A 72,089-nucleotide genomic window follows, 5' to 3' on the forward strand; every position below is an offset into this window, starting at 1 on the left:
AGGCCTGAGAAAAAGTCTGACTTGGGGAATGACAGATCTGGAAAAATGTGACAAATTTTGCATTTAAATTATATTTCCTCATTACTTCCTTTGTGTCTTCTTTCTACCTATTTTTATTTCTTCAATCCTACCTCAGTACCACTGCAACCTATACATTTAAAAATGATCAAACAATTCATGTTGAAATTTCTATTACTTTTATAAAGCTAAAACTCTCTATAATTAGGCATTATTATTTCCAACAAAATAAAATGTTGGTGTCTTAAATTCATAATCAACAAGGATTCCAGTGTTTTTACTTACCTACAATTTTTCCATTTTTATAAGCATAGTCATTTTTACTCCTGCACTTTTCTCTTTCTACCTCATAAGAGAAAAGCAACAGCATCTATGTAGGAAGATCATGAAACAAAGGGATCAACAGCTTCTGTAAAGTTGCATTCTGCAAATTACAACATCTGGATCATTTTGATGTTTTATTCCTAAGGGTGTGCTTTTATATTTCTTCCCATCTAATATTTTTTTCCTTTGATTTTATGTTGGAGACAGTTGGTTATATTGTGGAGTGTTTGGATTGTTTTATCTCCTATTAAAGAACATTATAGTTTGTTTTGTTGAGTATTTGTTTGACTATACTCCAGCACTGTCAGGTTTGAGTTTATCTTTGTTAAGAAGATTCCATTTCTGTTTTGTATTAACATTTAGAACATACCTCTGCATGGCTCTTAAGCCATGGTGTCTTCCGGAGTTTCATCTAAGTGTGGTGGAACTCTGTATCCCTGCAGTGAACCACTTAACTTTTACCCAAGGACCACAGCCAAGACTTTCAAGCCCTTCTCTATACAGCTTTCTTATCATAGACACCCAGAGCTGTCCATTTTGGCTGCTGCAGAGGTTGAGAAGTCTGGTTCCTTCCTCTTTACTTCACCCATATCACTACTTCTTTGCTTCCATATCTTGCAATACAGAAAGCTGGGGCCATCCTGGCACAATTGTGCAGCTCACTTTGAGCATTTCCCTTCTCTTCACGATCACAGTTCTCTTCTGCTTGCTTATGGTCTCAGACCTGAAATGCTTTATCTCATATGCTTTATCCTTTTATATAGTGGATCTCATGAAGAGATCAGGACTGGTACCATTTGTTCTGTCATGACTGGAAGCAGATCCCATCATAGTAAAATGTAGCAAATTGGTCATTCCTATTTCTTCACTAATTATTTCACTTAATATCCATTCAACTTATATTAAATTTATATTCTTTACCAAGGTCTATACATATTTGCTTCCTCTGTAATATCATCCCATGAAAACATTCCTCGCAGTGCTCCAGTCAGACTAATTTCTTTCCAACTTTGAAAAAACAGCTGCTTGTTAAAGTGTAGAGACAAAAATGTGGCATCTTTTCCTGTCCCACCACAAAAGTCCTGTGTGACACACCTATAGTGTGACACACCTATAACAAAGATAGGTTAACAAGATAGATTTATTTATTTAACAAAATTTTATATACTTAAGATTCTTCAGAAGTGAAGACACAAAGCTCTAGGGAAAACTGTATTTTAATGCTTAGTTTGATGAAGAATAGCGAGATGTTCAGAAATGTGACCAGATAAATGGGGCATAATCTATAAAGGCAATAAACTGAAGTTGGGGGAATCCAGTGGAGTTTGTCATTAAGATTCTTCTCCATCTTTCTGTGTAGCATTCCTTCCTTCAGGTATAGGATAGGTCATTTGTCACATGAGGGTCTTCAGAGTAAAATGACTAGTTCAGAGTATGACATTTCTCAGTGTTATGGTATATATGGGGTGTCCCTCAAAAGCTCTTATGTTAATGAGGACGGATCAGAGATTAAATTATTAGATTAGGAGAGCTGTAACCTAATCCATTTATCCTAGTTTGAATTGACTACCTGAGTGGTCACTGTGGCCAGGTGAAATGTGATTAGGGAGGAGGGATGTTCCCTGGAAGGGTTTGTCTTCCCTGCAGTCCTTTCCTTTGCTCTCTCTGCTCTTTGACTGTCATGTACAGAGCAGTGTAGGCATTTCCTGTATTCTTCAATTCATAGTATACCACATGCCATGTTGCTGTTTCAAACCTTCCATAGGTAAGTGTCTGCTTCAGGTAGTTTTTATTGATTCTTCCTGAAAACTTGTCCTTTAATTTTCAGTTAAAATGTTACTTTCCCTTAGCAGACTTCCCTGACCCTCTGTATTATCTATAGCACTTTATCTTATAATCTTCTTTCTTTCCTTCATAAGCCTTACTTCCCAGCTATTGAAATATTTGTTTCAGTGTTGACTAGTAGGTAGCATATAGCTGGAATCCTAAAAGAACCTCTGTCTAATTATAATAAGGAGAAGCCAACAAGAGGGAATACAGGAAGATGTTTAAGAGTCTACACAAAATGCTCTGGGAATAATTATTCTAAAGATGCAACAAAATGCTGCTGTGAAAAACCATTTCATATATGTTAAGATATACACAAACACATACTATGTGTGCATGTGTATGCTTATAAGTAAAAGTGGACCTCAGAACTCAGGTCAAAACTTAAACATTTGAAAAGTTTGCGCATGAAGAAAATAGTTGAGCCAGGAATGTAGAGCTCCATTCTCACTAGCTTTGTTGAATTCCACTGCTATTCAATGCAATGAGTCATTCAAGTCAATACCACACCTTGAAGGCTGACTGGCCATCGCTTAACTGGAACCCAAACCAGGGCTCTATATTGAGAAAACAAATTACCAGAAAAAAAGAAGTGAGATAGTAGTTGATGTGGTTAGAAGATTTCTTATTTTTTAAAAGTGAAATGTCACAACAGTTTTGATGGAGAAAGGAATGATTCCATACAGTGAGATAGACTGAAATTACCTAGGAAAGAGTAATAAAATTAAAATGGAATGACCCTAGGTCTGAGGAAAAAAATTGCCTGGAAATTAAGATCACAGGAGAAGCAATGTGATAAAGAAAGATAGACATTCATAAAGACAGCATCAGTATAGCCAGTTAAAATATTGAAGTACAACCCTATAGATTGACAAATTGCTTTTTCATGAGTTCTCAAAGAAGAGTCTCTGCCACAAACACCCACAACCCAGCTTCCCCTGTCCATATCTAACTTTCCAGAACTGAGCAACAAACAAGTTTAAGTTTGGATTAGTAGAAGGTTATTTGTTTTCTGACTCTCTGAGTTACTTGGGTTCATTCTGATGGTATGTTCTCATATAAGATGGACTGGCTGGCCATTACTCTATGGGAATCTAGCACAGGAACTCTCGGAGGGGGCAATTGGCTGACACTGGCCCTAGGATGAATAATGTCACATAATGCAAATGAAAGCTACTGATTGAACCTATAGAGCAACTAACTCTTTTGGTTATTAGCAATATTAAACATAAATAAAATGAGATCCAACATTAGGCCATGCCCTAAACATATATTAGCTCATTTGAGTACTATAATTACTCAATTATATTGAGTAGTATAATTTTACAAATGAGAAGCTGAAGTATATTGAGATTAACAATCTAAATGACAAAGCTTCTGTTTGAACCCTGGCATCTAGTATCATAGTGCCTACTTGTCATTGTGCCAATGTCACTAATCTGATCAAGAGAAAAAGTTTCAACTCATTTATAGATGCCCTGCCAATAAATGAGTTATATGCATAATTAATAACATAAGTAATGATATAGTAAAACATTAGGCATGATTATAGGAATAGAAAAAGAGTGAAATGATGTTTGTTAATTCAGCTAAAATGAAGACAGAAGAGCTCAATACCATGAAAAAAACATGGTTGATGGTAAGGGTGAAGGAGAAAAGTTCAGTAAAGCTGCAGTTAGCCCCTCATATATGAAGAAGAAACAAAGAAGGACTCATTTTAAATGGTGATCCTTTCTTTCTTTCTTTCTTTCTTTCTTTCTTTCTTTCTTTCTTTCTTTCTTTCTTTCTTTCTTTCTTTCTTTCTTTCTTTCTTTCTTTCTTTTATGAAACTGAATAAAGAGAAAACAGTCTGAAAAGGAGTTGAAAGTTTTGGAAGCACAGCAGATGTGAGCAGAGGAAAATTTCAAATCCTTCATACTAGATCATCTATTCTCAATCAAGAAGGAATTCTAATAAAGGAATCAGTAAACTTTCTTTTTTTATCCACACAGAAAAGAATTATTAAAGGGATAATTTATGTATAATTCTTAGTGTTTTTCCAAATGTGTAAAATTGAACAAAAGCTTAGAAATAAAACACAGTGACACTTAGAAAAAGCCAATATTTCCTCCCATATGTGTTCCTCCAAAACCTTTGTGAAATTCAGCATGGCTAATGTTGTTTATGACTTTCACATGTGCATGGAATATAAGTACTTTTTTTTTTTTTTTTAACAAATAGCACCTTACACATTAAACCAACTTGTCCATTTTTAAAGCCCAAATGGACCTCTAAAACTACATCATAAGGTTTCATATGTTAATTTAAGGGAATAAAACACTGTAGGCTGGATTAAGTAGGATATGAATGAGCAAGCAGAATAAACCAGTAAAATTTAATTAAGCAATTTAGCACTCCATAAAACAGCAACACATAAAATGAGATGTAAACGACAGGGTGGTGGTGCTCTACAGTTCTAATCTTTTAGGGACTTAAAAGGGGGCACCGGGTACAAAAACCAGAGGGGCTTTTATTACACAGACTAACTTTAAGCACAAGTAATAATCCAAGCAGCCTTTACTCATGGATATTCTGTCATTGTACTCGCACTTTTGTGCAAAGGAGGCAAAAAAAAATAGGCGCAAAAGTAACTCCTAAGCATCAAAGAAGTGATTTTAAGATTTAAACTCTTCCATTTGCTACAACCAGACAGGAAACCTGAAGAAAAAAATTGTTGACAGTCCATTAATAGTCTCATTAACTATTCTCAATGAGATATTGAAAACGACTTGGATCCTAAAGATGAAAATATAAGATGCTTCTAAAAAGGCTGAAAAGATGAGCAGTATCCTTGCTTCCATAGCAACCATTTCAAGAATCCACCTTGTATTTTTGTATCTCAGGATTATTGGGATATCATTATTTCTTTTAAATCATACCTCGCTGTCAAGGTGCCTGTAACCTGGCCATTTCTAACCTCATTTTCTATTAGCTTCCAAAAAATTTCCCAGGAATGTCCTTCAGTTGAAGCTTTTGAAATATTAAAATATTTAAATTCAAAAATCAAAATTGAATCCTTTAATATTTAACCATGGACTTCATCTTGTGCTCTTCTAAAGCAATACAATGACATATTTGAAAGAATACAAAATTACATATCATTATATTTACTTTTTACCTACTTGCTTTTTTCTTGATTCTTGTCTTTAATGTATAATTTAAATATTATGTAATTATATGTTTTATGTATTATTTTAATTATAATTTATGTTTCTTTAATCACATATCTAATTTTAAATTACTTCAAATATATGTTGTGGAAAACAAGGATTAAGAGAGTAGGTAGATCAATAAAAATACAGCATTTTAAATTATAAAAATACCAAATATAGTTTTCTTTTCCCCTAGAGAGAAGGAGATTTTAGCTAAAGACTATATACTGTGATCTTCTAACTATCATATAGATCTTAACATAATCTTAAACACAAAGTATTCAGTTTATTACTTGGATCATATCACTCATCTCTATTAAATTTGCACAGTTTATTTTCTCTAACATCTTTTTACCAATTCTACTACCTTTTAAATACATACCTTATATTTTATTTTAAAATAACTTCCACAAAGGAAAGCTTCAAAACTGTTACAAAGAGTTCATGCATTCACAAATTTTCATTTATTCAGATTTCTCAATTGTTAACATTTTACCATATTTGCTCCACTACTGTTTTAGTCAGCTTTTTCGCCGCTGTGACTAAAAGACCCACCAGAAAAATTGCAAAGGAGGAAAAGTTTATTTGAGGATTGCAGAGAAGGAAAAGTTCACTTGAGGACTCTCAGTTTCAGAGATCTTAGTCCATAGCAGGCCGGCTCCATTCCTCTGGGCTCAGGGAGGGCAGAACATAATGGTGGAAGAGTATGACAAAGGAAAACAGTTCACATGATGATCAGTAAGCAGAAAAAGAAAGACTACAGTCTCCAGATACAAGATATATACCCATTGCCACTTCCGCAATGATCCACTTCCTCCAGCCACACCCCACCTGCCTCTAATTACCACTTAATTAATCCTATCAGGGATAAATTCACTGATGAACTTAAGGCTATGACCCAATTATTTCTCCTCCAAATTTGTTTGCATTATCTCACATGCAAGCTTTCAGGGGACACCGCACATCCAAACCATAACAACTACCCTATTTCTCTTACTTGGAAGAGTGGTGTGAACATAATTTCTCATCTTTCCTAGATGCTCCCATTTGCATGCCAGTGAAACAAAGACATTCTACCTCCTAACCACAAAGCAACCATAATTCAAGCATTCAAGCAGAAAAGTATACAACACTACTGCTCAGTTCTTACCCCTTCGTTCAATTTGCCCACTTTTCCAACAATCTGTACTTTTCTCTTGGGTCTAGGATCTCAGAAAGGACAGGTTTCATGTATATTAGTCCTCTTGAATATGCTAGGTTTTCAATCCTTTTGTCTATCCAGAATATGAGAATTATAGAGAATATGGTTCTTTTCATATTTTATTTTTCACTGCCTTTTAGTAATTGCAGTGTGGGGGAGATAATCCTAAGAAAATACTATTATGTTTTTCAAAATACAACGTCTGGTTCTCATCAAATCTCCACCCACCAGCTTCAGCCCCAAATTCGTGACTTCTTCCTAAATCAACCACCAAAATGAGAGTTTGCCAAATGATGTTTTTCTACCTCCATCATTTCTTCTAAATTTATTAGCTGACATTATTCTTTAGGAACAGTTTTCTCTTCTCCCTAATTTATTTATATATTCTTTCATTCGTATTAGTCTGGACTCCTAGATTTAAAATTTATTCATTGCATATTAACTATTTTCATAATACTTTAAAGCTAAAATTACCTATATTTGGGCTTTCTTTTACTTTTTTAAAGTTAGTGCATTCTTTCTTAGAAAAATATCAGGTAAATTGATCCAGCAATTTTTTTCAAAGGATGATATGATATAATTGAATTGAAAATTTATCCCAGAAAAAAGTCATTGCATTAACATTTGAAATTAAATTAATAATGCATTTGGACTTTCTGCGGTTATGGCCTTATTGTTCTTTGGGTACTTTACTTTCTGGTCACATAAGATTTTCAGGATCATCTTGTAACTTTTCCTGCCTCAGGTGCAAATATCAGCCATAGTTCCAGGATCCTCATTTCATGTAGTTGAGATAATACCGAAGAAATAAAAGCAGCAACAACAATAGAGATAAGGGTACCTATGAACCAAGGTCCAGGCGATAATGTGCTTATGCTTATACAGAATGTTAGAATACAGTGATATGCTGCCTATCGGTGTTTCGGTCAATGATAGATTATGCACACAATAGTGAGTGCTTGAGATTTTTTACCTAGTGACGTTGGTGTCATCTTTGTACACTCTGATGCTCTGTGATGTTTGAACAATGATGAAATTCACTAACAACAAATTTCTCAAAATGTATGCTAAGCAATTCATGACTACATATTTATAGGTTTATTAGCCATTTGTAATTGTTTCTGTGACTGTTATAATTTGACTTATTTTCTTAATTTCCCATTTTGTCTTTTTTATTGAGTTCTATTAATTATTCTATATTCTGGAAACAAAGTATCTTCTTTTATGATTTAAAGATTTCATAGTGTCATTTGAAATACTGATAATAAAATTGAAAATATAGTCTTTTATATTTGTTCTGTTATGAAAATATTTTCTAACTCCAAAGATAATATTTATACTTTCAATAATCTCCAGCATATTTAAAACAATTATTTAAAAATTAATAATCATTAATATTTTTATTAATCTTAAATAATTATTAATAATTAATTAATATTAATATCAATATTATAAGTTAATAATAAATATTATTTAAAATATTTTACAATTATTTCACTTGAAGTTGATTGTTTATAAAAAAAATACATAATAATTTCTTATATGTTTTTCCAAATAGAGCCATCTTTTAAAAATCAAATTTAAAGTAATGTGTCCTTTCTCTAGTAACTTTAAATAACTTTTATTATTTATGAGATATTCATTTCCACATTTCAAATTTTCAATATATTCTACTTAGCTACTCATTGCTTTCAAAAAACACACTATTTTATTTAGTAAAGTTTTTAAAAATTAAAATAATGTCATAAAGTCCTCTTTTTTGCAAATTATTATTCCATTTGTATTTTAGAAGTCACATGTCAAATTATATGAAATATTACTTTATGTATTTTTAAGTCACATGATTGGAATGGAACTGAGTTTTATAATATTGATTCTTCTCATGTATGAACATTATATAGCTTTCCATTTATTTATGGTCTTCAATAATGCTTTCTGGTTATCAAAGTATACTTCTCATAAAAGTTTTTTGGCCTTCTTATTATTTATGTTTAACCACTTTGACTATAAGGATAGAATTTTTCTATTAAATATTCTATTTCTTGACTCTAGTTTATATTGAGTTTTGTACTTAAGATCTTACATCCAACCTTTCCTGGACTTTTTTTTTAGGTTTCTTGTTTGTTGCTTGTTTGTTTGTTTTTATTATCTTAGGTTTTGTAGGTAGGATATCAAATTTTTTGCCATAATGAATTTTATGTACTATTTGCAAATGTTTAATTCTTATTTTTATTTTCTCATCTTAGTGTCCTGGCTAAAATTTCTACTCTAAGGAAAAAGAGAAATGGACATAGTAGGCATTGCTTGACTTTGCATTTTATTGGAGCTGCTATTTGATTTCATCTTTTAAGTGCCAGATTTACTAATTTTCCTAAATTAAGAACGTTTTCTTCTATTCACACTTTGTTCTTCCTGGCAGCAATTAAAATAGTCTTCTATTTCCTCCTCTGTACTTCTATGTAATGAGTTTTACTGATAGACTTTCTAACTCTGCATCATCCTTTCATTGCTGGGAAATCCCTTAGTTGCTATGAGTCCCCCCCCCCCCCCTTTACTCTAACAGAGGAAATAAGGTGCAATTGCGATATAGTTTTTTTTCTGATTAAGCAGCTATCCATATTTTGATAATTTTATTTTATGTATTCTTTTTCATATAGTTACTTTTTCTAAACTCTTTTCTAATAAAGGGTCACAAACAATACATATCTCTGTCACATTTTTCAGTCATATATTATTCCTCCTTGTAGTCATGCTATTTTTTTCCTTGCTTCTGAAATTTTCACAATAATGATATGACTTTCTAAACAAAGTTATTCAAATATATCGAATGTCTGAAATGATATATTTCTATCATGTTAGTGATATTGTTGCTTCAGACTGCCTTTGATTTCATTGTTCCCTATCCTGAGAACAAGTTAATCTCTTCTCAATACCATATACAGCTGGAATGTCTAACCACAAACAATTAACACGTATAAGTCATTTCTCCTCTACATGTCTCTGTAACTGACAGCTCTTCCTTCTTCCAACCCCTTATTTCTATTATTTTACTGTAATGTAATTTTTTGCCATTTTACAAATGTTCATGTAAATGGAAACATACAAAATGCACATTTTGGGGTATATCTTTTGTCCACTAGCAAGATGCATTTACATTTATTCATGTAGTTGGATACAGCTCATGTCTTTCATTTTAAAATAGTACTCCCTTATGACTCCATTACTGTTTATTGTCAATTTACTCCTGAAGGCCATATTGGTTTATATAGGTGAAGGTCATATTGGCTTCATATAGATTTTATACAGAGTTCCTGTATACCTATCTTTTTCCAGTATTTGCTATTGTTACTTATTTTTTCCATTTTAGTCATTCAAATAGATAAGAAGTATTATCTCATGTCTCATTGTGGTTTCAATTTACGATGTCAAATTATGTGAAATATCTTTCATGTGTTTATTTGCCATCTGTGTATTCTTTTGCCATATTGTTTGCCCTATGAAACAGTATTAACGTATTTATATTAATCCCATTTTACATATATGAGAATCACAGCATTTAATTGCTTGCTGTATGTAGCTAGGAAGTAACAAGAGATAGCCATGGTGCTACTTTTAAGTAACATATTGATACTGAAGATAATAACGCAATACAGAAATAGCTTATACTCTATGGTGTATATTATTGTATTATGTTTCTTTCCTGCCAGACCTTCAACTCTTGACTAAAGAAATGCTGTGTAAAATCTTAAATCAGAAAAATGGCTCCACAAAATCAGAAATGAATCTGATATAAAAGTCTGAGATTAATTTTAATAATAATATATCATGAAGAAATATTAGTAATATCAAAGAGTTGAGATAGGTAGCTCCTGCTTTGCAAGAGGGTTATGCACTAGGTATTTTGAATTAAGTTTTATTCTCTCAGGGACTTGTGAGAAAAGTATAAAAATAATGATCTATATCATGCTAAATGTTGTGTTTAAGTCCTGCTACATTTACTACTAGGCATTTCCTAACTTGATATTTGTAATTTGAATACTTCTCTTTATCTTCTGTTTCTTTTGTCCGGGCATTTATCATGTAAGATATGGCTGAAGTGCAATGTAAAATTAAGCCCTAGTTACTCCAGAATGTGATGTAGTGGCTCTTAACTCTCCATTTTTAAAAACTCCATTAAAAATGTATGTAAAATGAAGATCAATACATTACCAAAGATGCACAGAGGCTACTTTCATTTTTACTCAGGTGGAATTTAATTTTTATTTTAAAGTCTTCACTAAATTATTTTTTGTTCTTATTTTAGTCTCATCATGCATGAAGTTGTGCCAATCTATGCCTTTTTGTTCATTAGCTTAATTCAAAAGAACAAGTTTAATTCTCACTATAGCAACATGCTATCTTCTTATAATTTTTAAATTTAAATGCAGAATATTACCTTAATATGCTATACATTAGAATCACTGGTTTATTTCTAATGCTGTAGTTGTACAATAAAAATTTACTTTTTTTCTAAGAAAATAATATTTGAGTATTTAGTGTAGCTCTATTCTTAAAAAAGTTTTAAGTTTAGCCATAAATGTTATACTCTTCATTAAACTTAACTCTGAAATTGCTCAGTTTCAGATGTATTAAATTAAGTCTTTTCAAGATAGATATTTCACAGGTAACAAAGAACTATTTTAATTTTAATTAAACATTCAAAAATATCTGAGAAAATATTAACCAATTCACTCAGTACAAACTGATTTTTTTCTCGTTTTCAATTTTTTTCTAGTTTGTTTAGTGAGGGAGAGATAAATTTTATATTATAGTGAGGAAAATTGTGAATATGAGTTTATCATAGAATTATCCTCATTTTATGAAAAAAGATGCTACCCTAATATTTTATAAGAAAGGCATTCTTTGAAAATTCAAACCATGTACACAATAAGTACATGATTCTTAGTGTGTCCCCCTCAAAATGATGTTATAGTTTTGCTTTTTTGTCATGATCATTGAGAGATTAGAATCACTACAGAAACTAGTCTTTGATATATAAATATCTATAATTATTCTAGATATCACACCACATTGACTTTCTAAGAAATTTCTAATGTTTTTCCTCAACATGCAGCAACTTGTATTTTAGAAAAACATATGTCAACTGCATTAATATGTGTTTATATTGTAGTCCTTTATTTGTTTTCATGATGTATTGCAATTATCACATCAAATACTGAAAATATAGAAATAACTGAGTACTGAAAGCATTGATTTGTTAAGCCACCAGTTCATTTTTATTATATATAATCTAATATAAAATGAGTCCATTGATTTGTATTGTGGTCATTTATGCTTGTGCTCCTATTGTTCAGGAATAGAATTAACTATTTTATTGCTATATTAGTTTTTTTTTTCCTACAATTTTTCCTCATATCTCCTGTTCTCATGTACTAAACCAATAGCAAAATAAAACTGTAGAAATGGATCAATTTCATTTTTTCAAAACTTAAATTAGTTTGCTAAGTTATACCAGGAGATAGATGATAATTGTAATTTGGGTGAAATATATTAACTAGATTGGAATGAAGCCTATTCGTTTTCACCCTAACTCAAGGGAAGGGTTAAAATAACCCTGATTTTGGAGAGAGATAGTGTTAAATAAGTAGTAATGAACCCAATGAAATCACAGTCAAATGCCTTTAAGTGCATTTTCAATGACAATAAATGCAAACAAATATCTTGCTATGAATATCTCCATTCACCTTAATAGAAGATAGAGATACTTTCCCCTTCTCTCCACTGAATAAGAATAGTTTGTTTGTTTTTAATTTGTACAACACTAAGGAGATTTTATAAAATGGTAGAATCAGAAAACCTGAGTCAGAGGTATAAATACTAGCAGCCGGGTGTAACTACAGACTTTTAAAGATCGAGGTGACACCTTGTGTGAAATCCTTGAGGACATAGAAAAGATGCTGGTATGCTGGGATGTGTTTAATATACAGCTCTGATATTAAAAGTGTGCTGTTTGCACAGAATTTATGTGAGCATATTGAGGAAGGGAGAAGGTGGCCATGGGAAGAATAAAGGTGGAGCTTGTTCACATTTGGAATCATTCAATATGAATGTGAATGACACCTGCTACAAACCCATTATGCACTATTTAAATTATATGTTCCAACTACAAAATCCCCAACCATATAATTCAGACAACATTTATCACAAGGAGTAATTTTAAGAATTAAATTGAGCAATAAATAAAAATACTTAGAAAACTGGAAGACACAATAGGTATCCAGATTTTTTTTTTTTCATTTTGTTTCTTTTTTTTTCCCTGCTTTTATTTTCCTTCGTGCAGTGGGTGGTAGTCAAAAGTTAAGAAGTTTAATGGAATGCTTTATATTTTGCTTCATTTAACTAATAACAGCTACACATTACTGTTCAGTGTGTGAAAACACCATTTTAAAAAGTCAAAAACTGGGCCAATGTGATTAAGTGACCTTTCTAAGGCTATTGCTACATTATGTCAGAAACTAGAGTCAAATCCAGTTATGACATTTTTTATTCTTCACACTTTGTCTTCAAATATATTTGATTAAGCTACTCATACAGCAGCTAATATCCTAAACATTAATATGCAAATATTAATATCAATATAATTAATTAACTGCTTCTTTTTAAATGGAATCACAAAGCACATCTTTATTTATGTGGGAGCAAGAAGAGAAAGGGGCCCTACCATGCCTCCAAGTTATTTTTCAACTTCATTTGATATATTTTAGTTTCAACAGTCCATTAGGGTTCATTAAATTAAATGTGAAAATTAAGTAACCTGATAGACTGATAAGGCTTCATATCCACACTGTAATAATTTAATGATGAGGATGGATAGAATTAGCTTTTGTTCTATTCTGATTGTGAAATTCCAGGGTCTTGAAATCCAATGAAACACTTGTGAAAACATATATTCTAATTTTATTGGTCTTGATTTAAGATTAGGGAAACCTAATGTTTAGGATAACATGTAGATTGTTCAAGTAATTTCTTCTGGACCATTGCTGGAAAACCCAGGACCAAAGTTAAGTGGTGCAATATTTAGCTTGTTTCTCAATTCTTGTATAAGAATAAGACACCAGCAGGATGGAATATGTCACTGCCAGGCTCTACTCATATGGAACAAGGCACAAAATAAAAGCGTCATTTCAATAAATTTTCTTCATATGATCACTGTAGCTCTTTGACTTTGAGATTTTTTTTTCACTACATGTAAACAAATTAGGAATATATATCAGGTTATGCATGAGTGTTACATATATGTTGATTCTTCTTGGCCAAACTATTAATTTGTGAAAAAGTTTCATTGAATTATAATATCAACATATATTAAAATCTAATTAAATTCCTGTGTTATAAAGTGCTTACCTCACTCAATTTTGCCCTATGAGGCTATTCCACTAGCATTAATCTTCTTCTATTTCTCATACAAAAAACACAATATATAAAACTGTGGTTTCCAGCAAACAAATAAAAAATTTACAAATTTTGATAGATTCCCCCATAATTCTAGGTAGAAACTTAATAATCTGTTAAAAAATATATCACTAAATGAAGAGAAAAAGATGGCAGATTAGACAGAGGGTGAGATTTTCAATTGCTTCATGGTTCAGAATTCACGTAGCAGGAATATTGCTTCCCAGTGAGGTAGGTGAAACAGAGAATACACTGAAATTCAATATCAAAATCATGGAGACACAGAAATTTAGATGTTATGAACCTAAGGCAGAAAATAATACTTTGAGAATCCAGCTGATAATACTCTGGAGCCAGTTTTACATGGAGGGGAGGGGCCAAGTCCACGCAGAAACAAAGACTGAATCTCTGAAGAAAATTTGGCTTTGGGGAACCTGTGGAACAAAGGAGTTATTTGAGTGGACCAAGTGAGTGAACCAGAGGTAGTGTGGCAAGCTGGTATGAGGAGTACACAACTCAGCTGCAGAACGAAGAGCTGACATGGGACTCCATTCTGAAGCAGCCATAAGGCAGTTTTGTACTTCAGGAGCTAGGAATTCACAACAAGCATTAGTTGACTGCCCTTGCATGTGACTGTTGTGAGATATAGTGTCCTTCTAGTATCCCATTCAAAATAATCCCCCCCCAAACAAATAAACAAACAAACAAAAACTTGGGAATAAATCTACGAAGAAGGTGTGAAATATCTCTACATTAAAAAAAATGATAGAACTGAAGAAAGAATCTGAAGATCTTAGAAGATGGAAAGCTCTATCATGTTCATTAATAGGAAGAAATAATTATCAAAATGGCCATGTAATCAAAATCAATCAACAGATTTAAGGGCAATTCCCATGAAAATACCTTTGACCATCCCGGTAGAATGAGACAGGCATCATTATGCTATGTACATGTATGATTACACAAATGATATGAATTCTACATTGTGCACAAACCATAGAAATGAAAAGATGTATTCCATTTGTGTACAATGAATCAAAATGCAGTCTGTAAAAATAAAAAAAAAAATTTAAAAAAAGAACTAAGAAAAAAAAATTCTAAATTTATATAGAAAATTTAAAAACTCAAAACAAAGTAATCCTAAGCAATAAAAGTGAAACTGGAGGCATCACAATACCTGATCTCAAATTATACTACAGAGCTATAGTAACAAAAACCGTACAACATTGGCGTGAAAACAGATATGAAGACCAAAGGAATAGACTATAAGGTACGGAGAAAAATCCATATAAATGCAGCCATCTGATCTTGGAAAAGTTGCCAAAAGCATAATCAGAGAAAAGATAGCCTTTTTAAAAAAATGGTGCTGAGAAAACTAGTTTTTCATATGTAGAAGAATGAAACTAGATCTTTATCTCTGACCTTGCACAAAAATCAACTCAAAGTGGATAAATATCTAGGGATTGAAACAGAAACAGTGAAACTGTTAGAAGAAATCATAGGAGCAAAACTCCAACATATTGGCACAGGCGTCAACTTTCTTACTAAGATTCTTAAAGATCAAGAAATAAAACCTAAAACAAATAAATGTGACAACATTAAATTTGAAAGGTTCTGCACAGCAAAGGAAACAAAAGCATGAAGAGACAGCCTACAGAAAGGAAGAAAAACTTTGCTAGCTACTCTTCTGACAAAGGATTAATAACCAGAATATATAAAGAATTTATGAAATTTAAAACCAAACCAAAACAAATCCAAAACTAAAGACCCACATGATTAATATGCAAAAGAGCTTAAGAGACATTTCTTGAAAAAATAAATAAAAATGACAAATTTATGAAAAAAATTACCATATGCTTAGCGATCCTGGAGATGAACATTCAAACTACACCGAGATATCATCTCACCCTAGTTAGAATGGCAATAATCAAGAATACAATAAAGCTGTTTTCTGGTGAGGATATGGGGACAGGGTAGCACTTATACATTCTGGTGAAACTGCAAATTAGTACAAGCACTTTGGACAGCAATGTAAAGATTTCTCTCAAAAGACCAGAATCCCATTTTGTGGTATTTAATCCTATAGACCTGAAATTAGCCTACTATAATGATACATACATAACAGTGCTTACAGAAGCACAATCCACAAAAGCTAAGGGAACCAGTCTAGGTGTCCACCAGTGGATGAATTGATAAAGAAAAAATAGTACACACACAACACACACACACACAAAATGTTGAATTTCTACTCAACCATAAAAAAATGAAGTTATGTCATTTGCTGATAAATGGATGGAAATGGAAAGCATCATACTAAGTCAAATAGATCAGAAAATCGGGAGTCAAATATTTCACTTATATGTGGAAACTGAAGAGAAAAAAAGTTGAAAAAAAAGGGGGAATCTCATGAAAATACAAGAGAGATTCAGTAGAGTAGAAGCAGGAGACCAAGCAGGAGGGAGAAGAGGAGAGAAAGAGGAAGAATTGGGGAATAAAGCTGACCAAATTATGCTTAGAAATGAGACCAATAAAATAGAGTAAGGGATCAGGGGAATGATAGAGGAAATACTAGGGGCTGAAATGAAGAATATGACATTATGTGCACTAATGGCTATGTCAAAATTAAGCTGACTATGTTGTATGACTATAAGCATAAATAAATAAAAATTTAAAAGACTATTTCCAATAAACAGGATGTTACAGTTATTAGGGATATATTTTTAATAGAGAATTGCTATATATTTGTTTTACTTTTCAAACACATGAGCATTATGTAAACATTATATTCTACATATGCAACACTACAGGTATACATCTGGGTAAGGGTATCTTAGAAATGTAACCATGCAATTTAGCCATTTTCTGATAAGTATTTCTTACTGGAATTGTTTAGTTTCAAATTCTAAGTAAAAAAAGATCCTTAAAATATATTTTAAAAGTATGTTTTTATGTTTTATTTTTCCACATTTTGGTACATTATAGTTATACATATACATATATATATATATAAAATGGTGGAATTCATTGTTACATATTTGTACATGTACACAATATAATGATATAATTTGATCAATGTCATTTCCCAGTATTTTTTCTTTGCCCTCCCACATTCCTGACCCTGGTTTCTTTCTTCTACTGCACTGATATCCCATCAATTTTCATAGATTCCTCAAAATTTCTTTTTCTTTTTTCTTTCTGGCTTCCACATAATAATGTAGTTTAATTCACTTAAATAATGTTTTGTTCATTTTACCAAAAATGGCATAATTTAATTTCTCTTTGTTTGAATAGAACCCTATGATGTATGCATAACACATTTTCTTTATTGATTGATCTATTAATGGACACCTAGGTTGGTACCACATTTTATTTAGATTTTGTAAATTGTGCTTCTGTAAACATGGGTATGCATGTATATTAATTTTTAGGATAAATACCAAAAAATGGTAGAGCTGTGTCATAAGGTGGTTCCATTTCTTTTGAGGAACCTCTATGACTTCCATAAGTGTTTTACTAGTTTAGAATCCCACTAACTATGTAAAATGTTCCTTTCTCTCCAGATCCTCTCCAACATTTATTGTTGTTTGTATTCTTGATGGCTGCCATTATGTTTACTGGAGTTAGATGAATTCTCTGTAGTTTTGACTTACATTTCCTTAATTGCTAAACATATTGAATATTTTTCATATATCTGTTGGTCATTCATATTTCTTTTGAGAATAGTCTCTTTAGTTCATGATTTAATTAACTTTTTTGTTACTGTGACTGAAACACAAAACAAAAACAACTTAGAAGAAGAAAAGTTTATTTGGGGCTCACAGTTTCAGAAGTCTTAGTTCATAGACAGCTGATTTATTGCTGGGGCCTGAGGTGAAGCAATGCATCATGGGGGAAGGGCTCACAGAAGGAAAACTGCTCAGCTTATGGTAAGGTCAGAAAGCTGTGAGGGGACAAGGGAAGGGGTCACAGGAAGATGTATTCTTCCAGGGCACACCCCCCACTGACGCACCTCTTCCACCCATGATTGACTGGCCTACAGTTACTATTGAGTCTATTCAACCTAGGGTGGATTAGTTGGGTTATAGCTCTGAGTATCCAATTATTTCTCTTCTGAATATTCCTGCATGAACAGGAGCTTTTTTGAGGGGGCACCTCCTATCCGAATCAGAACTGTTCATTTAACCATTTATGAATTGGATTATGTGTGTGTGTGTGTGTGTGTGTGTGTGTGTGTATAGTATTACATTTTTGTGTCCTTATGCTGGATATATTTTTCTGCCAGAAGATTACCTAGCAAAGATTTTCTCCAATTTCGTAGCTTCTCTTTTCACATTTTAAATAATTTCCTTTCTTGTTCAAGAACTTAATTTTTAAAAATTTGTTCTAATTAGTTATACATGAGAGTAGAATGCATTTTGATTCATTGTACACAAATGGAGCACAACTTTTCTTGTGTCTGGTTTTAAACCATGTAGTGTTACACCATTCACGCAATCATACATGTACATAGGGTAATGATGTATGTCTCATTCTACCATCTTTCCCACCTCCCATATCCCTTACCCTCTTCCCATTCCCCTCTGCACAATCCAAAGTTCTTCCATTCTTCCCTTCCCCCACCCCATTATGGATCAGCATACATGTATCAATTAAAACGTTTAACCTTTTGTTTTTTGGGATTAACTTTTCTCCCTTAGCATGATAGTCTCCAACTCCATCCACTTACCTGGTTACTTGGGTATAGGCCAAGGAGAGGGATAGCTGGGTCAAATGGTGGTTCAAGTTTTCTAAGGAATATCCATACTGCTTTCCAGAGTGATTGCACCAGTTTGCAGTCCTACCAGAAATGGATGAGTATACATTTTCCCCACATCCTCGCCAACACTTATTGTTACTTGTATTCTTGAGAATTGCCATTCTGACTAGAGTCAAATGAAATCTGAGAGTAGTTTTGATTTTCATTTCTCTTATTGTTAGAGATGTTGAACATTTTTTCAATTATGTATCTTATTCTGTGAAGGGTCTGCTCAGTTCCTTATCCCATTTATTGATTGGGTTATTTGTATTTTTGGTGTTAAGTTTTTTGAGTTCTTTATATATTTGAATTTTAGTGCTCTATCTGAAGGACGTGTAGCAAAGATTTTCTCCCACTCTGTAGGCTCTCTCTTCACATTATTGTTTCCTTTGCCAAAGAGAAGCTTTTTAGTTCAAACCCATAAATTTATTGATTGTTGATTCTGCTTATTTTCATGTTTAATTTTCATGGTATATCAATTTCCAGTCTTTCATTTTCAGGATAAGACTGTCTTTGCCTGTGAGATGAGTTTCTTGCAAAGACCATATAATTGAGGCTTGTTTTTTAATCCATTCTGACAGAATATTTCTTCCTTTATTTGGAGAGTTGAGAGACAATTTATACTTAATATTATTACAGAGAAATATCTTTTAATCCCTGTCATTTGATTTATTTCCAATGTTGAGTTTGGTCCTGAGAAGTAGGACCAAAAGAGATTTGGCTATTAGAGGATGAAGAAAGGAAAGAGAAACAAGAGAAACAAATAGAAACAAACAGACAACAACAAAAATGAAACGAAATCCTAACCCTTTAAAGACAAGGAAATTAACAATCATAAAGACAAAAGTGATAAAAAATAAATATCTATATTTGTATATAATTATTATATATATTTGTATATAATTATTCATAAACCAATCAACACAGAGAGAACATCAACAAAAATAAATAAATAGAAAGGAAGGAAGGAAGGAAGAAAGGAAGGAAGGAAGGAAGGAAGGAAGGGAGGGAGGGAAAGAAAGAGAGAGAGAGAGAGAGAGAAAGAAAGAAAGAAAGAAAGAAAGAAAGAAAGAAAGAAAGAAAGAAAGAAAGGTAGAGAGGGAGGGAGAGAGAGAGAGGAAGGAAGGAAGGAAGGAAGAAAGGAAGGAAGGAAGGAAAAGAAGGAACAAAAACAGAAAAGAAAAAAGGCAAAAGGATTCTTAATGAACGATGGGAGAATTGTCTCTACTGAGGTGATCAAAACTTTTGACTCTCCTTTCCTTCTCTTCTTGAGCTATGTACCCCTTACAGAGAGCAAGGTCTAGGGGTAGTTAACCCCTTCTTTTTGTATGTGTGTTGTTTCCAAAGCTGCCAGCTGGTGTGGCCTAAAACTGAAGCTGGTTAAAATATCTTTCAGCTTCCCTTCCCACCAGTATAAGGTAGGACAGAATGAGAAGCACTCGTGATTGGAATTTTGTCCAGATTTACTCCCAGGATGGGGCTGTGGCGGAGTTCTAAGTGGAACATTCCTGTAGATGGGGTTTAGCTTTAAATAGTTCTTTGGGACTTTTTAGTGTTATCTGCTGTGGAGAGATTAGATCTGTAAACTTGAAGGCCCGTGCAGTTGCCAAACTCTGCTGGGATCCTGGATGTCAGAAGCCTTCTGAGAATTCTACTGCTAGAGCAGAGGCGACCTGATACTCCACAGGTATCTCACACTCTGCTAACCATGAATACAGCCTTGCCAGGTTCAGTACCTGAGAATAGTCATACTCACCTCTTCAGTCCCCCTCTTCAGGTGGTAACTTGAGCCACCAGATTCAAGGAGAAAGGGTGATGCACTCCATTGCCTCATACCTATGACTTGAATGCCCCTGGGTGTTGGGGGCTATGCCATACGGACTATGTCAAGATGGCGCTTGGCAGCCAGCCAGAAGTTGTTTTGATCACATCTGGCGGTGAAGAAGTCGGTTAACATAAGCACACCCAGGTATTTTATCATTGGCCGTATTCAAGTAAGTCCCACACACAATGCGTGCACATGTGTTCCCAAGTGCTTCTGCTGGTGCCTGCTCGTTTTTTTGATCTTTACCATGATTGGACAGCTAACTCCTCGCCTGATCTTCGCTTAACTAGCGTTGGCCCTACCCTTCACCTCCTGGAGGGGATATAAGCCTGATCGATCGCTGGTGTTCCCGGGTTTCTGATTCATCAATAAACCCTTTTGAATTCAAGAGTCTCGCTACTTGTTTGTCTCCCCAGCCAAATTGACTCCACTGGATGGCGTCAGCTGGGTGCAATCTTCTCTGTGCTTATTTCACCCAAGTTTTGCTAGGTACACCCAGACCACATGGTAGGCATTTGCTGGGACGGTATGGCAATATTTTCTAAGATCTCTAAAACTCCTGAAGCAGCAAGTTGCATTTCGGCCTCCCCAAGATGGCTCTTGCCTCAGCTGTCCACTTGCCAGTTGAGAAACTCAGCACTTTTGAAATACCAATTTGCCTTGCAGTCTCTAGATCCACTAAATTCAAGCTGCTTTTCTGTTCTACACATTTTTCCATGCCAAATTTGTCCACTGTAGTTCTCTGTGTTATTCTATCTGATGCTGTGAACCATATCTGCTGCTGCTGGAACACCTAACTTGGTTCCAATGTACTCTTTCTTGTCCTTTATTCAATGCACCCAAATTTCTAAGCCTCTAAGAGACTCTGAAAGTCTGATAATGAATTTCAGTGAAGTCCATTTTACACCCATTTCTTTGAAAAGCTATATTTTCAATACTTGAATCTTGAGTTATGTAGCAACTGGAAATAGCCTTCCTTTAATCCACCATCTTGAATCTCTGCATAAATTTTATTGAATGCTGAGCTGAAATGTCTTTTAGAAAGGAACCTCAGTAATTATCAAATTAAAGTAGATCACTTTATAAAGGAAGGAACTTACTCCCAGAAGACTAAAATTATCATTCTTGGCAAATAGATATTAGAATTTTCAATTTTAAAATATTCAACTAATCTAACTTTCAGGAGGAAAGCTTCCTATATGTCATTAGGTACATTAATTTTAGAAAGGTCTTAAGTGAAGAACACATTTTAGTACCTGCACATTTTCTCTTGAGAGGTCTAATTAATATTTTCAAGGTGATAATTGAAGTAAATAAAAACAAAACAAACCACTCTGCAGAGGTTGGATTTATCTCTGAGGTGGGGATAATGTTATAAGCTTTCAAGTGCTGGGCAATCTTTTAAGGCATTACGCTAACCTACAAAAGAAAGAATCTGAGAACACCTGATCCACGTCCCACTGAGGACATTCTCAGGTTAGTACCATTGGTATCTGATACTACTGTGTCTTTCAGGCCTGAAAAGAAAAATAGAGGCAACTGAAGAAGGTAGATGAACTGAAGAGGCAGATGGATTACAAAAGAAAATAGATGGCTTCAGAACTTTTAGAGCATCCTCTACAAAGCAAATTTACCTTAAATTACAATTCTTTACTTTTTTAGTATTCAGCACCAACAGAAACCACCTGACAATCACTGGATACCTCCTGCTGTTTAAAATGTCCAAGGGAAAGAAACATGACATTGTATCTCATTGTTTCATTTCAGTGAGTTTACTTTAGGGTCCTGAAAACAGGAGATAACATGACATGAATTACCAATAGCTTTTACTTATTATTTATCTATTTACCTCCTACATTTTTCCCACAAAATTTCTCTTTGTCAACATGTTTTAAACTTTTTGCTGTTTATATGAATATAACACTGTTAAGAGAAACTCATATTTAGAAATGTTAAATTACAGAATGAATAAATCAAAATACCCTGTAACTGATTGTTTTTAAAGTAAAGTTAGCCAACATGATTTAAAAAGTTCTTCTATTAGGCAAAGACCATATGCAATAATCACTATGGATGCTTCCATTGCAAAAAGGAAAGGCAAGTACTCTTGCTGTCTAGTTTGATGATTGACAAATTCCTTTGTAGAGTAATGCTTGAAGCTGCAGTGTAGTATGTTAGAATTGAATGTGGCAGAAAACACTGAAATGCCAGAAAATGGACATAAACTTTAACTGTCCTTAATAGAAATAGTCAAATATATTATTTTCTATGTACAATCCATGAAATAAAAAATAAATATTTGTATAATCATCTAACATACAAAATTTAATTTTTCTTCTTATTATAATTACATTTTAAATTAATTTATTAACACTAAACATACTCAATAGATTTGCAGCCATTTCCACTAGCTAAAAAATATTATTAGTGTAGAATTTATAGCAAGGCATCATATAGTAAGAGAGTTAGAACTTGTCTATCATTCTGAATTTCAGGAAACATCAATTTGTGAGATTTTATGAAGACTTTAAAATCATTTGTTATATATGTATATACAACAGTGATTTTCATTGTGTATTTAGAGAAAGTTGAAATTTTTCTAGATATTATTATATGTTATCACAAAACATTTACAGTCAAATGAGTTGGGAAAATGATTTCCTTCAATGAAAATCTTCAAATGGCATTTAAAAAATATCCAACTTTACTGAAAATATCTAAAGTTCTAATATATTATTAAGAGTTTTTCAAGTTTATTTGACCAATAGACCCTTTCAGATGACATAGGATCAGTATTCAATATAAATCTCTATAGAAAAACATGTTACTTTAGAAATAACCATGGGATAGTAGTCCATAGCACTGTTGTACTTCATTGTATTGCCATAGCTACCATTAGAACCTCATTTGTTCAATTAACCCTTTTCTATTTTTGAAAATGTCAAATAACCTTCACATGGTACATTTTATGGATTAAAAAAAAAAACAGATTGTATATGAATACTCCTCAAGAAAAATATACCAACATAATTACACATTGTTTTTTAAACTATAATCAAACAACATGTTCTTTTTTATATGACTTTTTTTTTGCATCTCAACATTCTAGATTTTAGCTGTACATTACAATCATTCTGGAAACATCAAAATCAATGTCCAGAACTCTCCCTAAACCAATTAAATGAAGATTCTTGGATCAAGGCCAGACATTGATGTTTTCAAAAACTTTCAAGATGTTCCCACTGTACACTGAAGGTTGAGAAGCACTGTTGTAGACCACATCTGAACGGGAGAATTCAGCCTTCTGAGCCCAGTTAGAATTGTTGTAAAGGAATGTATTGTGTCTGATAAGGAAGCACGTCTTTTCTCTTCTAGTGCTTGTTATTTGATTCAATATCCCATCATAGTTTAGTTTCTGGCAATGATTCAGCATGATCCAGGTTGAAAACTAAGAATAGCAGGTGAAGAGACAGAGGTGACAGGTAACAAATTGAAAAAAGATGGTGTTGCTTCATGTTGGTTTTATGGATGGAGGAGGCAAAAATGCAGATGAATATCTTTTAGTCATAAAGGGAAAAACTGTCATAATCATCAAAGAAATGATGCTCTGCTTGACCAATCCCTTCTCCTAATCCCCATACAACCTGATACAAATGTCCTGGAAATTTTGTGTTAAATACCTCTCTGAGTGAGAAGCATTGAAAATCTTCAATGCAAATTTCCTTTTTAGTTCAGGACCTCTGCTTAAAATGTAGTTAATGGTGAAAATGTAAATGCTATGATGAAGAATGACAGTTCAGCATATCTGTTATTTTGAACTTTTATACTTATTTTTTTAAAAGAAACATTTTAGAAAAATTGACAGCAGAGAAGGGATGAAAATAAATACAGAGTGAGTAGACAGTGTGAAGGAAAACTGAAATCCATGTGATGAATTTGAAGTATTGAAGGTAATTTTTACCTAACTGATAATGTACCATACACCAGAGAATTGATTTAGATGTTAGTAGTGGGCAGATATATCCATAAATCCACGTGGAAAAGCACAAAAAATAGTTTCAGCCTGAACTAATGTAGCTTTTTTTCATAGCTTCTTCATCATAATTAAGACTCTCCATCTTATTATATATGAGACATATTATCTTGTTCAGAGGCATATTACCAATGGACATATTGCAGCAAATATCTTAGATGCTTTTGGAAACAGTACTGAAGAGATTATTTTAACAACATGACTTCCCCTCTTTTCAAATCCAAACAAACAACCATTATTAATCAAGTTTGCAGTTTTCAAAATTCCCGTGAGACTAGTTCAGTTTGTGTTAAATGAATTTGTTCTCTTAACAGCTTTTTTCTTCAAATAATTTTATTGTTCAAAATTACCTTATCTGCAAACCCTTGCTCTTTCAACAAGCCCTCATATCATAGCAGCCATGAATCAATAGCTCGGTATTGAATTTAGAGAAATACTGACTAACCCTCTTGCCACAAGACAGAATTCACTTCTAACTAGCAATTAAATTGCCATGTAGACTAAAATCCATATTTCAAAATCATCACCATAATGTTAGCTTATTTGATTCCTAGGCTTTCAAAATGTACTTGCTGTTCAAATGCACTATTATTAAAAGATAAAAATCACAAAACTAAATCCAGGCTCCCTCATCTCTAGCTTTTACTTGTAAAGTCATAACATCTGAAAAGGCTTTCTTATTGCTCTGAGAGAGCAGAGGTGAGTTCTGGGTAACAAACCAAATAGAGATTTACTGACTCTAGTCAGTGTGGGATTCATACCTCAGCCAGCCTTAAAGAGAAGTTTTGTGGTCTGAGATATAGAAGAAAGAGTGTAGGAGGAGGACGTGCCTAAAAGCTGTAGACGGGGAGGGGTTGAAGAGTGTTGTCAGATAGCCATTGACACAGCAAAGGGTCCTGTTGAAACCTTGGTCATGACACCTAGTACTTAGAACTAGGTGACAACAAAGAGGAAAAATGTTGACAATAAATAGGAAATGACTTCAGAAGGAAAGTGCACTTTTTAAAATGTTGAGTTCTAAAGCACAGAGCATGTATGGATTGATTTTTGGTGTTCAAAATTCTAAGAGTTTCATGATGTTGAGATCATTTTATTCCATGTGCTAAAAACTTCAGCAGATAGAGTCCTGCCCATCCCACACCACAACTACCCCAGTAAAATGGGGGTAAATTTCCTACTTATTGTCAATATTTTGCAGCCCTTCCTAAAGAATAGGATACAAAAATAAATTATAATTATACTCTCAATCCCTTCATAAACATTGAAATGTATGCTAATTTAGTTAAAACTAATATTGAGGCTAGTGTTCAAGGAATGAATCATCTCACAATGATTTTTTGACATTTGAGACGGTGAGAGGGATTCTGCCACCTATTTTACTGGGGTAATGGTGGAACAGTGAGTTGGACTTTTGTATGATGAAGTTTGTTTGCTTTTTTTTCCCCCATATGTAATGAAATAATATCAGAATCATAAAACTATTGAAATACTGGACAGCTCGAATCAATTAATATGTGTTCTATGCTTTAGAACCCAACAATTTAAAAAGTGCATTTTCCTTCTAAGTTAATCGGCATACGGAACAATTTATTATACTACAGAATGTATATTAATGTTTACTTCCGATTCTTCTCTCACAGTGAAGAGGGATATCCAGAATTCCCTGAAGTGAATGAAAACCATCAAGGCTCAAAAGCAAATACACAAGATAAAAATTTCAGCATGCTGAATAATGTATTTGGTCTGATTGATATTTATATAGATAGATGTAGATGGATAGAGTGATATCCTTTACAAACACCTGAAAATACAAGAAAAGGCATCACAAAATACATAAAACTTTCATGAAAAAGTGAAATTTCTTGTGCAAGCATCTATGAAATAGGCTGCAGGAAATGTGTGAATTCCATTGTCTTCTTGACTTCATTGTTTCTAAGAGAAGCAATTGCTTAATTGTATTGTTGTTCTGTATATGTAGCTTTTGTTCTGTTTTTATCTCTTGATATTTTAGGATTTTTCTCTTTGTCTTCCAGAAATTTGACTTCGATGTATCTAGGTTTTCATATTTTTATCATTATGCTACATAAAGTTCATTGAATTTCTTGCAGCTACAGTTAATATTTACAGATAATGTGGGAACTTTTTAATCTTAGTTCTTCAAATGTTTTTAGCTGTTCTTTCTCTTTTCTCTATCTGGCAGTCACATTTACATCATGTTGGTATGCATGATATTTTCTTACAGGTATCTCACTATTTTTAAAAATCTTTTTTCTTATTAATCTTTATTGAATGATTTCCATTGATCAATTAAAAATTTATTGATTTGTTTTTCTGTCATTTGAGATATGCTGTTGATCTAGTCTATTTTTCATTTCATTTATTTTACATTTCAAGTGTGGAATTTCTGGCTGTTGCTTTCATAATTTCCATTTATTAGGATTTTCTATTTGCCAAGTTATTGACCTCATATTTTAATTCCCTAAACATTGTTCATTTCAGTTCTTTAAATATAGTTATAATAATTCCTCAGAAGTGTTTTTCTGCTAAATCAAATATCTGGGGCCTCCTTATAGATAGTGACTTTTTTAAAAAAAATAAATACTAATAGTACTTTGTTGTTGTTGTTTTTACATATCTTTTAAAAATTGAGCATTTTGGGGCTGGGGATATAGCTCAGTGTGGGTAGAGTGCTTGCCTTGCAAGCAAAAGGCCCTGGGTTCAATCCCCAAAAAAAAAAAAAAAAAAAAAAAAAAAAAAAAATTGAGTATTTTATGGAACGCATTATAGAAACTCTGGTGTTTGCCTTTCCCATGCATATTACTTTGCTGATACTTGAATTATTTGTGATTAGTTTAGATACTTGTTAGTACTACATATGTCAACAGCAAGAGGATAAACTTAAATGGGTTGCCACTAACCAAATTTTAGATAATTTGAGCATCAAAATAAGTAATGTGATTGCAATAACATAATTAAAATGAAAGAAAATGATAAGTGCATGGAAGATAGGGTAAAGGGGAAGGCTCACTTTAGCAAACTTAATACATAAATACCATATACTCTATATAAATGGTAGAATTAAAAATATTGATCATTTGTAACTACTAATTTAAATAAACGATTTACAAAAAACATTGTCAATGAATGAAAAAGTCAATATGGAATTAAAACACTCAGCTATCCTTTTGCCTTGATAGAATGATTAACAATTGTTTTAGCTGCAACTACTACTGACAAGGATTTTGAGCGTCAAGATATGTCACCCATTTCTGATGGGAATACAAACTGATAGTCACTTTGGGAGATGGTTTGATAGTTTTGTATAAAACTAAGTATCTTATTTAATCCAGCAATTTCACTTATAGCCATGTATTCGACTGATTTGAAAATTGATGTCCACAAAATTTTGCTTTTGAATATTCACAGTAGTTATCACCAAAAATGGAAGCAACCAAATGCCCCTCTAAAGATGAGTGGATGAAACTCCTTATCCATCCACACAATGAAATACTGTGTAATGATAAAAAGTAATGAATATGACAACATGAATAAATCTTACATGCATATTTCTAAGTTAACAAAGCCAGAAAGAAAAGATCACATATAACTCGATTTATATGACATTTTAGAGGAGGAAAATCTATAAAGACAAAAAAAAAAAAAAAAAATTAATGGTTGCCAGAGGCTTATGGAGGGTTGACTAGGAGAAGCACAAATAAGTTTGTTTTCAAAAACTGAAATATAGTGCATGCAAATTTAAATTAGGAAGTCAAAGGGTTCCAGGATGGAATGCAAAGTATGATAAAATAATGTAACTGTATTGCAAATGTATGATAGCACCATGAGGTGGGGGGAAAGATACTAAATCTAGTGATTTTGGAAATAAGTGGAGAATATAAGACTGAAGAGAAATGGAACTGTGTTTAAGACTATACTCTGGTTGAAAAAGTTATTTATCACCCATCTATGAGTTGGCAATTCTGGAAACACTATTCATGCAATAATACTAAAAGATACATAAATCAATTTTGGATTTTAAGAGCTAGGTTTCTTCCTATTTGAGAAATTATAATTAAGAGATCACAGAATAAATAAATTAATATTGAATTAAGTCTTAAACATCACTATAAACTCATATGAAGCTTAATATTGCTCCAGATTCATAGATATAGAAATGATTACAGATATGTCTTTACACACAAATTGTAAAAAAAAGTTGTATTTCCAAGCTGCGTATGCTGAGAAAGCCTAGAAGATATGATATTCCAGTAGTGATGAGGATATCTCAAACTCATATTTTAGTTTCTAATAGTAGTAAAGAGCATTCTTTGGAAAAATGAATAAGTATAGGGTTGGAAATATACAAGAACATAATAAAATGCTTAAAAACAAACCAGTGCAATAAGTCAAAAAAATACAGGAGCTATGTTTGGCACATTGGTGCATGTCTGTTTCAGTGACTTGGGAAGTTCAAAATAAAAAAAGAATAAAAGGTGCTGCGGATGTAGCTCAGTGTTTAAGTAACCCAAGTTTCCATCTCCAGTGCCAAAAAAAAAAAAAAAAAAAGAAATACAGGAGCCAACTGAAAATGTTTTTAATTAACAAACACAACAACAACAACAACAACAAAAGAGCTAGAATATTTGAGAGCAAAATAAACAAAATGTAGAACTGAACTCTAACCTAAAATAAAAGGAAATATCTATCGGCACACATTGAGATAGCTGATTGAACAAATGCATTTGGAAAAATAGACAAATATCTACAGAGAAGAAATAAAAATAACTTAAGTATATATGATTCCACAATATGAGGTGAAACACAACATCCTGCTTGTTTAGTGTGGGCTGTGTGAAGTGACATCCTTACAAAAAGTAAAGTATAAAAGAAAGGAAAAGGAGTAACTTCACAGTGGAGTAAGCTGACAAACATTGCTTTGGTTATGTGGCTGAAGTAGACATCAACAGTGAAAAGTCACATTAGTATAATGTGATACAAGTGGCACTTTGCATCTGTGGTCTGACTTCTCAAACCCTTCAATTCCAGTTAAGCATGGTAATCATGAGGTAAACATTAGTCAAACTCAATGTGATGAACATTCTTCAAAGTACCTGACTGGTACTGCTCAAAACTACCGAGATCATGACAAACAAGGAAAATTCAAGAAACTATTACCATTTAGACCTGATGACTAAGTACCATGTGATATCCAGGTTGGGATACTAAAACATTCAAAGAACTTTAACCTAAAAAGTAAATAACCTAAATGACATACATAGATTTTATTTAGTGTTCATATTCAGTAATTAAGTGTGATAAATACATCTTATAATGCTAAGATGTTAATAACAGGGCAACTAATAATAAATACAAGAATTCTCCGTATCATCCTAGAAATAGTTCTATAAACCTAAAACTCTTTTATAATGCAAATTTATTTAAGAAAAGAACAATAGAAAATGTTCAGCTAGTTAAGAGTCACTTCACATGGGTTTTCATTACACAATGGAAAAAAATGCCTTCATGTTGGAGAAATGGAGATTATGAACATGCCTTACTGATTAAACATTTTATTTTAAATAATGGACCTTTATGTACTACATATGTCCTGATAGTCTCCACAGAGAAGAACAGAGCATCGCTTATGCAATATTTCTGACACAAATATTTAATCTGAATGTAAGCCTCAGGAAATCATTAGATACATCCATAATGAGTGATATCCTTTTTTAAAACAACATGTAGCAAACTTATAGCATTTCTTGAAGATATAAAATTGTAGCTAAAGAATGGCAAGATAATTAAATTTTTTTTTTTTTTTTTTTCTTTTTTACTTAATGGTGGAGTTTTACTGTGGATCTTTTGGAAGTTTCTCTGAGTAAATTGCTTTAGGTGTGTGAACCTAAGGATTTGAGCAGGGTAATTTGGATAGAGTAGAAGAAGGGAATGTGTATTAAAATGAGATAACGTGTTCCAGGAGAAGTAAAATCAAAACAACTCTTTCTAGGAAACTGGATTGGGCAAATTAAAGATAAGCAGGCATAGAGTTAGTTTACAGTTCATCTAATGTGAAAGCACAGTGGTGACTTGGTGATCGTGACCTGAGCTTTCTTCTACTTCATGGTCTCAGACATAAGAAATCTTTCTACTGTTTTTCTTTGATGTTACGTTGGTCAATATAACTACAGAGAAAATAAGCATGTAACTATAAAATTTCTTTCAAAATGGAAGATATTATTCATCTTTATGAAATATAAATCTGACATAAACACTTTTTAAATATAGGGAGTTTTGAAATAAAAAAAATCAGTTATGAATATCCTGATTAAGGAAAAAGGGCAGGATTCTCTGTAACATGATTTTAAATCTGGCTGTAAAGAATCTGCATGTTTTTCTTACTCAAAACCATTTTCACTATTTGATTGTTAATGTCAGCATCATTGGTTACATTTAATAAGGTTGTACAGTAATGAGATATAGAGTTACCTTTCTACCACAGTGATATTTCTTATTTTATTTTCAACAATTTTTGGGGGGGCGGGGAGTAACTGGGGATTGAACCCAGGGGTGCTAAACCACTGAGCAACATGCCCTTTTTATTCTTTGAGACAGGGTCTTGCTAAGTTCCTTAGGGCCTCACTAAGTTGCTGAGGCTGGCTTTGAACTCGCAATCCTCCTGCCACAGCCTCCTGAGCCATTGGGATTACAAGTGTATGGTACCACACCTGGCTTGCCTTCAGTATTGCTTGATTTTGATAAGTATGTTAGAAAACCCATACATTTCACTCACACTGTAGATAATCTGATGCTGGACAGTACTGGAGGTTGTGTTCTTACCATCAAGCACTGCACTTGTGTTTCTGTGTTATAAGTCAGTTTTCTTTTCTCCAATTCTATGATCTTTTTCTGAGAGCACCGGTACTGTGGATTTCTGGCAGAACCCAACTACAACCTGTTAACTGAGTTATTTGACTTTGCCCTGAGCTTTGCAAGCCTCCTGTGGCTGTTTGTAACAGGCAGTGGAAAAAGAGAAAAATGCATTCTGCCAGCTAGTACTGTGGAGAGAAATAACAAAGACACCTTGAGACTCATATTCAATTAACCTTCCTGCCTCCCAGCATTTTCATGGCAAACCACTAACTTCCACAGAAGTAATAGTCAATTCAACAAATATTTGCAGAACTCCTAGTGGTGGGGTTGCAGGGAGGAAGGACACTTTGCCAAAGCTAGGAGGGGAAGAGGAAAGGGTAAGGAAGGGACTGGTGAAGTGAGGAGCCAGAGTCTGAAATTCTGATTTTTTGAGTTAAATAATATGGGCCTGAAGATGTTAAGCTCCCTCATTAACCCGTGGACTCTTAACAACTTTTCTATAGTTATTTTTCTCATTATGTAAGACTAAAGAGATTTATATAAAACTAATGTTAAATATATAAAATTACTTTCTAATGTCCAATAAATCAACAACAATAAAAATTACAGTTAAGAAAAATGAATAGAATGAATAAGAGTACTATTTTAAATTCATTGCCTAGTCTCTTGGGATTGGAAATGAGAACTGAATTGAGCCAGTTCTAGGAAGCAAATTGTAATTTTAAAAACTGTGGAAAACTTCCTGACAGGAAATAGGTCATATCGGTTGAGTTTGGTAGGAATCAAAAGTCCAGGTTGTCTGTTAACTTACGCATTCACACACAGGTTAGCTGCAAGAGTGCCTTGATGATATGCCAGATTATAGCATTCTTTCTTTAAACTTGAGTCTAAGAAGGATAATTAAACATTTGGCCACAAATTATGTAAGAACATAAGATAAAATAACTGGTTTAAAGAGGCTCAAAGCACAGACAAGGGGTGATAAGAAAAAGTTAAACAGAAGAGGTAGCACTGTGTTGGATCTTATTAGATGACAATAAAGGTATCAGAGGCTGAGAATGGGGGTGGACTTGATCAATGTCAATTATGTGAGAGCACAAGAAATTTTATAGAAATAAAAAAGTATTAAAGAAATAATGCATATACCAGAGGGGTACGGTTTGTGAATATAACTGAAGTTTGTGTGGGGCAAAATGCAAAGAAATCTGCACAGGTAAACTAGGGAGAACATTTATGTAAGGAAAACAAATGAAGTCTTAAGAATGAGACCTGGGGCATACTCAACATTCAAAATCTGAGAAAAAGAATAGATTTATGAATGAACAATGAAAAGATGACATTTATGAAGTAAAAAATAAATAAGTAGAATGTAGAAACTTAAAGAGAAAAGAAGAGAGTAATTCAAGAAAAGAACTTGTTCATTTATATCAATTGCTATTAAGTAATGTCTCTTACAAGACAAGTAAGAAGGAGACAGGTACTGAGGGTGAATTTAGCAAGATGGATATCACTGGTAATTTGAAAAGATTGGTTTAATTGGTTGGTATGGGTAAAAACCTCTACCATTTCTGCAGAGAGGAAAGTAAAAGAATTAAAGACAGGAAATATTAAAACCTTTTCAAGAAAATTTATTTTAAAGTTGAGATATATTCTTTTATTCTAAGAATAGCACAGAAAGGTGACTGTAAATGGAGGAAAGAGAGAAATTAGAGTATGCATATATGCTGAGGATAATAATCTCCATCTTTGACTAGACTGAGAAGAATGCATTAATAATGTTAGAACTTCAAGTCAGAGATCAATTAGCAAAGGTCTAGGATAGATGTGATATTGGAACTGAACATTGTAGCAGCATTGGAGATGGAGGGAAAGAGAACACTCGTAAGACAATATACAGATAGAGTGAGGATGGTTTGGAGATTGGTTTTAGAGAGAGGTGGTAAATATGCTGTTGCAGTATTTAGCTCGTGTGATTGTTGTATTCTATACTTCATATACAGAACACACAAAGTAGGTTGTATTGAGTGTCAGTTGGAGTACATGCCTGATTCAGTACAATCTTAAAATCTCAAAGATCAACCTCATTCTACCTAGGTAAGCTTAAAATGGTCAGGTACCTCTTGACTGGCCTAAATTGAGCAAATAAAGGAATTCTCCATGATTTTCAAACTGGAACTAGGGAATCAAATTGATCAACATCTTGATGTTGGATTCCCAGAAATGTATGTTGTCTAAGCCACCCAGTCTATGGTATTTTGTTATAGCATCCTGAGTAGATGAAGAAAGAAATTGACACTGAGACTGGTGGCCTATGACAAATACTAAAATGTGAAAGTAGTTTGGGAACTTGGTAATGGGTACAGACCAGAAGAGTTTTGGTTTGCATGCAAGAAAAAGTCAATATTTCTGAGAAGATACTGCTAAAAATGATTCTGATAAGAGCTCAGAAAGAAGAGAGAACTCTAGAGAAAACTTTCATCTTCTGGGAATATTTATGTATTCCCAGATAATATATAAATAATTATGAATAACATGTTAGTAAAAATATGAATGGTAAAAGGTCATTCTGATGAGATCTCAGACAGAAATGAAGAATGTACTTTCAAAGGAAAAGCAACCCTTATGATAAAGTGGTCAAGAACTGGGCTGAATTGTATTTGTGTTCTAGTATTGTCTGGAAGGTAGAACTGAACATTCAGCTGACGACATTTCTATGCAAAGTGCTGAGCTGCTTGTCTTCTCTTTACTTGCCCACAGTAAAATATAAGAAAGAAATCGAGGATAGAATTGTTAATCAAAAAGGATCAAACTTTTAAAGATATGGAAGATTCTCAAACTATCCATATTGCAAAATATGAGAACAGGTGTTTGGAAAAAAAAAGTGCTAAGAGAGTGACAGATCAACTAATTGATAAGGGAGAATAATGTGGGTATAAACCAGGGACCTAATCAGTGACCTAGCAGGAACACTGCCAGTTTGAACTGAAAAGGGTGGAACTGAATAGGATGCAGATGAAAGGCAATGAAGGCAATGATGAAATGAATCTAAAGATTTCTTGAACTTTATAGGATGGGGCCATTGAGCTATTTTTCTTCAAACCTGTGAGATTCTTCAATGTAAGAGGAGCATGTCCCTAAAGGAAATTCTGAAGTCCTCAGAGCTGCATACCCAGCCTACAAAGCAAGCGGGTGTGATTGCCTGAGTAACAGTAGACCGTATGGCCAGCCTAGACCCCTGGGGATGTGACCTACAACTGGCAGAGCAATGATGAGAGAACCACTACTCCAGTGTGTCTGGAAAGCAAGGCCTTTACCCTAGTAGGTCCAAAATTGAGATTGACATCCAGTGGGTATGAAAAGTTAAAGAGAATTATGTTTGAGGCATAATTATGTTGGATCACATGAAGTTTGCCTTGCTAGATTTTGGACTTGCTTGGAATCTATTGCCCCCTCATTTATTTTTATTCCTCCCTTTTGGGATCAGGATGAGTGAGTGCCAAGGCCTGTTCCACCATTATATTTTGGAAGTAACTAACTTCTTTGATTTCACAGGTTCACAGCTGAAGAAGACTTTCATCTCAGAATCAATCGTATATTTCTGTATAAATCATATCTGATTTAGGGGAGATTTTGAACTTTGGAAATGATGCTGAAACAAGAAAGCTAAAACTAAGAAAAAGCAAAAACTTTTGCAGCTGTTGGGATGAAATAAATGTATTTTGTATGTGGGAAGGATATAAATTTGGTGGGTCCAGTGGCAGAATGCTGTATGGATTGAATGTTTATGTCAGCTATGGTTTCAGTGTGCTCCTCTGGAATGCATGTGAGAGTATTGACAGTGAAATCCTTTAAGGAGCAATTAGGCTACAAAGGCTTATACCTGTGAGTGAGGTAAGGATGCTTTTAAAAGATGCTTCCCTCGGTATTCAGGTCACCTGCATTGATACTTTCTTGCTGTGTGAGAACTGTGTTCCTCTCCTCAACAGGATGCAGCATCAAGTAACCATTTTGCTAGAAGAGAGCTGCCTTCCACAGACAACAGAAATGTCTAGTATCTTGATTCTGAGCTTACAAGTCTCCAGAATTGTGAGAAATAAATTTCTATTTTTCATAAGTTTCCCATTCTCAGGTATTTTGTTATAGTAGCCCAGACTAAAACAATACTCCTTCCCATTCATGCTTTGAATCTCTAATCTCCATTGTGATGGCATTTGGATATGGCACCTTTGAAAGAAAATTAGGTCATGAAGGTAAAGGCTTCATGAATAGGATCTGTGCCCTCATAGGAAGAGACACAGAAGAAATAATCTCCCTTCTCCTCTCCATCATGTGAGGATATAGCAGGAGGGAGGTTGTCTGCAATCATCAGTAATCAAATCAGTTGATGTCCTGATCTTGGGTCTTCCAGCCTCCACAAAGTTTGAAATAATTTTCTCTTGCTTTATCCACCCAGTCTACATAGAGGTTTGTTACATAGAGGTTTGTTACATAGACTGATGTCTGCCAGAGCAGACTAAGATAATGAACATCAGAAACTGTTTATAACTATCTTCACTACCCTTTGAAGGGAGTGGGGTTTTATCATTCTTAATAAGCAAGCACTTAGAAACTTGAAGAACAAGTATATAGACATGTGACTGGTTAGTCTGTCACTCCCCAGTATACTACTAAAATCTCTTTAGCATAAGTTTATCAAAGTGGCATTTCTCTGTTACCTAAAGAGGATGTGCTATTGAGAAGTAAAACATCCAAATTTTGCAAATACTTTAAAATGTATAGCAAATTTTGGAAATTCAGATGTGAATTCGTGGATGAGTTTGGAACTGCATTCTTACCCTTTGGACTGTAGTTCAAAAGAAGGGTTAAATCGTGTATTAGGTATGGTTTAAATTGTGTATTATGTGTGGTAGACATAATTTAAATCAAATATAGAAAAATATTTATTTTAAATATAGTGATTGAATAAAGTTCATTTTACTAAAGCTCACAGAAGATATTAAGAAAACAAATCAAAGAAGTAAAGAGATCAAAAATACAATGTCATAGAAAGTAAGATGCTGAGCATTTGGGTGGAGTAAAGGTAGTCAATTACATTGGAGTTTTTTTTAAATTAAATTAACTATGATGATCACTATCACAAAACCACTGGGTTTGATATTTGATAGATTCATGACTTTAGAGAAAACATTCTTAGTTTAACTAGTAAGTGAAAGTAAAGAAATGGGATTATTGGGTTATATTGGTACATGAATCACTAAAGAGAAACAGTAAACAAAAGGTACATTTTTATGTGAAAAATGCTACCTAGAGAGAGGACTCAGGTTAGAAGGAAAGGATCTTAAATAGTGGTGCTTGAGCATATTTCTTGATAAAAATAGAAGAAAAGGGGAGGAGAGGTTGAAGATGCAAACAAATACCTGATAGAGCAAAGGTCATGAGTTCTCGGAAAGTTAGAGCGATATATTGAGTTAAAAAGAAAATAGTGGGACATGACTCTGTTACAAAGACCACAAATAAGGGAAAAGGGACCAGATATAGAAACATGAAAACAATGACAAGGTTTTAGGTCTGCCAAGGCAGCAATAAGAGAATTATTCAGAAATAAATATTAGATGCCATGTGCTTCTCTCCTTGAAGTCTACCCTCGGTTTTCAACTGATTTCAAACATATAAAACACCCAGGGACTGAACCATAAGAGGTATACTATGTTTAGAGAGAGAGAAAATACTGGAAGTGGCTTTGGATCTATATTTTGAAGAGGAAGAATCTGGCTTCCACACCACAAGGGAAGCCTTGATTTTTTTTCTGGAAATAGCTTTTTAGAGTCTCACCTTGGTATATGAATAGAAATGAAGGACTGTTAATTTGCTGGAAAGTTGTTTCATAATTAACTACTGATTTCGGAGGAAATGGGTAATTCCTATAGGGCAATCAACTTTTCACTACCCCATCCTCCTGATAAGGAGTTTCTGGAAAGAATTACTGCCCTCATTTACAATGGAATAGTATTACCAGGTTTGGGACACCAGAAATATTTGCTTCAGAGAATTTAAATGAATATGTAAGTATATAAAAATACCATCCATTTAAAAGTTATGGATCACCTTCAAGTTTACTGCTGGTCCTTTGTTTGAACCCTGAATCAACAGAAACATACTTTTGCTCTCCAGCCTATGACTCTGATACACAGAGACATTGTAATTGCTCCACATTCCTGAGTAATCATTTTCTGATGGGTTTATTGCCACCTCTGCCTTATCAGGGCATGGCACTGTTACGGGCCCTGGTGATAAATTACCCTTTAGAGAGGGATAAGACAGTGCCACTTTAACAAGTGCAATAAAGCACTTTTTATATTGGGAGAGTTCAGTGCATTTTCCATTCATCATACACCCTCAGTGATTTTACACAGATTTTACACTGTTGATTAGCTCATTAGTGGGGTTAATTGGATACATTAACTGACAGAATTACAGCTTGACTATGAACCAGAAGCTGCAGTGTTATAAATGACAGACAAACCACAGACATGCATGGCCAGCCTGAAGGAAGTTCTTCTCTTTGATTAACTTTCATTAGATTTTAATTCTTTCCTCCTCTCCATTCCTGTAATTGACTCCACACGAATATTTCTTGTGGATTGGATAAGTGAATTGATGACATTGATATACATTGCCCATTCTTTTTTCCTCTTAGTATCACTTTTTCTCAAAAATGATAAAAGAATAGTTTTGAAAGTGATAGACATAATCAAGAAGAAAACAAGAAATGATCATTGTCTTAAAATTCAGTAAGTCAGTCTCTTACAAATACCACGGTTTTACTGAATTGTGAAAATACATAGTATGAATTCATCGTTCTTTCATGGCCTGCACATCAGAATCACATGGACAATATTTAAACATACAGACTTCTAGAATCTACCACAACTTATTGAATAAAAACTTCTAGGTTTAGGTCCAGGAATTCTCATAATTAAGAAACTTGCCATGTGAGTCTTACACAGTGAGTTTGGCTCTATGGTTGAAATAGCATGTCATTTTGCATTAAATGTCAAGAAATGTGGAGTAGTCACATAATTATATTACTTTAAAGGAATGTGTTAACATTAGAAGAAAGATCAACATTCTCTAAGAAATAAAATGAAAAAAAATTATATATCAAATTCTCCACCAAATACAGGCTCTAAAGAGTTGCTGAATTCTCTGTGAGATTCTTCTTCCATATTTCCTTTCATTTTTAAATGACTATTCATTTATGAAAGGGTATTTTTAGTGTTATTTTTTTCTTGAAAAATCATATTTTCCTCAGTGGAGACTTGGAGGAGGGAGAAGATGTAAAAGTTACTTTTGTTTGTAATTTGTTCAAGTATTACATATTATACTGGCTGACAGTGGCAAGAGGGCCTGATTTCCCATATGGAATCTAGTTTAAATTGTAATTTTGTTACTAACTTGTTGGAGAACTTGAAAGGTTCAACTTTTCTGGTCCCCATTACTTATTCATAAGTTGGAACTCAGTCAAGAATAGTTGTGAAGATTAAATAAAATTGTACCTGATTCTATGTGCATTTATAAGAATGGTTCAAGTTGGAAAGACCGTCTCCAAAGGAGAGGGAGCATAGAAGTCTTGCCCATTAGGTAGCTGATTCACAAGTATAGAACATTTCCTAAGAACAGCCTATACAAACTGTGGAAACAAGAAGAGGGCTAGGATTGAAAGAAACCTGTTGATAGTTATAGCCAACTTCACCTGTGCCTGGGCCTTTCCAGCAGAGAACAGCACGCATATAAAATGACAGCTATGGATGTAACCACTGAACAAGAAGACAGGAGATACGGGGTTGGTTTGCAGTTAGAGAAAGAGTTACAAGAAGAGAGCAAGGAATAAAAAGGAGGAAAAACAAAACCATTTTTAACGTGAGTTTTCAGAAAAAGGAAAGTCAAGAATTCCAGAATGGAGAGAGGAAAAAATGATATGTTATTCATGGGCAGGAAAAAGATATATTAGAAAAAGTCTACCTAAAATATGTAGGAACAATTTCCCACAAATTCTGGGTAACAGGAGCTTCAATACATGATTTGAACCAAATCCAAACAATGTGTTTACAGTGATCCTAAGTGCTGGAATTTAGCATTTGATTTGCTTCCACATCAAGATAACAATTTTTATTTTGTCTAAAAGAAGTATCATGAAAGTTTGCTACTGAAATTCCACCATGCAAAGTGAAGATAAATAATCCCAAAGGTTCTCTGTAAGAGTGAACATGTAAAGACACATTTTGTGAAAAAAAGCACTGTGATGTTTTTAAGTGGCTTGGAACCCAGGAAATAGCAGATCAAGTTTTACACATCAGTGAACATGTCCACAAATATGTTTAAGAAATTTTATTTGTGGTATGTCATACTTTTTCAGAAAAAAAATATTATTTGTGCAATTTTGGAATGATGCCCAGAAGCATTTATTTTCACCCTTGAATTATGCATTTTTATTTTAAAAACATTTTTTTGGTCATAATGACCAAAAATATGACAATGGTATCTCTTAAAATTCAGGACTAAAAACATTCCAAATACACATCATCTCTGTGCTTTGAGAGCCAAATAAAATGTAATCTATTAAGTAAAGCTTTTTTTGTTCAACCAGGTGTCTCTTTTCTATACTTCTGTAACATACTGTTTGTGTACCTTATGTGGTACTTATCTTATTTTCCCTTCTGCCATAGTTATTTGCACATGAACTTTATCTTCTTTTCAAGATGATCTATTTCTGGAGAGGACAGACTATGTTTAATAAATATATAATAGTCACACATCTAATCATTGTAATTCTCATAATACACATAAAAATCTGTTGGAAACAAAGAGCGAACCAAACAGAACTCAGATTGAGAGACATTGCACCTGTCTTCAAAGTTCATGTAATGAATTCCACAGATCTCCCAGCATGGAGCAAATTTTATGAATATACATTAGTATCAGATTAACTATTTTTATATCTTAGAGGAGTCTAAAATGACTGGAAGTAACAGTCAATAAAAGCATATTGTGAAGGATACTGAAATAGGGAAATATAATATTTTGTTGAGTATATTATTGGTTATTTTTGGCCATGCTGAGAAATGAAAATACCTTGAAGGAAAATAGACTAGACACAAATTGAACAATGTATTGAAATGAAATCACAAAGTGAAACAAAATATATGTTTAAATATGCAAAATGTAGGAGGGAATATTGCTGTAATATTGTTCTGAAAAGCAATTGAGAACCAGTGAAGAACACTGAAGAGCAGGAAAATGTTGAAAATGTATTTAGAATATAAAGTATCTCATCTTTTATTTTTTTAGCCACAGATTCTGAAAAGCCTCTCTATTCCTTGACTTCTCCACCGGAGCTCAGACCTCCTGACTTGTTTTAGCACAGTACCATAGACAATCACCTGTGACATGAAGAGCATTTTGAAAGAAAATTCCCACTGTGAGTGGGGATTGAAAATCATCCAGATTCTTTTCATCTGAGAGAGGCTAGCTGCAAATTTGAACCCGTACACAAAATCAGTTTTGAGTACCTTCTAGAGAGGTGTAACTTCTTCCACTGTTGACTGTGCACCCATTATACTTTAGCCCTTGTGTTCAGCTTTCAATCTCAGCGGAGTTGTCATTGTTTAAAATTATCAACTCTTTCTTGGTAAGCCCAGACTCTATCCCATACTCATTTCTAGATGTTGTCAAGAATGTATCTCCACACTAAGTAAATAAGTACCATGATGATTACCTGCCTAACTTCATTTTGTCATATCTTGAAATCTCATTTCAGTTGAACTACATTGAAGTTGCTATCATTCAGAATCTAAGTCATCACAACCGTTTAATACTATCACCTCAGAAAAGTAAGTCAATGTTCTGTCAGTCAAACTGTTGAACAACTCCTCTTGAAACTTAACGTGCATATAAGCAATTAATATAAAACAGTAAATAGAGATATAGCACATGGATTTGTCATCTTTATAATATTATAAAACATACACATGGATACATGCTTACTTGTGATAGTAACAAAAATCAAACTGGCTAATGCAATCTGGAATCTGACATTTATCCAGAGATCATGTACCTTTGAAACAACTTCATAGTCTAGCATATGTTTTATCCCATACTATATAGTACATAAATATTTGTAGCAAGGTAAGTCTATTTCTCTATGCCAGAAATTATTAGTAAACAGAAATTAGAAGCAGAAATAAAGCAGGACAGGCTCATATAATATTTGAACAGCTGCTTCTGAATCAAAATCCAAAATACAATATTAGTTTCCAAAAGCACAGTATGCTGATAATGGAATGTATGTGGATTCCCTTCTCCTGGTTTAAAAAGTAGTTCATTTAGTTAAAGTATAGCCCTTGAATATTATAGTTTAGTTAGTCATGCCACAGAGTTTAATTTGAGTACACTAGAATTTAGATAGAGAATAATTATTAAGAGTAAAAAAACACATAGATGTATGTATGTGTGTCTATCTGTCTGTATCTGTCTGTCTGTGTGTCTGTGCTTTCACTACATGATGTGTAACTCTGAACCCAGGACAACCAACAGATTTCTGATTACTTAACAACTGATTTATTGGGAGGGAATGTTTGAATGGGGTGCTTTGAAAAATATTATGATCCTTAGTTTGGACTCAATAGAAAAGTTTTAAGCTCAAGTGTCAGTATATCTGCCATGATGTGGAGCTTGGAGGATAAAGGTAGATTGTGCATAGTGTAGGCCTGTTCTATATTACACTGAAACTGTGTATTAGCTCTCTTTAGTATTTGGGAAAAATAGTTGGATTCAAGAAATATCAGGTAAATATACAAATGGATAGATAGCCTTATAAAATAAAATTTTATTTCTTTGAATTTATTTTAGAAATAAAATTAAACCATGCCTAAGTATAAAAATATTGGATGTTGTTAATTTAAAATAAATCTCTATTCTTCAGTGGCTTTGAGTGATAAATATAGCTTGAATATAAAAGAACTTTAATGTCAAAAGCATTTATGGTATTGCATTTGTACCAGGCTCAAGTTGGGAATACAAACTTAAATAAGAAATACTTGCTCTGAAGGATTTATCATTTGGTAGATGCTCTAGGCCACAAATACTGCCAGCCTAAGAAAGTGTAGAAAGTCTAATACAAACATTATTAATGAAACTGACATTTGACAGTGTTATCTACATATCTATAGGTCAGCAGATATACCCACTTGCAGTTCTATGAGACACTAGAATTAGAACACTCAGCATAGGTGGATAATAATTCAGGCAGACGTGAGACCAAATAGTCATTTTATATATTTTCCACTCTAGTGTTTTCATACAAAATCGAGAATGCCGCAGTCTTTTATAGCTGGCTCCTTCCTGCTCTGCATCACAGTGCTCCTTGAAGACTGCTAGTGAATGAACAATTTTGATTCTATTCCCAGGATAACATCTGTAGGAAAACAACTCAGGCAGATATGTTCAGTTATGCAAGAAAATGCTACTTTCCTTTTATCTCCAGAAAGTCATTTGAAACATGATTATGCAGCACCTGCCAAGATGTTATTAGGTGTTTCTTTCCCTCTTAGAATATGTGGTTCTGATGACCTCGATTGTCTTGAGGAAAAAGGTTGCGATTAGGTAGTTATGGTCTCTCCTCCGAAGGCAGATATTTGGATGAGACTTATTTTCAGTACAGGATGTTAATGTAAAGAGAAAAATGCCACAAATCCTTGGAATAAAATAATATACACATGGAACCTGGAGTTTATCTTCCCCACAATGAATTTAGCTCTTCAAAATGTCCAATCTTTCTAAACTTTCCACTATCTTTCTGTCTTAATTGAACTCCTTTTCAGTAAAAATTACCATATTTTGTGATGTTAACTATGTTTACCTTTGTTTTGTCAACATCGTAAAAATTATGTTCTTCATTAGAAATATAACTGAATAGTGAATATTTTAAGCACTGATATCTCTTTTACTACCTTGTGTGTTACCATTTTATAGTATAGTTATTATGATGGAATTATTTAATTTCATTACATGTCTTAATGCAAGTGCCTATCCTACCTTTAGAGAGTTCCATGATCTTATTTTACATATACTGCTCCCACTCGAATTCTTTTAATAGAGAAACTTTCTTCATGATGTTCAATGTGTTTAATTTGATTTCCTCTTACTTTGCTCTAAAAATTACTCTGTGCCCTTCTTGACCCTACTCTGGGCACTATGTTTTACTTTCTGTGCTGCATCAGCTAGACTCATTCATCATCTTTATTGTCCAGTAGAAAAGTCCAGTGAGAGATTGGTGGGCATGAAGAGGAAGTTGCCATTGTATTTAATCTCTACCTCCTCTTCATTACGCTCTGGTTAATAATGTCTGGTTCTTTTGGTAAAGACCATAGCTCTGGTTGGGCAACTCCCTTTTGTAGATGGAAGTCCTGTTGTGTTCAATCCTAGAAAATCCAGGGGTCATCAGTTGCTGCTAATCCATCAAATGCTTCATATTCCTTCTTGATCTCCCATAAAGGTGTCTACCCTGTTGTAAATCATCTTTTAACTCTTCCAATAACCTCTTTTTAAATATGTCACATGGTTTTCCTCCTGGAAGTGCTACTGGATACATGTTCTGTTCCACCCTAACCAACATTAGCAAAGACTAAGTAGAGAACAAATGAAAAAATGGAGTTTCAGTAAAGAAATAGAAAGTACAAATGAAGAGACAAATGAGAAATTTTAGAATGGAAAGATGTAACCCACTGGGGAGACTGGGTAGTAAGTGTATATTCCTAACATCTGCCTGTGAATCCAACATACTAAATAAAAAGTGCAATCTTAAAACTCTCTTTGGAAGAAGAAACTTGTGATTATACTTTGAAATTATTGCTTCTTAGTATAAAAATGTTTCAAAACAATAACTTTAAACACAAAACCATGGTATTAACTTATCTTCAAAATTCTTACAATCATTTACTTTTATAACCTATAATCTGTCTCTAGATAGCTCTTTTCTGTTTTAGTTATTATTATACATAATAGTGGAATTCATTGTTACGGATTTTTATGTGCACATAATAAAATAATATAATTTATTTGGCAACTGTAGTTTATCAGAAAAAGTGACTGTATTTCTTCCAATTATGAAGCAATCAGTAGCAATGTTTTCTATATTAGGAATGCTGATTGATAGTCATGAGCAGATTACATAGGGCCTTGGTGAACCTGCTATGGACTTGGAATTTTAACATAAATGGGGATGATATTGACAGTAAAGTCAAATTTGGATTAGCATTAGCTTTTTATCTTTGCTTATGCTATTCTTTGCCAAATAATATTTTTCATATTATTCTGTGAGTATTTTCATTTGAGATTTGAGCTTACCCAAATTGCTTAGATCTCTTCTACCTCCAAATTACAGAAATATTCTGGTTCATTCTTCCAACATTCATTTAAATTCAAATTTAGAATAATAATACATCTAAAATTTAATTTTTTATATATTACAAAGTAAATATTAATAATTATTTTATCCTAAACAGAATATTAGGCTTCCTAGAACCATTTTGGAATACTCTTATACAGGTTATGTCATATTATATTATTACTACTTATTATAATTATTTCTATAATGCTCCTTTGATCAATTTCTTCACTTTCTATCCTTTCCACTGCTCTCCTAAGGCTTTTGCCACACAAGACCATGATATTCTGATGAATAAATCAAAAGGCTGGGGACTTTTTATTATTCTTTTAAAATATTTGTTTGGCAATCTTTTACTCTTATACAATCCATATAAATTTTAGAATCATTTGATATAGTTTTTGAAAAGGTCCTTCAAAATTCTGTGTGACATCAAATTAAATTTATAAGTTTATATGACCTGATGATAATTCTTATAATCTTATGTTTTTCTTTCATTGTGTTGATTTTTTTCAGGCACCTATGTTCAAAATTGCACTTCATATATCATCAATGAGTGTGTCTGGGCACATTTTTAAAATAAACTTTTTGGTAATAGGATTATGCTAATACTAAAAAATAAGCTGGGATATTATTCATGATGTCCTGTAATAGTCTTTTCTAAAGTGTAAAGGATATAGCCATCCCTTGGGCATGTGTTATTCGTAAGTAAAATGATCTGTAACTGGCATCTCTGGAAACTTTTCACATAAAGTTTTGAAATGTCAAATCTTTTCTTTCCTTTTAACCAGTTATTATGATATATGTTTTTCTGTAAAATCATCAAAGATGTCATGCATATGCTGGAATTATCACTCAAAATAATTGAAATCACTTTTCCGTCTATATTTCTACCCACTTCCTCACTCCTTTTTTTTTTTAAAACAAGACTTGATCTTTTTGAGGAAATAGGGGTTGACTCTATTCCGAATGTAACACAAATTTATATTCTATTTAAAGTTATACTGAATTTTTATCATTATTCATTTGAATTCTTAACATTTTTAAGAATTCTTAACATTTTTAAGTTTATTATTTTTCTACTTTTATAAACTAAATAATAGCACATATTTTCTATTATTTCTGACAAAAGAAAATATGTAAGCAAATACAATTCTTTGTTTCTAAGAATCTTTCATATGTTGTCTTTTAAAATCTCCTTTTATTTGGAAATGATTTTCATTTTAAATTGTTTAATTTCAGGCTTATTTTCATTGCTGACTTTCTTAATTTATTGCATTAACATCTGAGAACAAGTCCTCTAAAATCACTGTTCCTAACATTTGCAGAGGCAATGTTTGCTACCCAAGTACAAGATCTATGTTTGTAGACAAAGGCAGAAAAGAAGAATACGTTTTTCTCTCTGTTCATTGTTTCAGATACTCTTTTACTCAGTATTATAGTTCTCTTTTCTGTTTCAGATCAAATCTTATTAACACACCTGATTCCTACTCATTTCATTGTTAGTTCCCTTAAGGTATAACCAGCAGCCGCCATGCTCTTAGAGAGGGGAAGGGGCACGATAGTTTACTAAGAGCTGACACCTTAAAGGCCATAATGTTAAAAAATATTCTATAAGTCAAAACTCATAAAATACAATTAACATTTTAAGCAAAATGTCCAAAGGCCACTTAGAGGAGGATGAATATGAGCTTTTCTTTCCAAGTGCTCCTATCATTTCTTTTTAAATATTTTCTTCTTTGATATTTTGGCAAGGGACAAATGTGCTATTATGCACCTGCTTTAGAAAAGCCATTTTAAACAACTAATGTGAAAAAAAATCAATGTGAAACTCACAGGTCATTTCAAGTACCATTATAGTAAGATGTCTATCTTCATATAACATATGCACCCATGTTTAAGATGGTTAAGGGAATGTACTACATTCATAAAAGATAAGTTGATGTGAAAGTATTGATCTTTACAAAATGTAAGGGATAGGAGGTGTAAGTGGATATAATTTCTAAAAAAATGACTAGTGAAATCCAAGAAAAATGTATTTCTGGAATACTCACTCATATAATTTTATCTATACCCATAAGGAGTGCTTCTCAAACATTAACCTTACCAAAATGAAAAACACAAAGACACACAACACAACAAACCCCTCGTGTATTTGAATGTACTCAGATGTGGACCTGCACACAGAGTTGTGTCACCCAATTACACACTCTTTTTTTTACATACGCATGTATACACACACCAAATACAGAAGCTCAAATATTTCCAACTTTTAGGATTCCATTAGTAGCTCTTTTCAAACTTAAGTATGCATAATAAGAATCTGGGAATGCATAAAAAAATGCTAGGTCACTAGATACTTAAGAAATAGGGATTAAGAATTTGCCTTTATAATAACCCCTGGTGCTTCAATGCAAAGGTTTCCTGAAACTTTACACCCTCTCGTATGCAAATAAACCTTGATATAATCATATGATTGGGGTCCGAAATATTACTTTTTTATCCTCTTATTCTTTTATTCATCAAATATTAATCAACTTATTTTCCTCAAATTACATGGCATTTTAAATCAAGAAATAAAAGACACGCATAATAAGCTCATTTTCAGACACATTCAATTACTAGTTATGGATTTGTTCAAATGCCATTTTTTTTCTGAGTCTCAATTTTCACATCTGCAAAATGGGAATAAGAAGTTTCTTTCTTTTCTTCATAATCACAAGCATATAAAATGAACTAAAAATCTATGAATAGTATTTTTAACTGTAAAGCATTATCCAACACTACTATTTTTAAAAACTCCATATTGACATAATTTGACAATTTATTCCTTACCACTCATAGTCAAAAAATTATGAATTTATATTGTCTCCTCTTTCAAGGGCAACCTAGTAATAGGAAAGCTTCCTACAATATTCTGCCATAAAAGGAGTTAGAGGACATTTCTTACTTGTTATAGTCAGCTATTCGGCCAATTACCACATATTAGACTAATCAGAACTTTAATGTATTTAAAATTAAACTCCTTTCTATGTTAATAGTTACAACTCTATCTATAAAATTGTAAGGGACTTGAGTTGTGGTTCAGCTATAGAGTGCTCACCTAGCACAGGCGAGGCACTGGGTTCAATCCTCAGCACCACATAAAAATAAATAAATATAATAAAGGTATTATGTCCACCTACAAATAAAAAAAATTAAAAGATTTAAACTAAGAGATGAGCAGGTTTCCTTAATTAAACTACTATTAACTGGTGACATAAACACAATATTTACAATTCTACATTAAAAAAAATCTTCTACATTTTGATCTGAAGTACTCCCACTCCTAAAACCTATGGATTTGTTTATCGTAATTTTCGCAGTGGTTCTGATGATTTCAAAATTCACATTGCTATTAACCTTAGCTAGTAATAAAATGTCAAAGATTGCACTATAATTTCCAGTTTCTCCCATCTTGTGGTAGAATCTATTTGCCTACTCCTTGACTCTGGATAGGTCACATACTATGCAATTGGAATTAATAGAATGAAATGAAAATTACAATGGGCACCTTCCAGCTTGTCACAAAGGCTTTTTTGTCATGTGCATGATCCCAAAGAAGGCTGCTAAAAAATGAAAGAATGTGGCCAAGTCGTCAGTCTTCCTCCATCCTCTGTTACCACTTACCTAATCAATAAGGATAGAGCTGCACTGTGAGTGCAGCTCACTGCAAACATGAGGCAGTTCAGCTGAGCCCCACCTGAAGTGCATAAAACAGAACTTTGAACCAAATATATAGAACTCTTAAACCACCATGTGTTGCAAACTTTTCTATGTAAAAAATAGACCACTGCCCCCCAGCAACATAGACATAGGCAGCACCATTTTGAAACATATTCTCCATCTAAAAACAATTGTCACTCCATGGTCACTCTGACCCAGAACAACAGTCAGCCTGACCTAAACCCCAGACAATACCCTGTAACAAAATTGTTATCTGGGACTGAAATCTTGAGAAACACCTTGTTCAACACAAGAATGATGGTGATGCCCACAGAAGCCTTTCCTGACAACCATCTAGCAACAGCCAAAACACAAAGAATTCCCCCAGCCTGTTCATTTCCCTATAACTTCCCTAGGCTGTAAGCAAAAGATGAGTTCCAGCCTCTGCTGGGACCCATCTCTGCAGGTTTCTAAGAAGTAACCTGTTTTCCTTTGAGCACCCTCTTTCATTTCTCTCTTTATTTCTTTCTTTCACTTCTTTCTGAACACCACTCCAAAAAAAAAAAAAAAAAAAAAAGGTAATTATTGGCAAAGGGCGAGCTGATTCTAAAATTTATATTGAAAGGCACTACCAGAGTAAATAAAAAAATTCTGAGAATAAAAGAAAAAATGGAGTCAAATTATTTTATTTCCACTTGCTGGAAAGACAATATGATAGACCAACTAGATTAATGGAACGGAATTGAGAAATGCAAATATAATTAAGTGATTTTTTTTCTACAGATGTACAAAGAAAATTCAATGCATTAATGACAATTTGGAGAAATGTCTGAGTTTTCAGTGAGGCCGGGAAAATACAAAAGGAATCTGTGGCATCTTACAGTGACATATAGCAAGGAAGTTTAAAGCAAAACAAAAAACAAACACAGGCACAGGGCACATCAAAGAAATAGCAGAGCAGAATTAAAAGAGCTTCCAATGGTCCAAACTGAAACAGTTGAGCAACAAAATAAAGAACCTAATATTGAATCATAACTAAAAGTATACATACTGATACAAAAATATGTGATTAAATAAATAAGCAAATTAGAAAACAGACAAATCTGTGACAAAAATAATTCTAAATAATTTATGTAAATACTCCTCTTGCATGAGTATGAACCACATTTAATTTATTTTAAACTTTGGAATATTCAAAGTGGGGAGGGGAAATAACTTTACAGTAGGGAATCTTGGCAAATAACTACCTTAATCAAGATATCAGTTCATTACCAGACATAAAATATCATGTGCCCTGATATCATCTGCTGAGATAAACAATCAAGCCTTCTGATGTTCTTCCCTAAAACCTCTATTCTATGTGTAACCATCAACTTTACATTTTTTAGTTCTTTACTTTTTAAATTTGAGGAACCATTCTATGAAACCGTCATGGTAAGAAACATAAGGAAAAACTGAGAAAATGTCCCAGGCCAGAGGAACTGAAAGAGACATGATAATTAAATGTAAAGTGATTTCCTGGCTAGGATCTTGGAATAGCAAAATGACAATAGAACACTCATTATAATACACCAGTGCTATTTTCTTAGATTTTATAAATAAACCATGAAAGGCATTAACAATAGGGGAAACTTGGTTAGGAATATGTTGAAACTCTTTATAATCTTTGCAACTTTTCTATAATTTGAAAAATATTCTAAAATCATAAGTGTATTCATTTATTTTTGAAAGATACCTGATTTAATACCTAACCTTCATTGATTGCTTTCTTCATTTCAGGCACTGTGCTAAACCTTACACATACCAATTCATTTCACCCTCACAATAATATGAAGTGGGTAGTTTTTATGGATCGCTATACTAAACATCCAGAAAAGATATTAACTTGCTTAGTGTCATACAAATAATAATCATGCCATCAGATTAAAAACAAACAAAATATTAGCTAGTCTTACGGTTAAACTAAAGAGAAGAAGATCCCTAAAGTGTTTTAACTCTTAAATGAAAAAAAAAAAAAATTAAGTATAGTTTGTAACAGAGAAAATATATGAAAAAACTTCCAAAAATATTTATGTGGGTATCTCAAATTCCACGAGGTCTTGACTTATCAATTTAATTTTTTTTTTTTTTTTTTTTTTTTTTTTTTTTTTTTTTTTTTTTTTTTTTGGTCAGGAGTGGCGCACACCTGTAATCCCAACAGTTTGGGAGGCTAAGGTAGAAGGATTGCAAGTTCAAGGACAGCTTCAGCCATTTAGTAAGACCCTAAGCAACTTAGCAAGATCCTGCCTCAAAATTAAAAAAATTAAGAGAGCTGGAGATGTGATTCAGTAGTCAAGTGCCTCCAGGGTTCAATCCCTGGTACAAAACAAAACAAAAACAAAAACAAAAAAAACCAAAAAAAAAAAAAAAAAACCCAAAAAACAAAAAGGCTTTTCTTTGTATAAAAAATTATTTAAAAGATCAGAATCACGTTTTATGTGCAACTCTATACACTTTTTTCCTTTCTAACATTGTTGTTTTTCTGTAGTACAATGCCAGTGAAATAGTTTATTTCAAATTTTTTAAACTTTTCACACATTATAAATTCTCAAGTTTTTGGAAATTCAATACATAGGTAGCAGAGAAAATCATATTCTCAAATATTGAGCCTTTTAGTTGGTCACTGAGTTAGTTATGGGTCTCAAACAAGCAGACCTGTTCCTAACTGGTGAGTGGTTAAACAAACAGTGGCATATCTGTAATGAATACTAGGCAGTAAAAATTTAAAAAAAAAATTGGTAGCCACACATCTTGGATGAATCTTAAGTTTGGGCTGAAGGAAAAACATTAATCCCAAATGTTACTTACTGTACATTTTCATTGATATATATATTTTTTTCATTTACAAAAAGTTTAGAAATGGAGAACATATTAATGGTCAGCAGGTATGTTAGTCAGCTTTTTGTTGTTGTGAACAATTTAACTGACAAGAATAATTTAGAGAAGTGAAAGTTTATTATGGGCTCATGGTTTCCAAGGTTTCAGTCCTGGGTTGGTTAATTCCATTGCTCTGGGCCCAAAGTGAGGCAGAATATCATGCTGGAAAGGGGTGTTGGAGGTAAGCCGGTCAGTTCAGGCAGCCAAGAAGCAGAGTGTACAAGGGGATAGGAACAAAATATATGATACCCACTTGCCTGCAGTTACCACTCAGTAATCCATTCAAAGGAATTCATCCCAAGGAGTAATACACTGATGAGGTTACAGTTATCATAATCAAATCGTTTCACCTCCTCCATCAACACAAGAGCTTTTGGAAAATACCTCATATTGAAACAATAACCTCAGGGGTAGAGAGAAGGATGAGGTATATGAATGCTAGTACAACACGAGAGCTCTTGGATCCAAGGATCTCGGATGTGATAGGCAACAAAAGAGAACAAAAGAGATCCTTGTGGTGGTGGAACTGTTCTACATCTGCATTGTGATCACACAGAACATAACGTAAACATTGGATAAAATGACTTAGAACTAAACACACACACACACACACACACACTACTCACAACAGTAATTCTGGGGAAATCTGACAAGATCCATGGATTGTGATGTTGTACTCTAATTCTGCAAGATGTTATTAATAAAGAAATCATGTAATCAGTGCACAGGATCTTGATGTACTTCTTACAAATGCTTATGGATCTACAACTGTCTCAAAATTTAAAAAAAATTAAAATAATCTAAAAAACTGAAAGGATGAGCTTGTTGATTTTCACATTGACGTAGGCAGAGGTAAGTTTGATGTTGTAAACTACATACTCTGCCATGAGCTGAGGGGGGCATAAGCAGTCGGCTCATCCAGATTATCAACTCATAAGATTTACCTGTAGGAAATGGTGGCTTAGTCACTACGTTTTAGGTGTAAAATAGATTAAAAAATAATAATATGTAAAGAGACTTTCCATAAAGAAGAAATACTAAGACTGGAACTATGTGGACTAGAAGCAGCATAATAGCATGTGATGAGAAGGCCCACGTGAGGAGAGCATTAGTGAAGACGAAGGTGGAAAGGCAGTAGCAGTAATGTGTTTATGTCACACAAAGTCCAGACTTTGGACTTGTTATATAAGTGACGAGGAGACAGGAACATAGTTGATATGGTATTCTGGCTCTAACAGGAAGTTAATTGGATCTCAGGGACACTAGATTTACCCAAATTCCATAACGGACAGAGACAATCTCAATGTGACAGATATATGTGGTGATATTGAGGAAGTAGAGGAGAGGACAGATTAAATGCATTCTTTTATCTTTAAAGATATATCAATTATTTGTTGAAGGTTAAAGAATAAGAGGAATACAGAATAGTCTTTGTCATGGGTGATGGAGTATGTTGTGAGGTCATTGTCAGAGGTAAAGAACTCAGGAGTACTAGCAGATCTGAGCATAAGAAAAGTGTATTCAGTTTTGACCCAGTGAGCTCAAGGTATTTGTGATTGCCCCAATTTGTCATAAATTCTCAACACAACTTCCCTCTATTTTCTTTATGTTCAGATGTTCCCTAAATTTCCATCAGCATTGTATCACATTTTACATCACTTAGATTGATTTAAATCTACAAAAGCAGGGATTACTTTATCTTTTAGGTTAGAAGGAATCTAGCACATGGGCACATGGTAGGTATAAGAGAGTGTCAAAATGGGCTGTTTCCTTCTCAGAATTTTCACAGTCTCAAAGGCCAAGAACTATTGTTTCCAAGTATTCTACACCCTAAAACAAGGTATAGACATTTTGTCAGATATTAAGAGATTGTAGTGAGATTTTGCCAGGATTAACTTGTCTCTACTCTTTGCTGTTACTGTTGTTGTAAAGGAGAAAGTGTTATTGTATAGGACAGGGGTGAGAATTTTAAGCCAAAGTTTTGGGTGGAATTATTGCTTAGGAGTCATTGTTGAGATGCTCTGGCATTTGCTCTCCCCTCCTGGTGGAGGAGGAGAATGGAGTGTTTTTGTATCACTTCGAGTCAAGTGAGTGGAGTTTCAAGAATTAGCTCAGAGTGTCTGATAGGAATCTGAAGTTTGAGGGATGATGAGGCCCCACACTTAACTCCTCTAGTCTTCCAGGATAAGGAAGAAGATAAAACCCTTTGATCATTTATGTCTGAAACATCAGGGCAAAACAAGAAAGGGCTGTGATGGAAGAGCTGCATTTCTCCTAAGGCAAACAAAATTGGGGAAGGTAGTTGTCCTAGGTCACTAAAGCAATAGCCCTGAAGGAAACAAGGGGAATGCAGGGAGATGTTTACTTGCAGACTCTGGGCTGAGGGTAGTTGGTGGTTGGAGAAAGGACTTCAGTATCTCTCATCTTTTATTTACCTACAGTAGCTTTTTTAAAACCAACAAGTGAAGAAGATGCTTAAAAACTGTCCCCCCCACCCCACAGTATAGTCCCAGAGTAGTAGTAGAAGAATCACCAGGGAACTTGCTAGAAAACAAATTTTACACCTTAAAAGCCCTACTGAATGAGAAACACTCAGGGTAAGGCACAACAACTTTTTAAAACAAGTCCTCTGATGGTTCTGATTCATGCTAAAGTCTGATATCCATTGTGAGAGAATCAAAATGAAAAGTGTCACATCATGCCACCCTTGCCCACTGCAGACCTTTGCTATAGAAATAAACAAGTCCTTAAACTAATAAAGAGGACTTTATGACAGGATATGAATTTTATGTAAGCCAAGTTGAGATTTTCTTTTGCATCAGAAAAGAACCAAAGAATTGATGGACCAAACTTGGAGGAAAAGGAAAATATTTATAGAGAGTTAATTTGATAAGAAAAAATTGAAAAAGGGGAGTCTCTTTCTGATTGTTCCCTGTAGAGTTAGAATCATTCAATCAACTCGTCAGGAAGGGACCACTTCAATGTGGACATGTGGACAAGTCTGAGGCTCAAGAGAAAACCCAAGGAAAAAGACAATGATTTTGCTATCCCCCACATATGGCTGCTTGCTAACCCTCAAAGAAAAGTGGAGAATTGTAGAAAGATTAGGGAACAAAATACAGGAATATAGAAATACCAATATTTAAATTATATTTAGGAGGTGGAGGAAGACTGTCTCACAAGGTAGGAGGAGAATGAATTGTTAATAATATCAAAGAAAGCTAAAAGTGGTAAGTTAAATGGCAAAGAAGGAGTATCAATTTAAAGGAAAAAAACAAAAATAAATGATATGAATGGTTCAATGTTCTATAATGAACCAATAATATAAATGGAAATGCAAAATATAGTTTTTTTACTTAGAAGCTTAGCAGGCAGCCGATAAGTGATAGCTGGGAGTTAAGGTTGGAAGATGAAGGTAAGCTTTTAAGTCCTGGGGGACAAAATCTATGGGATGTCTATAAGTTGCAGATTATGAAACAGTACATATGGAGGTGCTGAATATTTAGGAGCAAGTTATAGTGAGAGAACAAAATCCAAAGGAGTGGAGAAGAGGAAAGATACTATTGATGCAGAACAACTTCCATGTTGAGTAAACAACGGACTGTTTAAACAAAATTTTACTATTGTTCTTTCACAATAGCAATTGAATGTCTATTAAATATTTAAGTTTAATATTGAGAGAGTAGAAGATTCTAGAAGTTTCTTTAGCCTTCAAGAATCACCTAAAATAGCAATAGTAAGAGGTCTAATGTTACAAAATATTAATTTGTAGTATTTTGTCCATGTACAGTGAACTTCAAACAATACCAACTTTCCTCAGCAGTAGAATCCATCCCCTTCCTTTGAAATTTCAGTTCTTATTTTCATGATAGCACTACACAAAACAGAATTGGACTATCTTCCATCTCAGATCTGCACAGTTCCCCTTTTATTATGTAGAGTTTGGCATTTATATATTCTACTGATGATTGGATTATGGCTGTTCATCAGATAATCACAACACATAAGGATTTAGATGGAAATTTCCAGCCATATGGTTCATAATTTTATTTACTCAATAATTTATTATCGTATCCTCAAATAAACATTTGTTATGCCAGATACTGTTAGCTATGATGACAGCTAGGAAGAGGATATATGTGCCCTTTCTTCATGGAAATTCAAGGGTCATGAAGGAGATAAAAGCAATTGAAGAAGGAATTATCAAATGGAGAGATGTATGACATTACTATTGAGTATTTTAAGTAGCTTGAGTAATAACTGAGTTCAGAATATGACCGGGAGAATGGCTGCATCAAGTAGAACAAATTAGAAACAAATTAGTCATTAGGGGTGTCTAGGGCAAGGAGTACAATATGTTGAGGAGAGTTTTAGTATGGACATTTTGTCACTGAGGACAATGGTAAGAACTTGGATGGAGAGTAAGACAAGGGAAACCAGGCAACAGTTAATAGTGAGAGAGAAAAATGACAAGAACAATTGATGAATGCGTGAAAAAGGGTTTACACAGCCAGCTCCACAAGCCCCAAAGAGCCTCTGGACTGGTTTTTACATGAGCAATTAATAGCAATGGGATGGAACAAACAGTGGGGAGCCAAAAATATACCAGCCCCACTTGACACTCACATGGTGGTGCAGTGTAGGAGAAAAATAGATTCCCGTTGAATATTCTGCGAAGAAATCTACATCTACCAGCTTATGTGTTTAAAGGGAGAAGAGTCTTAATGGAGTTGAATCATGGAATGGGAGTTTCAGAATTCACAGTGGAAATGTTTGGGAGAAAGAATAAGAAAAAAGAAAGCATTGTCAATGTATATTGGAAGGAGAACAGGAAAGAGTAAATTATAGGCACTGGTCAGGAGTTTCAAGAATGTAAAGAATAGTGGATAGCAAATTTTGTGTAGGCTGCATTTACTAAGATACACATACAGAGACTACTATACAGGGCTAGTTGTAAAGATAATCATGAAATGTTGTAATGTTGAAGTTGTGAAAAGCTCTGTGTTATGTCATTGGTTAAAGAATAGAATTCCAGAAGTACTTTAAGTTTTATATGTCTTCAATTAATTTATGAGGCTACTTAACTTATGAAGAAACATGATATAAACCCTATGAGACTGATTTTCTCATATGGAAATCTTTCTAGTATTTTATACTCATTAGTCATATGTATTATCACTATTATCCCTTTGTAAATAAAGATTATTTCTTAAACAATATTCAGAGAACAGGCTTTTGATTCAGAAAATAGACATGCTAATGATATTTTCAGTAAAATTTTACCTATTGAAATGCATCTTTTCTGGGACAAATGTAAAAGTGTGGATATTTAAATAATATTGGAATTTTGCTACATGATTATCAATTTTGTACTCTCTTAAATAAACCATTTTCTGTATTATAATGTAGTCAATTCCTCACATCCCAGAAATGATTTAAATAAAAAGTATTTTAAGATACAGCAGATCCATAGCATATTTGATTTTTAAAATGTAGATCAAAAACTATTTTAATGTAGTTCTTTATATGTTTTGTCTTTAATGTTTCAATTATTCCAATTAAAAGAAGGAATTTTCCAGGATGAATAAGAGAAGCCAAATACATATCACAGATGAGGTGATTCGCATTTCTTCCTAATACATTTTTCCCATATCACCATGGTAACAGTCAAATGGGTTGGCCGTTTGGAGAACACCACTGATGGCAAGTCCTTTACTATGCAGTCCACTTAATGATTGTCAAGAAACTTGTTATATTTATTCACTTATATGCCATGTGAAGCCAGGGGCTATAACTTTGCAGAATAAGGGTGTATTTATAGATAGATACTTTGGGGCTAAAGTGAGTCACTCTGCCACCTCAGTTCATTCTTAACTTGGGAACTTCTAGCTAAATTAGTTTTGTGTATCTAGGGGCAGCTTGAAAAATTGGACCGTGTCCTATCCTGATAGCATAGATAAAGGAATGTTTAAGTAACATTTTTTCAAAAATTCTCTTCCATCATCCTAGTTAAATTATGTCAAATAGGGGTAGATATTTTGGTTGATTAAGTAAATAGATTAATGTAATCATCCACCTGAGCTGCTTCTATCACAAATATTAGATGCAAAAGCTCTTAGCTTCTTCTAGAAGTTCTCAATGCTTATCCTTTTGAAGAGGCAAATGAAACTAGGTGAATATATTTTCTCTGACACATGCAGCCGAATTAAGTATCTGTTCAATATGTAAACACAGTGACCATTCTATATTATTTACATTTGAATTAAAAGAATTTAATCTTCTTTTCTCAAAACTACATCATAATAAAATATGCCTGTATTTTACAATATGTGTATTACTGTATTCATGAGAAAATATACAATATTTTTTTATAAAGACACCTATGCATTTCCATGGACTTAACTCTTCCCATTAAATGAGAGCAAAAGCAGAGATTAAGAAGAGAGATTAAAAACATAAAAAGGGGTCGAAAGGCAAAAATCACGTTAACTCCAGGAATCACAGCAATCAAAAATTTTCTCTAGGTAGAAATACATTTTTTTTAGCACCGGAGTTTGAATCCAGGAATGCTTAACCACTGAGGCACATCTCCAGTTCTTTATTTATATTTTATTTAGAGACGGGGTCTCCTTTAATTCCTTAGGGTCTTGCTAAGTTGCTGAGGTTGGCTTTGAACTCAGGATTCTCCTGTCTCAGCCTTCTAAGAAACTACATTGTTTTAATTATAACTACAAAGTCCTCTGTTCCTGAGTACATCTATTCCAGTTAAAGTCCTAGGAAAGAAACTGACCTATTCATAGTCATCTGCCCACCCTGTGTATAGTGGAGCCAGTATCACATAGGGCAGAGTCATCTCAAGATACTTGAGCCAGACAAATGATCAACATACAAACATCTAGTTTTATTATTTATCATGTGTCATTGTATTGATACACAATACACACACACACTACCACACCAATAACCTTTCCTTGTATATTCACTTCAAAACACTTTTAGTCTATAAAACTGACCCACTTAACAATGGCAAGAAATCTCACCGACTTGTCAAAAACAGACAACCTAAAACAATGTCCAGTTTAATCCTATAAGGCCAACAGCCTTCTTTTCTCCAAATTCAGTATCTTTTGAGTCTTATGGACTGATGGAGAGCTCAGTGTTAAAACAAAATTATCCCCCCAAATCACATGTGATGTAAATAAAGAGGACATACTAAACTTCTTGTCCAACCCTCTAGTCTGAAGCCTTAATTTTCTAGTCCATTAGTCACAACTCACAAATGAGTGTAGAGCCTGACCCCATCACTCCTTTTAAGTAGAGTAGAAGAGAAAACTGTAATGGCTGAAGTTTTTGCCTAATCAGAGATTTTTTTTCTCCTTAAGGACTTGCTATAATATCTCTTATTGCTGTTGTCTGCATATTTCAAGAGTCATATGTACTTTGGGCAAAAGCTTTTCCTATTTCTTAGTTAATTGATCGAAGGCAGTCCCTTGATTTCTGTTGTTGGCAGTAGGAAAGTAGTATAAATGAATGGTACTCAAGAAATATGAACCTGCTAATGCAACTTTTGTTTTTCTTCTGAGGCTACTCAGGCCTCTTTTATATGTACCACGTCGACCTGATACCAGAGTGTCAAGCATTCTTATTTTTCAGACAGATGAGTGAAATAAGGCAGGGTTCATGTTGCAATCTAGATTACAGGGTCACCTGCTGGACCAGGAATAGTCTGCAGTCTCCTTTAAAAGTCAGTGATAAATCAGGATCTTTTCCTCAAACTGCTTTGAAATCCTTCTGGATAAAACTAAAATTTTAATGACATTTTACAGATTCCAAGTTTCCTTAAATTTGAATGCATGTTACCATGTAAATAATACTATAAGGAACACAGTATAAGAAGGATTAACTTTCCTCTATAGAAAAATCACATTATCTCTGGTAAGATAAAGTACAGTGCAGAACATTCTTGAGACATTTGAGAATTTGGGATTCTCTGCATGTTCTTATTCCTCCTAAATAGTAGGATCAGTCTTATCTATGAGAATGGAGACTGACTTTGGATTACCAAGCTCACCAGAACCATTAGGAATGGAAAAAGTTTCTTCCGAAAGAAGTGCTTATGCAAAAAATACTAAACAGTTCAATTTTCCCCAGAAATTCTTATATCTCTGTCTTCTTTGGAGATTTTTTTTCATCTGATTAAAATTTTCTTAAGAAAAAATTTTCAAACTTATTATGATATCCAGTATATCCCCCAACAAATAAATCTTGTGAGACAGAAAGCTTTCAAAAGTGGAAAATAACACTAACTTTACCGTTACATAATTTGTTATATATAAAGGACTTATAGTGTGCCAAGCATACTTTATATAAAGTTCATTATCTAAAGTTATTTATCTACACTGGTTGATTTATTCCTAGAAACTACTTGGGCTAGTTGTAGTTACTATTCCCCTTAAACAATGTGTCCAAAATTACATAGTTAGGTAGGGATAGAATTAATATCCTGATTTTGTCTGAATCAAGAAGCACCACTCTCTATGTTCAAGCTATATGGCCTCATTATATAAAGTCCATTATATGAAATTCTTTATTCAGAAAAGTTATAAGTGACCAAGGAATCCAACTAAAATTTAAGAAATGACATGCTGAACTAGAAATTTGAGTAGTTCGAAGTTGCTCGGAATAATAATGTTTATCATTTATGCAATGTTTAAATTCAAAGCGCCTTATGGCCAGAACTGTTATGGGCTACTTATAATTGTATTAGCTGAGGTCTTCCTACTCTTTTTCCATATTATGTGGCATTTTCAACGGGGGTATATGGTTATAAAGGAGGATACCCCTACAGGTTACTTAGTCACTTCAAGTCAAGCACATCCCCTAAACAACTCATTGTCTTCCTTCTCAAGGATATTGACCTCCATTGCATATTTTTGGCACCTTTGTCTAGTATGAGAAAATTGTATTTGTTTGGGTTTGTGTCCGTGTCCTCTATTCTGTACCATTGATCTACCTTCTATTTTGGTACCAATACCATGCCGTTTTTGTTACTATTGCTTTGTAGTAGAGTTGAAGATCTGTATTGCAATACCCCCTGTTTCACTCTTCCTGCTAAGGATTGCTTTAGCTATTCTGGGTTTCTTATTCTTCCAGATGAATTTCATAATTGCTTGCTCTATTTCTGTAAGGTACGTCATTGGGATTTTAATTGGAATTGCATTGAATTTGTATAGCACTTTAGGTAGTATGGCCATTTTGACAATATTAATTCTTCCTATCCAGAACATGGAAGATCTTTCCATCTTCTAAGGTGTTCTTTAATTTCTTTCTTAGTGTTGTATAGTTCTCATTGTAGAGGTCTTTCATCACCTCTTTTGTGAGATTGATTCCCAAGTATTTTATTTTTTTCGAGGCTATTGTGAATGGGTAGTTTGTCCTAATTTCTCTTTCTGAAGATTCATCACTTATGTATAAAAATGCGTTGGATTTATGGGCATTGATCTTGTCTCAACTTTCTAGCCCTTCTACCAAACTATAACTCCATCTATATTTCCAAGTCAAAAAATATTATGGAAACCATTGAAGTCTTTTATCTAAAACTTTGTCTTCCAATAACACACCAAATCTGTGTATGAGAAATATTTTCCAAATTTAACCATTTATTTTGATCCACCCATCTTGGCTACCTGTTTTGGTCCAGGTCCTCAATGTCTTTCAACTGTGATAACCTAGTTAATGTTCTCGTCCACATGCTTTTTATCCATTTATATGTGTGTGTATATGTAATAGATAGATGATAGAATAATATATATGATATATACAAACTATTCCAAAAGGTATGATCTTCTGAAGAATGTTTAAACCAATTTTCCAACTAAAATATCTGTTGGTTCACCATTGCCTTCATTATAAAATCAAACAGCATTTTATGTGTAAAATGCATGTAAACTCTCAAACTTTTTGGCTTCTATTAATCTCTTTGATTTCATACCCAGTGTAATCATCCTATTTCTCCAAAAGCTTTTGTTTAACAGCCTAAATGTCATATATCCCAGATGGCAATTCATTATTTTTGATTCTATAATTTTACAGAGAGGTGCTTCTTGTGTTAGTGAGATCAACTTTCATTCTCTTTCTGAGCATTCTTATTCGGTTATTCAAAACACAACACATTTTCACTTCCTCTTTAAAGTATCCCCTGGCTATCTCAGTGCTTTCCTCTGAAATTCACTTTCACCCTAACTGCATATATAAACTGTGGAAAAATCCTCCACAACAACAAGTAATGAATTTACCATTCTTATCATTAGTATTACTTAGACTGAAATGAATTATTTCATAGTCTCTCTCTTGGATGCAGCTTCTGATTTTTTTACTAACAAGACTGTAAATACTTCACCCTGTAAGTCTTCAGTACCTAGCATTGGGCGTGCTTTTCAATCTGAGGTTCAGTAGTTTTTAAATCAAGTAAATGGGTAACTGAATCTCCTAAACCAAAACATGACACCTACCAGCCACAAAGAACTCTGATTTATAATTATGCTACACTACCCAAAAACCTTTTAGTAATTTAACAACTATCTATATAATTTATGACTATATATTTATAATTTGCAATAATATATAATAATTTGCAACTTTATATGTATAAATATTGATTTTATATGAATATATATATATTTATATATATATTTTATATATAAAATATATATATATTTCCACCTCCCACCCTCCCCCTCAACTACAGAGAGGACCTGAGGAAAATTTGTTGGTTTTCTCTTAGATTTATATAATTATTGTTTACATTCATTTTACTAATATTTAAAAAAACCTAAACCTTTGTCAACCAATGTAAAGATGACCTTGGTTCACCCTCAGAAAATAGCAAGAAAGTGAATGATTTTAGAGAGCATGCTTATTTGAAATTTTATCTTACTCATTAAGATAAAGGTGTAGCATAACTCTTTTGAAAAGAATTCTTCAGTTGATCAAGTATAATTTTATGTATCCTTAAACATTCATCTTGCCAGAATGAAAGAAAACTTTTAATCAAAAAGGATCTCACTAAAGCTATGCCCAGTGGGAGATAGACTGTGCACAGAGTGAAGAAATAGCAGGATTCTCAGGCAGTACAGTGTTCTACACATATCCAAATATGCCAGGAATAAAATCTTTACATGTGATTTCAAAATGCTTCTTTTCTTTTCTAAAACATTTTTTTACATGCGGCAAGCTTAAAAATATTAACTTTACAACTCTAAATAAATTAATGGAGATAGGTGTATAATAAATTTTTATTTTTCAAAACTCTTTCAAATTTAAAACTTGCAAGGGACAAAGATAAAAGGCAAAGAAAAACACATAGTTAGATACTTGTAAAGGTTATCTTTTTGTTCGTTGTGTGAACTCACTCAGCAGTGGGGATGTTCATGATGGTACACATTTTAGTAGCACAGATTAGCAGTTGGTTCAAGGTCAGTGGTATTTTTTGAGGCATCTCTGTGGTACTGGGCAGTGAATCTACACCTTAACTCATTTAGCAAATATTGACAGTCATTATTTAAAGTCTTGCCCTTAATTAAGGGACTTACCTGTTACCACAGGAGAAAGACTGGTTCTACAAAATTATTGATTCTTCAGAGAGTTGTAGTGATTGTCCTGAGCCTCAAGGAAAAAATGTTAGGAACACCAGGAGAGCCATGGAGCAGTGATAGTGTCTCTAAGCAGAAGCCACCCTTTCATTACAGTATTATAAATTCTTTTCTGTAACTAGGACAAAGTGAGATCAAACAAGGTTGTTGGTTTTTTGTTGCTTTGGTTTGGTTTTAAGTTGACAAGTATTACAAATTGTGTCTGTGAGTGAAGAAAAGCAATCTAGTAGAGTGGAGAAAATTTACTGTGCAGATGAGAGAGAACAATTTCAGTGGCAAAATTCTTGGAAGGCGAGTGGAATTGGATTCCCTAAACAATATATGGTGATATGAGAGCAGGCAAATTTTATGGAAGTATATACAAGCTGGTTATTAGGTATGTTGGTGGGATGATGAGGTAATTCCAATCTGATGGCTTCTATTATTTTGGTTGTTCTTTTATAATGAAAGTGTAGTCTTTTCCTGATATATTTCTGAAATATCTGTTTTAAAGTTTGATAACTTATGGAGAAAGTGCATTCCTATTGTAGATTTTATATTGTGATTATCATGATGGCACTGGGTTTTATTCCTTGTTTTTAAATTTACAAGAATTTTTTTTTTTTTTTTTTTTTTGCAGAGTAGTATAACGGCAAAGGATTCCTGTAAAAGAATATAAATTAGAATTGAAAAAAGCAGAATATGATTTTTAATATCAACAAGTGTTAAAATTTGGGGTTATTAAAGTCATTTAATATACATTAAATGGAAAAAGGAAAACAACATTCTAATCAGGCTGATATTACCCCTCTTACATCTGCCTATCTCCTTTTCCTTTTCTCTCTACCTTTGTCCATTATTCTATTTTCATGCCTATTTTTTGTTATATCAATTTCCTTTGAATCTATAGATCAGACTTCTATGAAGAGGTAATTCCAAAAACAAACGACTAAGGATTTCTTATAATTGCTTAGGCTGATTTGCTGTCAAATATCCAGGTTTATTTTTCAGAATTTAAATTAGTTTTGAAAAGTGAAAATCTACCTAATCTAAAACAGAATATGAGAGGTAAGGCAGGAGATATTTCTTAGCTTCTCCTTTGAGAGATGGCTTGTGTCTCTTACATAAGCTAACAATATGACATTATTCCCATATATTTAAAGATAAATCATAGAGATGAACGGCCATAGGTCAGAAGTTAGAATAGTGGCTACCGTTTTGTGTGGAGGTAGTAGGACTAGATGGGGCCATGAGGGGATTCTGGGTGACTGATTATTTTCTTTTCTCTTCCAACTCACTGTTTCAGGCTGGTACTCCATGGTGGCCCAATAGACTCCTCAAGAGCAAATCAACCATCACCTTTCCTTCTCATCTCTGTGCTATGCTCCATCACAGGTACTTCAAAGCCAACTGCCAAGTGCACATGCTATATCTCATGTTTGACTTGATACTTATTCTAGAGCCTTACATTGAGAGTTTCTCTTCTAAGGAAGAGGCTCCCAGTTCAGACAATTTAAGAGAGGCATTGATCACTCAACCACTCCTTTCCCCCAGACAGACACATTATCTATGAACAAAAGAAAATGCTACCTGAAAAGGTTTTCTGTTGGGGTAAGATTTTTTTCCAGGAGTTTCATCATCTCTTCAGGAAAACAGCTCTGTGATGTGCAACCTCAGGTGGAGAGAGCTGAGACATAAAAGAGATTTCTTAGTCTTATGGTGCTTTTGTACCTGTTGCTTATTTCATTTGATGCAAGGTCACAGATTGTCTTTTGCTCACGGGCCAAGACAATATTCCTCATTTTCTTGTGATTTTCATTCATTAAAGACTACAGATGTGGGTTCTGAGAAATAATTTAAACTATATAATGTAAACCTTAATTCTAACTATCAGTTTTCATTGTCACATCTTCTTTCTACAGCAGTTTATACAAAGCTGAACTATAGAAAAGTTTGTGCAACATGGCTTTATCTAAAGGCAATGTGAAAGGTAATGTTTTAAAATAGGAATCATTTTATCTATGCTTATGGCAGGTATAGAAGATGTGGGAAACATATCACTCTATATGACGATAATCATGATTTTATCAATTCCATCAACTTATTAGTTTGAAACATATTTCTTGGTAGAAAGGAAATGAGACATTATTTTCTAATTTTTAAAAATATCTATCTTGCCTTCCCAACACTTAGGGTGACATTGCAAAGTACACATGACAAATTTCAAATTGAAAATGTTATAAAAAATCTATCTTGCAGGATAATGCTAGCTTTTACCTGAAGGCTTATCTTCTGTTGTGGCACTGAGGGTGACATTGCACCATTTTAAATGTATCTATATTGAGATGATAAAACATGGCAAAACATTGGTTCCACAGAGAGTTGCAGTAATTGCTCTGACCCTAAAGGTAAAAATGTTAGAAACACCAGGACAGTCAGAGAGCAGTGATAGTGCCTCCAAGCAGAAGCCACCCTTTCAATAAAATGTTACCATTTCTTTTTATGCCTTTTCCTGTAATCATTCACAGCAAATTTTAATCTCACTTTTATAGTTCTAAATAATATAAATCACCACAAGCTACACTTACATGAAGAATGTGAAGTGCAATTAGTCACTGATTTATTGCCTCAGTAAGTGTGCAAGTTACGAGAATAACCTTGTGATATTCATAATAAATGAAAATAACGTTACAAAATTACTGAGAATGAGAACTGAACAGTGAACCCAACAGTGTTGTCTTGAGACTTCTTACTTCATTTCACATGATCTATTTTTTCCATGGGCTTGGGTATTTAAGAATTATTCTAAGGGACCATATTTATGTATACTTCTGGAGAGTAAATTGCCAAATGTTTCCAAATTTTAGTAGCAAAGGAAAACATACAATTAGCAGATTGATTGCTTTATTTATTTGGTATGCATTTTTCTCACAAGCCTGTCTACACCTGCACAGCAGATGTGCTTCTTTCTTTTCAAGAATCCCATTTATCCACCTAATCTATCAGTCTTCCATTTTTATGCAGCTAATTTGTCTCATATTTTGATCCAGAATAAAAACTTAGAGTTCAGTAGACATTTGCTATCTGTGGGGGAATACATTCCAGACCTCTCAATGGATGCCTCAAACTCCAGAAATTACCAAATCCTATATGTACTTTGCTTTCCCTATACATATATTTGTGATAAATCATAATTTATAAAAAAAGGCACATGAAGAGATAAAAGATAATAATTATTAATAAATCAGAACAACTATAACTATATACTTTTATAAAAATTGTGTGAATGTGTTCCATCACTCAAAAGACCTTATTGTATTTTTACCTTTTCACTTGTACTTTACAGTTTCTCTAGTTTATACAAATTGTCAGCACTGGTACTCTTGTATTGAGTGGCTGTTATTAAGTAAGATGACTTGAACACAAGCATTGAAAATCAGTGACAGTTGGTCTAATAACCGAGATGGATTCTAGGTGACTATAGGGAAGGTCACCTATTCATTGTGGCTACTCTGGGCAAAGGGGTTATTTGCAACCTAGATGGAAATAATTGAGGCTAAATATTTCATCTTACTAGTCAGAATGGTGTACCATTTAAAAAATTATGAATGACTTTTTTCCCTATAATTTTCCATTTAATGTTTTTGGGCCATGGTTGACTGGTGTAACTGAAATCACGGAAAGTCACACCATGGATAAGGGGATACTACTGTGTTTTTATCTTGAATATGTCTTTAATCTCGGTTGGTTTTAATAATGTGTATTATTCTTATTTCTGAACCTACAGCCATTTGTAACCCTTACACATATCTGTACATTAATACTTGCATATTGATTGTCTCCCCAGAAACTAGAATACCCCAATCTCAGGCCAAGGACATTTAAGCAATGGTAAGATAACACTCTGTACCCAACACTTCTATCACTTCTCCAAGTCAGATATATTTATGTCTGTTTTGAAACATCAATTTCTTTTTCTTTGGAACCATTACTGAATCATTTATTAAAATCTCAGTTTTTATAGGACTCTAATTCTCTTTTCTTCTTGTCAGATTCTTCCCTGGACGAAGTTTCCTCTACCATTATTATCACCCTCTTCCTCTTCTGCCCTCTGCCTCTATCTCAACTTATTCAAGTCTACAGTCTTCAGTTTGTCACATGACCATACTTAATGGCAAGGGAACTGGGAAATACAGTTTTCCATGTGTTCAGGAAGGTGGTATATGAAAAGAGTTTTGGTGAATACAGTACTTTCTCTATCATATCGAATAATTTTTTTTAAAGTGAAAAATACTTATCAAGAGGCTTAATGGGGACCCTTTTCACAAAGGACTCTTTCTGAATGTCCAAAGGTACTGGGTAGACCTCAGACACTGCCCAGAAACTTACTAATACTTCTTTTTCCTCATGAACTTATGGCAAATGTTTAATATCACCTTTGTAGTTATAAGGAATAGAAATTAATGAGGACAGAATAACAGTGAAACCACCAATTTTAAACTTGTATCATTTGAAACTATTCATGTTTATTCATTCTCAATTGCATAGCCTGAGGGTAATTTATTAATTCATATGCTAATTAAATGTAACATGATTTTTATTTGGAGTTGGTTGAAGACAGAAAGAATTTGGAATCACACCAGGGTTTGAATACCAAACACCAGCTATAATTAACCTGTATGATCTAGTGTCCTTTTTCATAAAATGGAAACTATTTCAGATAAGAATTTAGTAGATCAATGTATGTGTACTCTCCACTCTAGTGCCTGACACACCCCATATGGATTAGTACCCTCTTTTCCCACTTCTGAGGGCTTCTTAGTGTTGGGCTCTTGATCACTAGTCTGATCTTCCACATGTCATTGTCCCCAAGTTCCATATTGCTATCCTCTGCTTGCCTTAACCTAATGCTGCATACCGTGTTGAAATTTTCATGTGCAAAGTTTTGCATGTATTTGTTTTACTGTTGACCAGATTTACTTCTGGCACTTTCTGCAGTGTCTGCCCCTGTGTGTATCCTACCCCAGGGAAGATTCTTCAATCTGGCCCTACAAGCCAGATCCCAGTTAATGTGCTGTCCTTTTTGCTGCTCCAAAAATATTTACACAAATATTTAGACAAAATATTTACACAACTCTTTTTATACCTATAAGAAAACATCTCCTTAAATATTCATTGGTTTTAGATTTGCTACATCCTACACAGAAAACAAAGAAACAAACACAAACCTATTTACCATTTCAAATATTCTCCAGAGAATTTGCATATATACAAAGCCTAACACTTCCCAGGACTGCTGATGAGCTTTGAAAAACTTTTTAGTATTTAGCTAAGTGATAGAGATGGTGAAACTATTTATGGAAATACATCTCCTAATAATGTAAGCCTTGTTTTCCAAGGGAATTTAATTCGCAGATCATATTATTCTAATTAAATGGAAGTATAACTATACAAATAATAAATGTCCCCAATTGAAAATAGTTTCTACTGAAGATAGTTGGATTTCCTGGGAGAAAAAAAGAAGGAAAGCAATAAAAAAATTAAACATACAAATAACACTGTTTTGTCAACTACTAAAGATAACTCAGTGCATGTAAACTTATTGTTAATATATATGTAAGCATTTTTTTTTGCATGTGTGGTTCTGGGGATCGAACTCAGGGACTTGTGCTTGCAAAGCAAGCACCCTACCGACTGAGCTATCTCCCCAGCCCATATGTAAGTATTTCTAAAAAGTATTTTTAGGGGATTTTCATATGAAGCGCTTAGGTGTCTAAGTTAAAATCTGTAGTAATCACGCTTTTTCTGAATAGGTACTAGGAGTTTACTCATGTAGGGTCTATCGAAATATTGGCAATATTTTAATGATATTAAAATACTTTCTTGAGAGGAATATCCAGTATTTCTCTGTCCATCATCCCTTTTCACCTAGGGGAGTCTTGTGCACAGATGAACAGAAATCAAAGTATATTTTATTATTTTCAGAGTATATTTTATGATGATTTGGGTCCATCCAAATCAACAGCAAAGCAGTTTGTTGTCAGACACCGAGTGGAATTCATGGTTTCACCAGAACCCTAGTATTGTGTTAGACTTTCTTTTTGAATCTAAACCTTGGGACCAGCAAGGTAAACCTGCCTCTTAGGAACGGCAGGATATATCCTGTTCTCCAGCAGAATCTGACTAACCTGTTTAGTTATTGATAGAAGAGAAGACACTCTGCTTAGTTGAGCCCACACTGCAGAGAGTTGAACTTCTGTCTTAAAGCACAGTCAACACATCCTGTATATTTTTTCACTGAACCACAATTGAACCTTTTTTAGAGATGTTAGTAATTTTATATTAATATTCAATTTAAATAATTTAAAATGAAGTTCACTCAAAATTACAAATCATCACTGAACTGGAGTTTTTTCCTAATTGAATGATTTAATGTTTCCTCTAAAGATGAATTTATTTAAAATATTAAAGGACATCACATGCAGAGAAAGGAAGCATACAGAGCATCATCCAGATTAAGTAACTGCTAAAACATTTATTCCTAAAATTTTTATTAAAAAGAAACAAAAGTGATATATTTAAGTGAAAATGGTCATTTCTCTTACTTTTCATTCTTTAGAGGTAAGAAAGACAACAATATTGACACATTCCACTTACGGTTACATGATAAATTATAGTACATTCATTAATATTTTAAATATATATTTAATGTATGTATTTTTAAATATACACTTAAAATATACATTTTAACATTCATACATTTCTTATTGTATATATTCTTACTCATTTGACCTTAGACTTATAAATATTTTCATAGTGATACATGACTCATTATTTGCAGTACTTTGTAACTTTATATCAAACAAATAAATTATTCAATACACTTTTGGTAGCAAAGAAGAGTAAGATCACTTTCATGGTTTTCTATTTTAAATGAGGCTGTAATAATTATCATTCTCTTTGCCTTTTTATTCACAGGAAGATGCACAAAGTTGATTTGCTGGGTCAAAGGATATGTGCATAATCAACTTTTCTTGGTATTATCAAATTAATTTTCAAAGTATAGCAATTTAACTCTCATCAGCAAAGCTATAAAAGGTCCCATTTCATCTTAGTTTTACAAAATAGCACCAAGCATTATCAGACACTAATTTTCATCAATATGTTAAATGCAAAAAGCATCTAATTGTTCCAATTTTTATTGCCCCCTATTTTTACTAAGAAAATCTCTTTGTATTCTTTACCCATTTTTTCTGATGTTTCATTTGCTTATGGATTTGCAACATTTTTTTCTCTAATTTCTTTGTGCTTTTTGGGCCCTGCTTAAGGAATATTCCATACACTGTTGTAATATTATCTTTTACTTACTTTTTAAAACATTTTCTCTTTTCCCACATTAATATTTTCAATTCATCTGAAATTTATCATCTGGCATACAGTGTCTATACAAATATTAATCATTTTTCTTTATATACATGTTTAGCTCAGCCATTCTTTCCTCACTGATTTGGGTTGCTCATATGTTTAATGACTGTCTACATTGGTCTCTTCTCGAGATTTTGTTCTTTCATTTTTCTATTTTTTCAACTTTGTGCTATTTCCACACTATCTTAGGGTAATTATATAAGTCTTGCTAGTTGCTTCCACTATTGAGGTTAAAGAAGAATTCCTGTTCCTCACCCATCTGGGTAAAAAGAGAGCCCTTTGCTAGTGTTCTGCCTCTGTTGCAGAATTTGAAAAACTCAGTGTAAGCAGTCTTCATACAGCACTCCTACCATAGTCAGCAGGAGTCTATAACCACAAAACAGTCCACCCTGTTCTGCATGTCCACCACTATCTGCCTAGACCTGCATTGGACTACAGTGAATAGTTCATTTATGTCATATATATATATATATATATATATATACACACACACATATATATGACACATATATATATACACACATATTTTAAAAATATATATACATGTATTTTTTTACCCAGCAAAGAAACCCCAAATAAACTCCAAAGAATTCCAGATACTTTTTGTTCTCCATATGACTCTCAGTGTATCTTTCTTTTGTGAGTACATCTACCCCCATTTCTAAGTCCTAAGTCCACCTAAGTCTTGAAAAATTATATATATATATACATTTACATATACATATATGTACATATTTTGCCCCACTTCCTCAACCTAGTTTTCTTCAAGTATTGTTATTCTGTAGTTCTTCATGGCATCTGCTTTTGGAATTCCAATAGGAGTTCTAATTTTTTTGGTTTCTCAACTTAATTTATCATATTTCTTAATTTCTCCATCCTAAGTATGAATTCTTCATATCTGTGAATTTCAGTAAATTTTCTTAATTTTACCTTCCAGGTTATGTATTTTTATAATTAATAATTAACCAGTCTATTGTAAACATATTAGTTTCAACAATTACATTATCTTTTAGTAGTTTTAGAAAAAAATATTTGACATTTTTTCTATCTTCTGGTATTATCTCTTGTGAAAAGAAAAGAAAATGTCAATGAAAATAACATCGAAGTCTATCCTGGTGGATCCAGCTGGGTGCCTGCCCCTGAGGATCCAGTGCTGCATGGAAGTACTGCACTGTGGCTCCCCATCTATGATGGCTCCCCATCGGGGCAGTCTTCATCTTGGGACACCTCCACCACCATCTCCCATTACCTCCACTGCTGCTGCCACCATCTTTTTTTTTTTTTTTTTTTTTTAAGTTTTCTGATTTTAATATTAGTTTGACATAGTATTAGTAACCATGCTGCACTGAAACATGTAATGATACAATCTGAATCACGATTTGTTAAATATACCCCAATTCCCCAGAATATTTACGCTGGTCATAAAATTAACA

The sequence above is a fragment of the Sciurus vulgaris genome (genome assembly GCF_902686455.1).
Source record: "Sciurus vulgaris genome assembly, chromosome: 9".
NCBI lineage: Eukaryota > Metazoa > Chordata > Mammalia > Rodentia > Sciuridae > Sciurus > Sciurus vulgaris.